Below are 72,089 nucleotides of genomic sequence, written 5' to 3' on the forward strand. Positions count from 1 at the left end.
GACTTTGTCGCTTGTGTGAAGGAGGTACGCCCCGTGGCCACCCTGATAGCTGACGAAATGGATCTCACCAAGTACCAGGCGGGTTATGATGCAGAGAACCGGAGAATTCCAACGCCTCACTATAAAGTGACTAGTCTGATCCCCCCACTCCGTAAGCATACCTTCGCCCCTGAAGTTGACCTGGCCGGATTAGTTGATGATGAAGCTGAATTTGAAGCTTTGAACAACATTGACTGGTTACCATCAACCTTCCAGGAAAGGGAACAGGCGAGGAAGCGGAGAGGGCTAACCCGGACTCTTCAGGCCAACATGAGAGTTAATCTGCCGTGGCGGCTCATTCATGTGGTGTGCTGAAAAACAATATGAAGCATTTGGACTCGGGGGAGTCATGTAGTACAATAGAAATAACTTTGATTTGGCCATGCCATCTTGTACGTTTTTGGTTCTTAGTACTATTAAGCCGCCATGTAATATTCACCCGTGTTATACTTTTCATCTGTTTTCTTTATGCTTTGACCAAGTCTTCTAACTGCCCTGCACATAGAAATAGATCACAAGATCCCTTGGCGGCTTAACCGTAAGGCGGGTCATAATAACTTGATATTTTTAAGATAGAAAAAGAATCACAGATAAGCCTATTGTAACATATAATGTTGAAACACAACTATAATCTTATACATGTGACCTTTTTGAATTTGCACTGCCGGCTTATATGACCCGGTCAGTAAGGGTGTTAACCCAATCTTCAGAAACCAGTATTTCCAAAGGTATAATGATTCTCATATATCGGCGACTTATCAGCCAATATCAAGCCGGGTTAAAATTAACCACACTTGTACTTTTTAAACCTCAAAAAAGTCTCAAATCAAATAAAGTCTGCTTTCAAAGAAAACTTAAACCAAATAGAGTATAGAAAACTTAAGGCTTCCGATTCGAATATGGTCAGTAAAACGTTCCAAAGGGGTTAAGCTAGGATTCGAATAAGATCATGTATCCCCCAGTGGCTTTGGCGTTGCGCCAATCAAGAGGGTACCGACAACTATGTTCTCTTTGGTTCGAATACGACCTATGTTTGGACAGGAAGCCCCCTAATGACCTTTAGAGTTTTTTAACGACTCTGATTCGAATACGATCAAAGTAGGTTCCCAAAAGGGGTTGAGCTATGATTCAAATACGATCAAGAAGCCCCCTAGTGAGCTCGACAGTGTGCCAATCAAAATGGTACCGACAACTATGTTCTCTTTGGTTCGAATACGACCTATGTTTGAACAGTAAGCCCCCTAGTGATCATAAGGTTGAATGGATAGATTCGAGTACGATCATAAGCCGGATTAAACGGGTCAAGCGAGATTCGAATACGATCAGCCCCCAAGTGATCATGTGAGATGACAATGATAATAACAATGGCATATTTACCTTTGAGGATGAAAAAAGGACAGAGGTCCTGCTTTATTATTTATCATAATATATACATCGTCAAAATATGTACATCATGAGAGCCGGTGGCTCAAGTATAGTAAGGCCGAAGATGAGCGATATTCCACAGCCGGCAGGTCTCCTCCTCCGACTTACGTGAGTCTTTGTGCTCTTGAACATTGATAAGGTAGTATGACCTGCTGTTCAAGTTCTTGCTGACCACAAAGGGCCCTTCCCAAGGTAGGGATAACTTGTGTGCATCAGTTTGGTCCTGGATGAGCCGGAGCACCAAATCGCCTTCCTGAAAGGTTCTGGACTTAACCCGTCGGCTGTGATAGCGGCGCATGTCCAGTTGGTAAATCGCCGAGCGAGATGCTGCCAAGTCACGCTTTTCATCTAATAGGTCAAGGGCATCCTGACGCGCCTATTCATTGTCCGCCTCAACATAAGCCGCCACATGGGGCGAGTCATGACGGATGTCACTAGGGAGAACCGCCTCAGCTCCGTAAACTATGAAGAAAGGCGTATAACCTGTAGACCTGTTAGGAGTAGTATTGATGCTCCATATCATAGAGGGTAACTCCTCAACCCAACAACCAAGCGTTCGCTGCAAGGGTACCAAAAGCCGGGGCTTGATGCCTTTCAAGATCTCCTGATTGGCTCTCTCAGCTTGACCATTGGATTGGGGGTGAGCCACTGATGAAACATCAAGCCGAATATGCTCACGTTGACAAAATTCTTCCATGGAGCCTTTATACAGATGAGTGCCATTGTCAGTTATAATGCTGTGTGGAAAGCCAAAGCGAAATATCACCTTCTTCATGAACTAGACCACCGTAGCTGCATCACACTTACTAACTGGCTCTGCCTCAACCCACTTTGTAAATTTATCAACCGCCACCAGAAGGTGGGTCTTTTTATCTTTGGACCTTTTGAAAGGCCCAACCATGTCAAGCCCCCAGACTGCAAACGGCCAAGTAATTGGAATCATTCTCAACTCTTGAGCCGACACGTGAGCATGTCTTGAGAACTTCTGACAACCGTCACATTTACTGACCAGGTCCTCTGCATCAACATAAGCCGTCAGCCAATAAAATCCATGATAGAAAGCCTTGGCCACAAGGGATTTTGACCCGACATGATGGCCACAATCCCCTTCATGAATCTCACGTAGAATTTCTTGGCCTTCTTCAGGAGAGACACAACACTGAAATGCCCCAGTGACACTGCGATGATGCAGCTCGCCATTTGCAATTGTCATTGACTTAGACCGCCGGGTTATATGCCTGGCCAAGGTTTCATCCTCAAGCAACTCGCCTCGGGTCATGTAAGCCAGATATGGCACTGTCCAATCTGGGATGACGTGAAGAGCCGCCACCAATTGTGCTTCTGGGTCAGGAATAGCCAAGTCTTCCTCTGTAGGTAACTTGACAGAAGGGTTATGCAGAATATCCAAGAAAGTATTAGGCGGCACCGGCTTACGCTGAGAGCCCAGCCGGCTTAAGGCATCAGCCGCCTCATTCTTTCTGCGGTCAATGTGCTCCACCTGGTAACCCTTGAAATGTCTAGCAATGGCATCAACTTCACGGTGATAAGCCGCCATGAGAGGATCCTTGGAATCCCACTTGCCTGATACTTGTTGAGCCACCAAACCTGAGTCGCCAAAACACCTTACCCGACTTAAGCTCATCTCCTTAGCCATCCGAAGACCATGGAGTAAGGCCTCATACTCAGCTGCATTGTTAGTACAGGGAAACATCAACCGTAGCACATAACAAAATTTGTCACCTCGAGGGGAAGCTAAAACAACTCCAGCCCCCGAGCCCTCCAATTGCCTGGACCCATCAAAGTGAATAGTCCAATACGTGTTGTCTGGCTTCTCTTCAGGCATCTGTAGTTCTGTCCAATCGTTGATGAAATCCACTAGTGCTTGAGACTTGATAGCCGTGCATGGTACATACTTTAAACCATGAGGCCCAAGTTCAATAGCCCACTTGGCGACTCATCCTGTGGCCTCTCTACTTTGGATGATATCTCCTAAAGGAGTAGAACTGACCATAGTGATGGGGTGACCCTGGAAGTATTGCTTAAGCTTCCGGCTTGCCGTGAAAACCCCATAAATGAGTTTCTGCCAATGTGGATACCTTTGCTTGGACTCAATAAGCACCTCACTGATATAATAAACCAGCCGTTGAACTGAATGCTCTTTGCCAGCCTCCTTGCGCTCCACCACAATGGCCACACTGACAGCCCGTGTGTTAGCAGCCACATATAATAATAATGGCTCCTTATCAATGGGAGCAGCAAGAATCGGCGGCTCAGCTAGCCGTCTCTTCAAATCTTCAGAAGCGGCGTTGGCAGTGTCACTCCAGACAAAGTCATCTGTCTTCTTCATCATCTGATACAGTGGTATGGCCTTCTCACCTAACCGGCTTATGAACCGGCTTAAAGCAGCGATACGACCCGCCAAATGCTAAACATCATTGATGCACGCCGGCTTAGCCAAAGAGGTGATTGCCTTGATCTTCTCCGGGTTAGCCTTGATGCCCATGTTAGAAACCAGAAAACCCAAAAGCTTGCCTGCAGGCACGCCAAAAACACACTTGGCCGGGTTAAGCATCATCTTGTAGACCCGATTGTCAAAGATCTCTTTCAGATCATCTATCAAGGTTTCCTTCTCTCTAGATTTCACCACAATGTCATCCACATAAGCATGAACGTTGCGCCCAATCTGATTACGAAGACAATTCTGCACACACCACTGGTAAGTCGCCTGGGCACTCTTGAGCCCAAAAGGCATATACACATAGTAGAAGGCTCCGAATGGAGTAATGAACGATGTCTTCTCCTGGTCCTTAACTGCCATCTTGATCTGATGATAACCAGAATAAGCACCTAAATAGCTCAAATGCTCATAGCTCACAACCCGCCGTAGCATCAATAATTTGATCAATACGAGGGAGAGCAAAAGGATCAGCTGGACAAGCTTTGTTTAAATCCGTATAATCCACACACATACGCCAAGTGCCGTTTTTCTTAAGCACAAGCATCGGGTTAGCCAACCACTCTGGATGAAAAACTTCAATGATGAACCCGATCGCCAAGAGCCGGGCTACTTCCTCACCAATGGCCTTACGCCTCTCCTCATTGAATTGCCGAAGAAACTGGTTGACCGGCTTAAACTTTGGATCAATATTAAGAGTGTGCTCAGCGAGTTATCTAAGTACACCCGGCATGTCAGAAGGCTTCCATGCAAAGATCTCCCGGTTCTCACGGATGAACTCGACGAGCGCGCTTTCCTATTTGGGATCCAGATTGGCACTGATACTAAAATACTTGGATGAATCGCCTGGAACAAAGTCAACACGTTTAGTATCATCGGCCGACTTAAACTTCATTACCGACTCATGCTCGGTGGTTGACTTTTTCAAAGACGTCATATCTGCCGGGTCAACATTGTCCTTGTAGAACTTCAATTCTTTTGTCGCACAAACAGATTCAGCATAAGCGGCATCGCCTTCCTCACATTCCAAAGCTATCTTCCGACTCCCATGCACTGTGATGGTGCCCTTATGACCCGACATCTTGAGCTGCAAATAAACATAACACAGCCTCGCCATGAACTTGGCATAAGCCGGCCGCCCAAAGAGGGCATGATACGGGCTTCTGATCTTGACCACCTCAAAGGTTAATTTCTCAGCCCTGGAATCGTGCTCATCTCCAAAGCCCACTTCCAGCTCTATCTTACCCATTGGGTATGCCGACTTATCAGGAACCACTCCATGAAAAACAGTGTTGGAAGTCTTGAGATTTTTGTCAGTCAAACCCATGCGGCGAAAAGTCTCATAATAGAGGATATTAATACTGCTGCCTCCATCCATGAGCACCTTAGTGAACTTGTATCCACCAACCTGAGGTGCTACCACCAAGGCGAAGTGACCCGGATTATCAACCCGGGGAGGATTATCCTCCCTACTCCATAGAATAGGCTGCTCAGACCATCTCAAATAACGAGGAACTGCTGGCTCAACAGCATTCACAGACCTCTTATGAAGCTTCTGGTCTCGTTTACACAAACTGGTGGTGAACACATGATATTGCCCACTATTCCGCTGCTTTGGATAGCTCTGGTATCCGCCCTGCTGCTGCTGCTGCTGACCACCCTAGCCAGATTGCTGGTTATGACTACCTTGATTACCCTGAGAATCGTGAAAATTGGAATCTGAACCGCTGCCCGGGCCATGAAAACCACCGCCACCTGAGCCGCTGCCCTGCCCATGATTACCGCCGAACATCTTGGAATTCTTGAAAGCCTTCATGATCGTACAGTCTTTCCATAGATGAGTGGCCGGCTTCTACTGAGTGCCATGCCTTGGACAGGGCTCATTCAGTAACTGCTCAAGCGTTGGGCTTGACCGCCGGACCAGGGAGGTGGTATCCCCTTACATCATTGGTTGTTACCCTGCGCATTGGTGTTAGCCACAAATTCCAAGCTACCATCAGCCTTACGTTTATTACCTCCTTGATTTGTCGGGTTATGCTGAGGGCCCTTGCCATTGCCGTTCTTCTTTCCCTTCCCTGTCTTTTCATCATCAGACTCAGGATCCTTGGTACTGTCAGAGTCAGCGTACTTGACCAGATCCGCCATCAGTGTACCCATATCATTGCAATCGCGCTTGAGCCGCCCAAGCTTCATCTTCAGGGGCTGAAAACGACAGTTTTTCTCCAACATTAAGACTGCAAAGTCGGCATCCATCTTATCAGAGAATGTATTATGGCTTTGACCCGACGCACCCAATGGGTTGTGGACTCACCCTCCTCCTGCTTGCAACTAGTCAAATACAAAATTGACATGGGTTGCTTGCATGTACCCTTGAAGTTCTAAATGAACCGGGCTTTTAACTCTGCCCATGAACTGATTGAATTAGGCGACAGTCCTTTCAACCAAGTGCGGGCGGTCCCATCCAACATCATGGTGAAGTACTTGGCCATCACATCGTCACTAACCTCCAGTAATTCCATAGCCATCTCGTAGCTTTCAATCCATGCCCCAGGCTGTAAGTCGGCTGTATAATTAGGCACCTTCCTAGATCCCTTGAAATCCTTGGGCAAACGCTCGTTACGTAGAGCCGGCACTAGACAGGGGACACCTCCGGTCCTGGTGGCCACACATGCCTTAATAGAAGTCGTCGGATAAACCGGATAAGGCTGGTAAGCCGTCAGCTAAGGCGTCTTCTCAGCCGCCTGCTGAGCCGCCCGCTCAGCCTCTTGACGTATTATGTCCTGATCCACCAAGTTAAAGGATCCATTGTGCGTTGGGTCATGCCCACCTGGCTGGTTACGGCGCTGGGCGTTGCTTGAAACAGCCGCCGAGTCCATGTGCATGCTATAACTCGGGCTCCGGCTTGGACGAGGGGTTGAATGAATCCTGTCCCGGCTATATGAATATGCCTCTTGTTGTGCTAAAGCCGTCTGAAGAAGTTCTCTGACCCTGCGGGTTTCAACCATCGTCGGAGAGTCGCCATCCACCGGGAGAGCCGCCAGTCGTGCCACCGCAGCGATCATGTTCTCCAACGGGTTAGAATAATGACCCAGTGGTGTTGGTACATACTGAGGTGGAGCAGTATTCATGCGGGGAGGCCCCATCACCTGTGGTTGAACCGGCGTCCCTACCCCGGGTGCCGCAACCTGGTCTAACTCCGGTGGGTTACCGGGCCCTGCACCGGGTGTATGGAAGAGGTTTTGAGGATCATAAACCAGAGGGAGCCGAGACTGAGTCTTCCAGTATCTTCTCCTCATGACCTCATTGGACGCGTTCTGATCCTGCGTGAGCCGGAAAATCTGCGCCTGAATCTGCTGAGCCTGAGCGTCCAGAGCCGCCCGCTCTGCGGTCATTCTGACATCTTCCGCTGCCAGATCTTCCTTAGCCTGCACTATATCTAGTTTCAGCTGCGCCACTTCCGCATCATGTTGAGCTTGATCCGCCGGGTTGACCACGCCGGTGAACAGAGCGGTCATTTTATCCGTAAGATCCATCAGCATCTGAGCGGGCGAGTGGATAGGGCCTCCTGCCTCGGCTGCTCCTGACCCGGAGGTTATTGCTGCCATAGTTGTGGAGTCTTGAATAGGTTGCGTGCCGGCCATGAAGATTCCGACCCTGCTCGGAGGCTCAAGGAGATCCGGAATACTGCTGCCATCGGAACAGCCCCCGAGCCCGCCGTCTTGCAGTTGATACAACGAATCCGTCTCGCCTGTGCATGACTCACCATCAGAAAAGATGACCGTCTCACCGCCAGATGCAGATCCTTCAGAGAGTCCTCCGTGGATGCATCCCACGAAGGCACGCTTCACACCAGGCAGATCCCGGGCAGGTCTCGCATGCTAACCTGTCTCGACGAGGTTGGTGTAGATGTTCGGCTTAGGGCCCGTCTCGCCGATCTTGCCAATGAAGACGTGGGTTCCGCCGAAGGGGACCCGGTACCCATACTCAATTGAGCCGGCGTCGGGGCCCCAGCCTGCATCGTTGATGTAGAGCTTGCCGCGACGACTGTTGGTCCTCCGGCCCACAGTGTATCCCTTGAGCCCTTCGATGCTGCCCTTCAAGAATTCAAATCCACCGTGCGCTGGCCCCATGGTGGGCGCCAACTTTCATGGAATTGTCACGTCAGATGTCCTAGTGAAAGGACTTAGTCGTGGAGCCATCGCAACTAGGAAGCTTAAAGGGGTTAATCGGGACAAAGGACACGAGGTTTATACTGGTTCGGCCCCTTACGGTGAAGGTAAAAGTCTACGAGCCAGTTTTGAGTGGGATTGCTTATGACTCGATAACTAGGGAGCAGAATCACTTGACCTAGCTCTCGATCTGATGTTACTTGCCCTGAACTGCCGCCGGGTCGTCCCTTTTACAGAGATCGATGACCAGCGGCTCACAGAGTCCCAGTCGGCTCATAAATAGTGTCCGGCTCAGTCTCTTAACTATTCTTGCCTTACAACACAAGTCACGTACATATGGCGGTTTATCACTATGGGCCTTAAGTAGCCTCTGGGCTTTGGGCTCTTAATTGAACCGCCATCTTCAACCTTGGTCTTGGGCTTCAAGAATACTTGTAGGTATAACCCGACCCCTCCTGGGCGGGTCATACCATTAGTTATATCCCAACACAAACCAAGAACAAAGTCCATGCTAATGTCTTCCCAAGATTGATAAGGAATAGGAAGAGGCATGTAAAGACCATGGGATTGAGCTTTTGACTTAGCTTTGCGACATGTAGAGCATCGGTTGGTGAAGCATGAAATGTTGCGGAACATCTTGGGCCAAAAGTAGTTCTTGGAGAGCGTGGCGAATGTCTTGTCGCGTCCAAAGTGTCCCATGAGTTCTCCTCCACGAGCCTCTTGCAAAAGGAGCGAACGAAGAGAAGACTCGGGAATGCAAAGTTTGTTAGCTCTCATAAGATAATCATCCTTGATGTAATATCATTCCCAAGATGTATGTGTCAAACACTTAGCATAAGGAATAGCAAAGGTAGGATCATGCGCATACAAGTCTTTTATGTGCTCAAAGCCAATGACATTCAACTCAAGTTTAGTGACAAGCGTGCATATGCGGGAAAGGGCATCAGCCACTACATTTTCCTTACCCTTGATGTACTTGATGACATAAGGAAAAGACTATAAATTCACTCCATTTTTCATGACGCTTGTTCAACTTAGCTTGTCCTTTTAAGTACTTTAGCGTTTCATGATCGGTATGGATGATAAATTCATGAGGGTGAATATAATGTTCCCATTCACGCAAAACTCACACTAAAGCATATAGCTCTTTATCATAGATGGGGTAATTGAGTTGTGCTCCGGAAAGTTTTTCGCTAAAATATGCTATGGGGCGCTTCTCTTGCGTTAACACACCCCCTATGCCATGACCACTAGCATCACAATGAATCTCAAAAGGTTTGTTAAAGTTGGGTAATGCAAGCACCGGAGCATGAGTAAGCAAATTCTGAAGCTCATTAAATGCAGTATCCTGGGATGGTCCCCAAACAAATGGCGCATGTTTCTTACTCAAAGAATGTAAAGGAGAAGCAATGGTGCTAAAATCCTTCACAAAGCGATGTTAGAAACCGACTAAACCAAGAAAACTACGCACTTGTTGCAAATTGTTTGGGGCCAAGTTTTAATAGCATTGATCTTAGATTCATCAACATGAACACCCTTTGAAGACACAACAAAACCCAACAAAACAAGCTTATCAACACCAAAAAGGCATTTGTCCACATTAGCATAAAGGCGCTCTTTCCTAAGGGTTGGCAACACGGTTCTAAGATGGGTGACATGATCTTTGAGGGATTTGCTAAAAACATGAATATCATCAAAATAGACCACAACAAATACACCAATATAGGGATTAAGAACAAAGTGCATGACTCACATGAAAGTACTGCGTGCTTTGGATAAACCCATTGGCATAACTAGCCATTCATATAAGCCAAATTTGGTCTTAAATGCGGTTTTCCATTCATCACCTTCTTGGATTCGTATTTGATAGTAGCCACTCTTAAGATCAATCTTAGAGAAAATGGTGGATCCACTAAGCTCATCAAGCATATCATCTAAGCGTGGAATAGAATAATGATATCTAACGGTGATAGCATTGATGGGACGGCAATCGAAAACCATGTGATAAGTACCGTCTTTCTTTGGAACAAGTACGACCGGAATGGCACAAGGGCTCAAACTTTCACGTACTTGACCGTTGTCGATTAGTTGTTGCACTTGCCGTTGGATCTCCTTAGTTTCCTTGGGGTTGACGTGATAGGGAGCTTTGTTAGTTAGAGGTGCTCCGGGGATGAGGTCGATTCGGTGCTCAATGCCTCATAGTGGAGGTAGACCCAGAGGTAGTTCATCGGGGAAAACATCTTGGAATTCCTGCAAAAGAGAAGACAACAATAAAGGTAGATCGTGAGAGGTGTTAGTTTTTGGTGCCTCGTCTTTGCACACAAGGACAAAGTGCATAACACTTGATGGGTTCTCACACACTTCTCTCATCTCACTTTTGGTGGCAAATAGGACTAAGTTTTTCTTGTCGCTCATCGTGGAGGCACTCAACATTGGCTTGCGACGCTCACTGTCTTTTGGGTGGATCACTCTCTCACTCTTTTCTCCATGATGGGTGGCTTGCTTGTCGGCGACCACTTGACTAGGAGACATTGGTCGTAGCACATACTCCTTTCCTTGCATCTTGAAGCTATAGTGATTGGTACGCCCGTTGTGGATGATGCCGCGGTCAAATTGCCATGGTCGACCAAGAAGGAGGTGGCAAACGGACATTAGGACGACATCACACTCCAAAGTGTCTTCATATGCTCCAATTTTGAAGGAGACTTTGACCATATGCTCAACTTGTATAGTGCCGGAATCGCTTAGCCATTGAACCTTGTAGGGATGCGGGTGCTTCATCTTGACCAATTGGAGCTTGGAGCATAGTTCTTCACTTGCCAAGTTGTGACAAGTACCTCCATCGATGATGACCTTGATGGACCTTGCATTGATGCCGACCTTGGTGTGGAAGATGTGTCATCTTTGGGCTTTGTCTTGTTGATGTTGAAGAGTCAAGACTTTGGAGACAATGAGAGCGGGGCTCGAATCCTCATCACAAAAGACTTGATCATCTTCATCTTCGTTCACGCGCCGGTGCATGGCCACTTTCTCAAGGGCTTCCATCTCCTCTTCACTCGTTGAGTCATAGGTTCCGTCGTTGTTGAGAATCATGGTGCGCTTGTTGGTACACTCAAAGGACTTGTGGCCTCGGCCTCCGCAAGTGAAACACTTGATGGAGCTTGTCTTGACGGTCTCATCGGTTGGAGTAGATGATGAAGTGCGCGGCTTGAAGTTTCTTGTAGTAGAAGGAGGACGACTTGAGGTTGTCGAAGTTTTCTTGTAACTTGACTTGTCGCCGTTGCTTGTAGATGGCTTGGTTGAGGTAGAAGTTGTTGGAGTCATTGAAGCTTGGGTATTGGAGAAGCCGTAGGTCTTGGACGAGTACTTGGTGCACTTGAAGTCATCTTACACTTGACGTTCCGCTTTGGTAGCTTGATGCACGAGCTCAATGAGGTTGGAGTAGGGTTGGAAGTCGGCAATCTTCTTGATGGGATGATTGAGGCCATTCAAGAAACGAGCCATAGTTTGTTCATCATCTTCTGTGACATTGGCTCTTATCATGGCTATCTCCATTTCCTTGTAGTATTCTTCAACACTCTTTGTTCCTTGCTTGAGAAGTTGGAGCTTCTTGAAGAGATCGCGGTTGTAGTAGGTTGGCACAAAGCGTGCTTGCATGACATCTTTCATTTGAGCCCAAGTGGTGATTGGTGGTTCACCTCTTGCTTCTCGGCGCTCAAGGACTTGTTCCCACCATATGAGCACATTGTCTTGGAACTTAAGTGATGCCATAGCGATCTTCTTCTCTTCCTCATAGTTGTGCAAACTAAAGATTTTGTCGACCTTCAATGCCCATGATAGGTACTCTTCGGGATCATTGCTTCCATTGAACTTGGGCATGGTGAACTTTAGCTTGCCGTAGTGTTGCTCTTCATCGTGTAGGGGTCGAGGGTGATGATGACGCCCTTGACGTGGAGGATTATGAACCTCATGTTGCTCTTGGTGTGGAGGATTTCCATAGTCGTCTTGCTCTTGTTGAACTTGAGGTTGTGGAGGAGCTTGTCGAGCTTGACGATGCACCCTTGGTGTTGGGGAACGTTGCATAAAATAAAAATTTTCCTACGTTCACCAAGATCAATCTATGAGTTCATCTAGAAACGAGAGAAGAGTGCATCTACATACCCTTGTAGATCGCGTGCGGAAGCGTTCAAGAGAACGGGGTTGAGGGAGTCGTTCTCGTCGTGATCGAAATCACCGGAGATCCTAGCGCCGAACGGACGGCACCTCCGCGTTCAACACAGATATGGTCAGCGTGATGTCTCCTCCTTCTTGATCTAGAAAGGGGGAAGGAGAGGCTGATGAAGATTCAGCAGCATGACGACATGGTGGTGGATGCAGCAGGGTTCCGGCAGGGCTTCGCCAAGCGACTACGGGAGGAGGAGGTGTAGCAAGGGAGAGGGAGGCGCCAAGACTTCAGGGTGCAGCTGCCCTCCCCCCTTTATATAGGCCCCCTTGGGGGGGGGGCTCCGGCCATGAAGATGGGATCTCCCACGGGGGGCGGCGGCCAGGGGGGTGGAGTGCCCCCAAGGCAAGTGGAGGCGCCCCCACCCTAGGGTTTCCAACTCTAGGCGCAGGGGGGCCCAAGGGGGGGCGCACCAGCCCAATAATGGCTGGTTCACCTCCCACTTCAGCCCACGGGGCCCTCCGGGATAGGTGGACCCACCCGGTGGAACCCCGGGACCCTTCCGGTGGTCCCGGTACAATAGCGGTGACCCCCGAAACTCTCCCGATGGCCGAAACTGCACTTCCTATATATAATTCTTTACCTCCGGACCATTCCGGAACTCCTCGTGACGTCCGGGATCTCATCCGGGACTCTGAACAACTTTCGGTTTGCTGCATACTCATATTCATACAACCCTAGCGTCACCGAACCTTAAGTGTGTAGACCCTACGGGTTCGGGAGACATGCAGACATGACCGAGACAGCTCTCCAGTCAATAACCAACAGCGGGATTTGGATACCCATGTTGGATTCCACATACTCCTCGATGATCTCATCGAATGAACCACGATGTCGAGGATTTAAGCAACCCCGTATACAATTCCCTTTGTCAATCGGTACGTTACTTGCCCGAGATTCGATCGTCGGTATCCCAATACCTCGTTCAATCTCGTTACCGGCAAGTCACTTTACTCATACCGTAATGCATGATCCTGTGACCAGACACTTGGTCATTTTGAGCTCATTATGATGATGCATTACCGAGTGGGCCCAGAGATACCTCTCTGTCATACGGAGTGACAAATCCCAGTCTCGATCCGTGTCAACCCAACAGACACTTTCGGAGATACCTGTAGTGCACCTTTATAGTCACCCAGTTACGTTGTGACGTTTGGTACACCCAAAGCACTCCTACGGTATCCGGGAGTTACACGATCTCATGGTCTAAGGAAAAGATACTTGACATTGGAAAAAGCTCTAGCAAACGAACTACACGATCTTTGTGCTATGCTTAGGATTGGGTCTTGTCCATCACATCATTCTCCTAATGATGTGATCCCGTTATCAATGACATCCAATGTCCATAGTCAGGAAACGATGACTATCTGTTGATCAACGAGCTAGTCAACTAGAGGCTCACTAGGGACATGTTGTGATCTCAGTATTCACACGTGTATTACGTTTCCGGATAATACAATTATAGCATGAATAAAAGACAATTATCACGAACAAGGAAATATAATAATAATCCTTTTATTATTGCCTCTAGGGCATATTTCCAACAGTCTCCCACTTGCACTAGAGTCAATAATCTAGTTACATTGTGATGAATCGAACACCCATAGAGTTCTGGTGTTGATCATGTTTTGCTCGTGGAAGAGGTTTAGTCAATGGATCTGCGACATTCAGATCCGTATGTACTTTGCAAATATCTATGTCTCCATCTTGAACATTTTCACGGATGGAGTTGAAACGACGCTTGATGTGCCTGGTCTTCTTGTGAAACCTGGGCTCCTTGGCAAGGGCAATAGCTCCAGTGTTGTCACAGAAGAGAGTGATTGGCCCCGACGCATTGGGTATGACTCCTAGGTCGGTGATGAACTCCTTCATCCATATTGCTTCATGTGCTGCCTCCGAGGCTGCCATGTACTCCGCTTCACATGTAGATCCCGCCACGACGCTCTGCTTGCAACTGCACCAGCTTACTGCTCCACGATTCAACATATACACGTATCCGGTTTGTGACTTAGAGTCATCCAGATCTGTGTCGAAGCTAGCATCGACGTAACCCTTTACGACGAGCTCTTCGTCACCTCCATAAACGAGAAACATGTCCTTTGTCCTTTTCAGGTACTTCAGGATATTCTTGACCGCTGTCCAGTGTTCCTTGCCGGGATTACTTTGGTACCTTCCTACCAAACTTACGGCAAGGTTTACATCAGGTCTGGTACACAACATGGCATACATAATAGATCCTATGGCCGAGGCATAGGGGATGACACTCATCTCTTCTTTATCTTTTGCCGTGGTCGGGCATTGAGCCGAGCTCAATCTCACACCTTGCAATACAGGCAAGAACCCTTTCTTGGACTGATCCATTTTGAACTTCTTCAAAATCTTATCAAGGTATGTGCTTTGTGAAAGACCTATGAGGCGTCTCGATCTATCCCTATAGATCTTGATGCCTAATATGTAAGCAGCTTCTCCAAGGTCCTTCATTGAAAAACACTTATTCAAGTAGGCCTTAATGCTGTCCAAAAGTTCTATATCATTTCCCATCAAAAGTATGTCATCTACATATAATATGAGAAATGCTACAGAGCTCCCACTCACTTTCTTGTAAACGCAGGCTTCTCCATAAGTCTGCATAAACCCAAACGCTTTGATCATCTCATCAAAGCGAATGTTCCAACTCCGAGATGCTTGCACCAGCCCATAAATGGATCGCTGGAGCTTGCATACCTTGTTAGCATTCTTAGGATCGACAAAACCCTCCGGCTGCATCATATACAGTTCTTCCTTAAGATAGCCGTTAAGGAATGCCGTTTTGACGTCCATCTGCCATATCTCATAATCATAGTATGCGGCAATTGCTAACATGATTCGGACGGACTTCAGCTTCGCTACGGGAGAGAAAGTCTCATCGTAGTCAACCCCTTGAACTTGCCGATAACCCTTAGCGACAAGTCGAGCTTTATAGATGGTAACATTACCATCCGCGTCCATCTTCTTCTTAAAGATCCATTTGTTTTCTATCGCTCGCCGATCATCGGGCAAGTCTGTCAAAGTCCATACTTTGTTTTCATACATGGATTCTATCTCGGATTGCATGGCTTCAAGCCATTTGTTGGAATCTGGGCCCGCCATCGCTTCTTCATAGTTCGAAGGTTCACCGTTGTCTAACAACATGATTTCCAGGACAGGGTTGCCATACCACTCTGGTGTGGAACGTGTCCTTGTGGACCTACGAAGTTCAGTAGCAACTTGATCCGAAGTACCTTGATCATCATCATTAATTTCCTCTCCAGTCGGTGTAGGCACCACAGGAACATTTTCCTGAGCTGCACTACTTTCCGGTTCAAGAGGTAGTACTTCATCGAGTTCTACTTTCCTCCCACTTACTCCTTTCGAGAGAAACTCTTTTTCCAGAAAGGATCCGTTCTTGGCAACAAAGATCTTGCCTTCGGATCTAAGGTAGAAGGTATACCCAATGGTTTCCTTAGGGTATCCTATGAAGATGCATTTTTCCGACTTGGGTTCGAGCTTTTCAGGTTGAAGTTTCTTGACATAAGCATCGCATCCCCAAACTTTTAGAAACGACAGCTTAGGTTTCTTCCCAAACCATAATTCATACGGTGTCGTCTCAACGGATTTAGACGGAGCCCTATTTAAAGTGAATGTAGCTGTCTCTAGAGCGTATCCCCAAAATGATAGCGGTAAATCGGTAAGAGACATCATAGATCGCACCATATCCAATAGAGTGCGATTACGACGTTCGGACACACCGTTACGCTGAGGTGTTCCAGGCGGCGTGAGTTGTGAAACGATTCCACATTTTCTTAAGTGCGTACCAAATTCGTGACTTAAATATTCTCCTCCACGATCTGATCGTAAGAATTTTATCTTTCGGTCACGTTGATTCTCTACTTCATTCTGAAATTCCTTGAACTTTTCAAAGGTCTCAGACTTGTGTTTCATCAAGTAGACATACCCATATCTACTTAAGTCATCAGTGAGAGTGAGAACATAACGATATCCTCCGCGAGCCTCAACGCTCATTGGACCACACACATCAGTATGTATGATTTCCAATAAGTTGGTTGCTCGCTCCATTGTTCCGGAGAACGGAGTCTTGGTCATTTTGCCCATGAGGCATGGTTCGCATGTGTCAAATGATTCATAATCGAGAGACTCTAAAAGTCCATCAGCATGGAGCTTCTTCATGCGCTTGACACCAATGTGACCAAGGCGGCAGTGCCACAAGTATGTGGGACTATCGTTATCAACTTTACATCTTTTGGTATTCACACTATGAATATGTGTAACATTACGTTCGAGATTCATTAAGAATAAACCATTGACCATCGGGGCATGACCATAAAACATATCTCTCATATAAATAGAACAACCATTATTCTCGGATTTAAATGAGTAGCCATCTCGCATTAAACGAGATCCAGATACAATGTTCATGCTCAAACTTGGCACTAAATAACAATTATTGAGGTTTAAAACTAATCCCGTAGGTAAATGTAGAGGTAGCGTGCCGACGGCGATCACATCGACCTTGGAACCATTCCCGACGCGCATCGTCACCTCGTCCTTCGCTAGTCTCCGCTTATTCCGCAGCTCCTGCTGTGAGTTACAAATGTGAGCAACGGCACCGGTATCAAATACCCAGGAGTTACTACGAGTACTGGTAAGGTACACATCAATTACATGTATATCAAATATACCTTTAGTGTTGCCGGCCTTCTTGTCCGCTAAGTATTTGGGGCAGTTCCGCTTCTAGTGACCCTTCCCTTTGCAATAAAAGCACTCAGTCTCAGGCTTGGGTCCATTCTTTGACTTCTTCCCGGCAACTGGCTTACCGGGCGCGGCAACATCTTTGCCGTCCTTCTTGAAGTTCTTCTTACCCTTGCCCTTCTTGAACTTGGTGGTTTTATTGACCATCAACACTTGATGTTCTTTCTTGATTTCTACCTCTGCTGACTTCAGCATTGAAAATACTTCAGGAATAGTTTTCACCATCCCCTGCATATTGTAGTTCATCACAAAGCTCTTGTAGCTCGGTGGGAGCGACTGAAGGATTCTGTCAATGACCGCCTCGTCCGGGAGGTTAATGTCCAACTGGGACAGGCGGTTGTGCAACCCAGACATTTTGAGTATGTGCTCACTGACAGAACTATTTTCCTCCACCTTACAACTATAGAACTTGTCGGAGACTTCATATCTCTCGACCCGCGCATGAGCTTGGAAAACCATTTTCAGCTCCTCGAACATCTCATATGCTCCATGTTGCTCAAAACGCTTTTGGAGCCCCGGTTCTAAGCTGTAAAGCATGCCGCACTGAACGAGGGAGTAATCATCAGCACGTGACTGCCAAGCGTTCATAACGTCTTGGTTCTCTGGGATGGGTGCTTCACCTAGCGGTCCTTCTAGGACATATGCTTTCTTGGCAGCTATGAGGATGATCCTCAGGTTCCGGACCCAGTCCGTATAGTTGCTGCCATCATCTTTCAGCTTGGTTTTCTCTAGGAACGCGTTGAAGTTCATGTTGACATGAGCGTTGGCCATTTGATCTACAAGACATATTTTGCAAAGATTTTAGACTAAGTTCATGATAATTAAGTTCATCTAATCAAATTATTTAATGAACTCCCACTCAGATTTGACATCCCTCTAGTCATCTAAGTGTTACATGATCCGAGTCGACTAGGCCGTGTCCGATCATCACGTGAGACGGACTAGTCATCATCGGTGAACATCTCCATGTTGATCGTATCTTCCATACGACTCATGTTCGACCTTTCGGTCTCTGTGTTCCGAGGCCATGTCTGTACATGCTAGGCTCGTCAAGTTAACCCTAAGTGTTTTTGCATGTGTAAAACTGTCTTACACCCGTTGTATGTGAACGTAAGAATCTATCACACCCGATCATCACGTGGTGCTTCGAAACGACGAACTTTAGCAACGGCGCACAGTTAGGGGGAACACTTTCTTGAAATTATTATAAGGGATCATCTTATTTACTACCGTCGTTCTAAGTAAACAAGATGCATAAACATAATAAACATCACATGCAATTATATAGTAGTGACATGATATGGCCAATATCATATAGCTCCTTTGATCTCCATCTTCGGGGCTCCATGATCATCTTCGTCACCGGCATGACACCATGATCTCCATCATCGTGTCTCCATGAAGTTGCTCGCCAACTATTACTTCTACTACTATGGCTAACGGTTTAGCAATAAAGTAAAGTAATTACATGGCATTAAATCATTGACACGCAGGTCATACAATAATTAAGACAACTCCTATGGCTCCTGCCGGTTGTCATACTCATCGACATGCAAGTCGTGATTGCTATTACAAGAACATGATCTCATACATCACAATATATCATTCATCATTCATCACAACTTTTGGCCATATCACATCACATAGCAATTGCTGCAAAAACAAGTTAGACGTCCTCTAATTGTGGTTGCATCTTTTACGTGGCTGCAATTGCGTTCTAGCAAGAACGTTTTCTTACCTACGAATAACCACAACGTGATTTTGTCAACTTCTATTTACCCTTCATAAGGACCCTTTTCATCGATTCCGCTCCAACTAAAGTGGGAGAGACAAACACCCGCTAGCCACCTTATGCAACTACTGCATGTTAGTCGGTGGAACCTGTCTCATGTAAGTGTACGTGTAAGGTCGGTCCGGGCCGCTTCATCCCACAATACCGCTGAAGCAAAATAAGACTAGTAGTGGCAAGCAAGTTGACAAGATCTACGCCCACAACAGATTTGTGTTCTACTCGTGCAATAGAGAACTACGCATAGACCTAGCTCATGATGCCACTATTGGGGAATGTTGCATAAAATAAATTTTTTCCTACGTTCACCAAGATCAATCTATGAGTTCATCTAGCAACGAGAGAAGAGTGCATCTACATACCCTTGTAGATCGTGTGCGGAAGCGTTCAAGAGAACGGGGTTGAGGGAGTCGTTCTCGTCGTGATCCAAATCACCGGAGATCCTAGCACCGAACGGACGGCACCTCCGCGTTCAACACACGTACGGTTAGCATGATGTCTCCTCCTTCTTGATCTAGCAAGGGGGAAGGAGAGGTTGATGAAGATTCAGCAGCACGATGGCCTGGTGGTGGATGCAGCAGGGTTCCGACAGGGCTTCGCCAAGCGACTACGGGAGGAGGAGGTGTAGCAAGGGAGAGGGAGGCGCCAAGACTTCAGGGTGCGGCTGCCCTCCCTCCCCCCCTTTATATAGGCCCCCTGGGGGGGGGGCGCCGGCCCTGGAGATGGGATCTCCCAAGAGGGGCGGCGGCCAGGGGGGTGGAGTGCCCCCAAGGCAAGTGGAGGCGCCCCCACCCTAGGGTTTCCAACCCTAGCCACAGGGGGGGGGGACCAAGGGGGGGCGCACCAGCCCACTAGGGGCTGGTTCCCCTCCCACTTCAGCCCACGGGGCCCTCCGGGATAGGTGGCCCCACCTGGTGGAACCCCGAGACCCTTCCGGTGGTCCCGGTACAATACCAGTGACCCCCGAAACTCTCCCGATGGCCGAAACTACACTTCTTATATATAATTCTTTACCTTCGGACCATTCCGGAACTCCTCGTGACGTCCAGGATCTCCTCCGGGACTTCGAACAACTTTTGGTTTGCTACATACTCATATTCATACAAACCTAGTGTCACTGAACCTTAAGTGTGTAGACCCTACGGGTTCGGGAGACATGTAGACATGACCGAGACGGCTTTCTGGTCAACAACCAACAACAGGATCTGGATACCCATGTTGGCTCCCACATACTCCTCGATGATCTCATCGGATGAACCACGATGTCGAGGATTTAAGCAACCCCGTATACAATTCCCTTTGTCAATCGGTATGTTACTTGCCCGAGATTCGATCGTCGGTATCCCAATACCTTGTTCAATATCGTTACCGGCAAGTCACTTTACTCGTACCATAATGCATGATCCCGTGACCAGACACTTGGTCACTTTGAGCTCACTATGATGATGCATTACCGAGTGGGCCCAGAGATACCTCTCCGTCATATGGAGTGACAAATCCCAGTCTTGGTCCATGTCAACCCAACAAACACTTTCGGAGATACCTGTAGTGCACCTTTATAGTCACCCAGTTACGTTGTGACGTTTGGTACACCCAAAGCATTCCTACGGTATCCGGGAGTTACATGATCTCATGGTCTAAGGAAAAGATACTTGACATTGGAAAAGCTCTAGCAAACGAACTACATGATCTTTGTGCTATGCTTAGGATTGGGTCTTGTCCATCACATCATTCTCCTAATGATGTGATCCCGTTATCAATGACATCCAATGTCCATAGTCAGGAAACCATGACTATCTGTTGATCAACGAGCTAGTCAACTAGAGGCTCACTAGGGACATGTTGTGGTCTAAGTATTCACACGTGTATTATGATTTCCGGATAATACAATTATAGCATGAATAAAAGACAATTATCATGAACAAGGAAATATAATAATAATCCTTTTATTATTGCCTCTAGGGCATATTTCCAACAATTGGTTGGTAGTTTTTCTCTTGAATTTCTTCGCGAAGTGCTTCCTCTTGATTGCGCCTATCTTGGTTGCGGTTGGCAATGGCTCGACTTTATTCTTGAAGGGCATGTTGCGCCTCAAGAGCTTGTTCCTCATGTTGTTGTTGTTGAAGACATTGAGCCTCGGTGTCTTGTTCATCTTGATGTTGTCATGCTCGCTCTTCCTCTTGGTGATGTTGACGTTGATGATGACGATGTGCTTGCTCGTCGACTTGCTCTTGTGTATGATTGCCATGTAGAGGATTACGAGATGCTTGCCGGTTTTGACACGCGAATCAATGTAGAGTGTTCAATGTCGGTGTACTTGAGCCGGAGAGGGTGTTGTTGGTGTGGACTTGAACGTCTCCGTCTTGAATAGGAAGAATGGCGGTTCACCAACAAGGCATGGATCTCATCCATTCTTGCATCGTTCTCTTGTTTGTGAGCGTCGAGCTTGTTGTCGAAGTAGTCTCTTGTTCATTGCTCGAAGAGTCGTAAGTCGGTGGCGAAATTGTCGATGCGGTCGCTCATTGCTTGTTGCTCTTGATGCAAAGCTCGTTGTGAACCAAAGAGGTGGCTCTTGGTGACGTATGATGACATGTCGTCGTCTTGCTCGATGAAGAGTGGGTTGGTAGAAGAACTTGGCCTATCCATCATTCCAAGTAAATATGTGAGTGGGAGAAAGAAAAGAACTTATACCAAATGTACCTTGACCAATGTTGAAGACGGATCAGTGATCACTCAAACATGGACAAGGAAATAGCACAATTGGTACCAATTCTTGTCGGTTCTCAAACCTACACAAGTAAAAGCTTATGGTGGAGCTCGGTTAGGATGGTGGCACAAAATTTGATGCAATTGTTAGTTAGACTCAAAGATGTTGAAAAAGATTCACAAATTCGCAAATGCAACAAGTAGACCAAGCAAGTAGCGGTACAGGGAAACACACACTCAAATAGATAAGTGGGATTGTGCAAACCAAAAATGAGCCAAAATGTGGAGTCCACGAAAATGCTCTTGTTGCACAACACTAGAGAGACGCTAGCACGATTGCACAATAGGCGGATACGTAACTTGTGCACAACCTACTAAGCAAAAATGCAAAGACTTCTATCCCAAGTATGCTATATGTATGGTATTTCGATGGTATGATCCAAGATGATCGGATATGACAATCTTAATGTAGTACGATACTATGGTTCTTGCTTATAAGCCCTTTGCTTATCTTTTCCTTTTTGCTTAAAAGCTTGTTTGACTCTTTCACTTTTGAGCTCTTTTCTCATACAAAACTTCACGAACCAAGATAGCAATTGTGTATGCGATGACAACTTTGTGACACAAGAATTGTTATCAAGATATGCGCCATGATGGTATGGTATGTATTCTATGGGAAATATGATCACTAATGTGCACAAGTCACGTTGCCGGCAATACTCAAAGGCTAGTCTTGATGGGTAAGCGACGCAAAAGTAAGGCTATGGTGGTTATCAATGCAATGGCAAAGCATAGACAAAGATGTCGTCGAGGTTACCGTCCGTAGTGATGATGAGTACTCGGCAAAGATGAGCGGTGGTGATGTTGATGTTGCACTGTACCTATATAGCCGAAACTGTTCGGGAACGTAGTAATTTCAGAAAATTTCCTACGTACACGCAAGATCATGGTGATGCATAACAACGAGAGGGGAGAGTGTGTCCACGTACCCTCGTAGACCGAAAGAGGAAGCATTAGCACAACGCGGTTGATGTAAGTCGTACGCCTTCACGGTCCGACCGATCAAGCACCGAAAACACGGCACCTCCGAGTTCTTGCACACGTTCAGCTCGATGACGTCCCTGAAACTCCGATCCAGCCGAGCTTCGAGGGAGAGTGGTGATGATGATGTTCTACCGACGCAGGGCTTCGCCTAAGCACAGCTACAATATTATCGAGGAGGACTATGGTGGAGGGGGGCACCGCACATGGCTAAGAGGTCAATGATCAATTGTTCTATCTATGGGGTGCCCCCCTCCCCTGTATATAAAGGAGTGGATGAGGGGGCCGGCCAAGGGGAGGAGGCGCGCCCAAGGGGGGAGTCCTACTCCCACCGGGAGTAGGACTCCTCCTTTTCCTATTTGGAGAGGAAGAGGGAAGGAAGAGGAAGGAGGGAGGAAGGAAAGGGGGACCCACCCCCCTCCCAATTCGGATTGGGCCTGGGGGGACGCCCCCTCCCTTGCTCCTTTCCCCTCCTTTCCACTAAAGCCCACTAAGGCCCATATACCTCCCGGGGGGTTCTGATAACCTCCCGGAGCTCCGGTATTGTCCCAATCTCACCTTGAACCTTTCCGGTGTCCAAATATAGTCGTCTAATAAATCGATCTTCATGCCTCAACCATTTCGAGACTCCTCATCATGTCCGTGATCACATCCGGGACTCCGAACAACCTTCGGTACATCAAAACACATAAACTCATAATATAACTGTCATCTAACTTTAAGTGTGCAGACCCTACGGGTTCGAGAACTATGTAGACATGATCGAGACACGTCTCCGGTCAATAACCAATAGCGGAACCTGGATGCTCATATTGGATCCTACATATTCTACGAAGATCTTTATTGGTCAAACCGCATAACAACATATGTTATTCCCTTTGTCACCGGTATGTTACTTGCCCGAGATTCGATCGTTGGTATCTCAATACCTAGTTCAATCTCGTTACCTGCAAGTCTCTTTACTCGTTACGTAATGCATCATCCTATAACTAACTCATTAGCTACATTGCTTGCAAGGCTTATAGTGATGTGCATTACCGAGAGGGCCCAGAGATACGTCTCCAACAATCGGAGTGACAAATCCTAATCTCGAAATACGTCAACTCAACAAGTACCTTCGGAGACACCTGTAGAGCACCTTTATAATCACCCAGTTACATTGTGATATTTGGTAGCACACAAATTGTTCCTCCGGTAATCAGGAGTTACATAATATCATAGTCATAGGAACATGTATAAGTCATGAAGAAAGCAATAGCAACATACTAAACGATCAAGTGCTAAGCTAACGAAATGGGTCAAGTCAATCACATCATTCTCCTAATGATGTGATCCCGTTAATCAAATGACAACTCATGTCTATGGTTAGGAAACTTAACCATCTTTGATTCACGAGCTAGTCAAGTAGAGGCATACTAGTGACACTATGTTTGTCTATGTATTCACACATGTATTATGTTTCCGGGTAATACAATTCTAGCATGAATAATAAACATTTATCATGATATGAGGAAATAAATAATAACTTTGTTATTGCCTCTAGGGCATATTTCCTTCAGTCTCCCACTTGCACTAGAGTCAATAATCAAGATTACACAGTAATGATTCTAACACCCATGGAGCCTTGGTGCTGATCATGTTTTGCTCGTGGAAGAGGCTTAGTCAATGGGTCTGCAACATTCAGATCCATATGTATCTTGCAAATCTCGACGTCTCCCACCTGGACTTGCTCCCGGATGGAATTGAAGCGTCTCTTGATGTGCTTGGTTCTCTTGTGAAATCTGGATTCCTTTGCCAAGGCAATTGCACCAGTATTGTCACAAAAGATTTTCATTGGACACGATGCACTAGGTATGACACCTAGATCAGATATGAACTCCTTCATCCAGACTCCTTCATTTGCTGCTTCTGAAGCAGCTATGTACTCCGCTTCACATGTAGATCCCGCCACGATGCTTTGTTTAGAACTACACCAACTGACATCTCCACCGTTCAATATAAACATGTATCTGGTTTGCGATTTAGAATCGTTTGGATCAGTGTCAAAGCTTGCATCCACGTAACCATTTACGACTAGCTCTTTGTCACCTCCATAAACGAGAAACATATCCTTAGTCCTTTTCAGGTATTTCAGGATGTTCTTGACCGCTGTCCAGTGATCCACTCCTGGATTAATTTGGTACCTCCCTGCTAAACTAATAGCAAGGCACACATCAGGTCTGGTACACAGGATTGCATACATGATAGAGCCTATGGCTGAAGCATAGGGAACTTCTTTCATTTTCTCTCTATCTTATGCAGTGGTCGGGCATTGAGTCTGACTCAATTTCACACCTTGTAGTACAGGCAAGAACCCTTTCTTTGCTTGATCCATTTTGAACTTTTTCAAAACTTTATCAAGGTATGTACTTTGTGAAAGTCCAATTAAGCGTCTTAATCTATCTCTATAGATCTTGATGCCCAATATGTAAGCAGCTTCATCGAGGTCTTTCATTGAAAAACTTTTATTCAAGTATCCTTTTATGCTATCCAGAAATTCTATATCATTTCCAATCAATAATGTGTCATCCACATATAATATTAGAAATGCTACAGAGCTCCCACTCACTTTCTTGTAAATACAGGCTTCTCCAAAAGTCTGTATAAAACCATATGCTTTGATCACACTATCAAAGCGTTTATTCCAACTCCGAGAGGCTTGCACCAGTCCATAAATGGATTGCTGGAGCTTGCACACTTTGTTAGCATCCTTTGGATCGACAAAACCTTCTGGTTGCATCATATACAACTCCTCTTCCAGAAATCCATTCAGGAATGCAATTTTTACATCCATTTGCCAAATTTCATAATCATAAAATGCGGCAATAGCTAACATGATTCGGACAGACTTAAGCATCGCTACGGGTGAGAAAGTCTCATCGTAGCCAACCCCTTGAACTTGTCGAAAACCTTTCGCAACAAGTCGAGCTTTGTAGGCAGTAACATTACCATCAACGTCAGTCTTCTTCTTGAAGATCCATTTATTCTTGATGGCTTGCCGATCATCGGGCAAGTCAACCAAAGTCCACACTTTGTTCTCATACATGGATCCCATCTCAGATTTCATGGCCTCAAGACATTTTGCGGAATCTGGGCTCATCATCGCTTCCTCATAGTTCGTAGGTTCTCCATGGTCAAGTAACATGACCTCCAGAATAGGATTACCGTACCACTCTGGTGTGGATCTTACTCTGGTTGACCTACGAGGTTCAGTAGTAATTTGATCTGAAGTTTCATGATCAACATCATTAGCTTCCTCACTTATTGGTCTAGTTGTCACAGGAACCGGTTTTTGTGATGAACCATTTTCCAATAAAGGAGCAGGTATAGTTACCTCATCAAGTTCTACTTTCCTCCCACTCACTTCTTTCGAGAGAAACTCCTTCTCCAGAAAGGATCTATTCTTGGCAACAAATGTCTTGCCTTCGGATCTGTGATAGAAGGTGTACCCAACAGTTTCCTTTGGGTATCATATGAAGACACATTTCTCCAATTTGGGTTCGAGCTTATCAGGTTGAAGATTTTTCACATAAGCATCGCAGCTCCAAACTTTAAGAAACGACAACTTTGGTTTCTTGCCAAACCACAATTCATAAGGCGTCGTCTCAACGGATTTTGATGGTGCCCTATTTAACATGAATGCGGCATTATCTAAAGCATAACCCCAAAATGATAGCAGTAAATCAGTAAGAGACATCATAGATCGCACCATATCTAGTAAAGTACAATTACGACATTCGGACACACCATTACGTTGTGGTGTTCCGGGTGGCGTGAGTTGCGAAACTATTCCGCATTGTTTCAAATGTAGACCAAACTCGTAACTCAAATATTCTCCTCCACGATCAGATCGTAGAAACTTTATTTTCTTGTTACGATGATTTTCAACTTCACTCTGAAATTCTTTGAACTTTTCAAATGTTTCAGACTTATGTTTCATTAAGTAGATATACCCATATCTGCTCAAATCATCTGTGAAGGTGAGAAAATAACGATACCCTGCCGCGAGCCTCAACATTCATTGGACCACATACATCAGTATGTATGATTTCCAACAAATCAGTTGCTCGCTCCATAGTTCTGGAGAACGGTGTTTTAGTCATCTTGCCCATGAGGCATGGTTCGCAAGTACCAAGTGATTCATAATCAAGTGATTCCAGAAGTCCATCAGTATGGAGTTTCTTCATGCGCTTTGTAAGTGCATCTAGTGCCCCTTAGTGATTTTGGTGTATTGAAGACTTATATGTTAAGGGACTAATGTGTTTATGAGTGTACACAGGTCTATAAGTCTATGAGGAGTTTGATATTTACAGAGAAAGTCGACCCCTAAAAATGAATATCTTCGATTGAAGATTTTGGTATTCCTGAAGACTTTCATGAAGACTTTGAAAGTGAAGAAATTGGTGTGTCCATGAAGACTTGATATTCATGCAAGGAATACGAAGCGTGAAGACTTTCGTTTTCATAGTTTTGTTTTTCTCTTTCTAGAGTCATAAGAACACCGTACTGTTAAAGGGGGTCGAGGAAATACTAAGGAAAAATTTCCATGTGATGCTCAACTCAAAATCCTACACCTACCAATCCCTTCGAGTGAAGCCATTGGAAATCTCATACAGTTCAGTCAATTTCTTCAGTGACAGAGACGAAGTTCTTCTGGTCGTTGAGGAATTTGTTCTGACTGAGGAGTTAGGAATTCGCCAGTGCGGATTGCCTACACAGTGAGGAACATGATAGCCCTGAGGAATTTGAGAGTCAAATTTCCGACCGTTGCTGTGCTGCGCGCCAGCTGTCCCAAAATATCTTATCCACCTAACGGTCATATCATTGAAGGGCATTTATGTCTTATCATGTCGGGCTGCTCCCTAGGCTATAAATAGCCGCCCCCTACAACCACTAGCTGGTTGGCTGCTCCGAGAGAAACTGACACTTGTCATTTGAGAGCAACCCATCCTCCGAGGACTTTGAGCGAAAATCATCGAGTGAGGAAAATCCCAAACCCCAAACACCTACAAACCCAAAGTGATTGAGCATCACTGAAGAGATTGATCCTGCGTGGATCTGATGCTTGTTACCTTTGAAGAATGTGCTTCTTCCAGACGGTTAGGCGTCATGGTCTAGAGCATCCAAGAGGAATTGTGGATCGCCGAGTGACCGAAGTCTGTGAAGGTTTGGAAGTCACCCGAAGACTTACCACGAGTGATTGGACGAGGTCTGTGTGACCTCAGTTCAAGGAGAATAAATTGAGGACTTGGTGTCCAGAGCTGCGTGCTCATCGACTGGGTGTCTGGGACTGTGTGTCCTCGAGTTTAAATACTCATCCGCTCCAGCCAGGCATACAACTGAGACAGCAGTTGGAACTGGTCTACCAAATCATTGTCTTCACCAACCTTACTGGTTCTATTTCCTCAACTCCTTCATTTCCTCATTACTGTGTTGAGTGATTGTTCATATCTGTGTTTGAAGACTTTGACTGAAGACTTTCTCAATTTCCTCAGTTCAATTTCTTCAATTTGTTTGTCTTCATCTTGTGTTATCCTGTGTTTACGCTTTCTGTACTCTATGTTTGTCTTCATTTCATCATGATGACCATCTGTGTATTCTGTCATGCTTACTTCTGAGTACTCATTCCGCTGCAAGTAGTTCTTCACTAAGGAATTTCCTCACTGGCAAATTCCTTAGTGAAGAATTCATAAAAATCGCCTATTCACCCCCCCTCTAGTCGATATAACGCACTTTCAATTGGTATCAGAGCAAGGTACTCCCTTGTTCTGTGTGATTTTGGTTTAAGCACCTGCCCCATCTTTGACGGTCATGAGTATCCTCGGTGGAAGGCCATGCTGAAAAAGCGACTCATGGCTATGGACAGCGAACTGTGGACCGTCACCGAGATCGGTCTTACCGATCTATGCAAGATGGCTGAGGCTGATGACATTCGCAAGTACACACTGCTTAACCTCACAGCAAAGGATGTCATCTGCTCTAGTCTGTCTCGAAATCAGTTCAGGAACGTCATGCATCTCAATCACGCGAAGCTAATCTGGGACCATCTCTCTGAGGTCTATGAAGGTCATCGGACTCGTCATGATCCTTGGTTTGAGGATTACAAGGAATCTCTCAATGCGATGACATTCGAACCAGAATCATCATCGTCTAACCCCTGCCTTATGGCAAACGGTGCTGAGGTAACCGAATCATACCTATCCGAATCTAGTGATGATGAATCTGGCGATGAATTTGGACCTAGCTATGTCAAACTTGCTTCCCTTGCCACTAAACAACAAAGAGCCTTGGAAAAAGTTCATTACATGCTAAATAAGAGCAATGATATGTTGGGTGAAGAAATGGATCAGTCAAAAGCCTTGGCTGAAAGTCTTCAGGGACTCCATTCCAAGTTTGACGGCCTTCAAGGTCATCATAACGCTCTCTTATCTGATCATGAGAAGCTTTCTCTTGAACTTCTTCAAAGAAAGCAAGATCTTGAGAAGCTAAGGGTGAGTTATGAAGATCTTCAGAAGGAGCACGATTCATTACTTGCTCAACAAATCAGCGCTACTCAGGAAGAAGTTGATCCTCCATGCTTAAAGTGCATTGAACGTGAATCTGCTAATTCTTCACCTGAATGTTCAAATGCTGCAAATATTACAAATTCTTCACCGCCTCTGCTATCACTAATTCCTCATCTGAGGACATTGCTAGTATCACTAACGATGCAGTGCTGAAGGAATTGTATATGACAGGCATGTACAAAAGCCTCAAAGGGCATTAGACTCTTTATGATGTGCTTAAAAAGCAGATCCTCCACAGAAACCCTAGGAAAGATGGTATTGCCTTTGAGAGGAAACTCAATGCTGATGGAACATATTGGAAGCCTGAGCATTACCCCAAAACCTCATGGGTTGCTGCAAAGGGACCTCCAGTTGATCCATCTAACTTATCTGGCTTTACGTGTGAATCTCCTCATTCTTCTGATGAGTCATTTGACTCCAACTATAAACTGTTCAAAAATCAGAATGGTGAAGTATTTGCTAGATATGTTGGCACTAACTGCAGGAACGGTTCCCCTATGAAGAAAATCTGGGTTCCCAAAAGTTATGTTGAAAGTCTTTAGGTGAATGTCCTCATGACACCACCAGTGAAGAATAGGAACCCAGATCAAACTCTTCATATGGACCAAATTCTTCATATGGATCCAGGTCCTCATACGGACCAAATTCCTCACATGGATCAAATTCCTTAAAAGGATCAAAATCCTCATATGAACATCATCGTGCTAACAACTCTGTTTCGCAGGGTAGAGCTAAGGGCTATGAATATGTGCATTATTCTTCAAATCATTATGTTCATAAGTCCTTGAAGAATTTCTCTTCTTATTCATATGCTTACCCTAACCCCTCTTATGTAAAACGAAGTGGACTGGCGTCCATGCCACCTTTCTCATATGGTGCTCGCAGAGTGATGAATTCTTTGCCACCCCTCCAGATGTGGGTGGTGAAGAAAAAGAACTAATCTCTTATGCAGGGTCAGGTCTCCAGTCATGCTCAAAACGATTGAAGAATCTGTTGGAGACCTGAACAATGCCTGATAGGACGCAGGCTAATCATGATGAAATGAACCTTCATTTCACACGTCCTCACACTGCTTATCTGTGCTATTGCTTGATGAAATTGAACTGATGATGCTGATGTCATATTCTTCACTGATGAAGTATATGAGTTTGTAAGCTGCACTAATTCATCTGCAGGATGATCAACCCAAAGCAAATGAGTGGGTCCTCGATAGTGGATGTACAAATCACATGACTGGTGACAGGAATCTATTGATGGATGCTCCCTTAACACCGTCACATCTGAAGCATATCATCTTCGCTGACAAAGGCAAAAGTCAGGTATTGGGTCTAGGTAAGGTTGCGATCTCTAAGGACATACACATGGACAAAGTCACGCTTGTCAAGTCCTTAGGATACAACCTCATGTTTGTCTCAATGCTTTGTGATCTTGATATGGTTGTTGTCTTTGGCAAGTATCGTTGTGTTGTGATCATGGAAGCTGACAATTCCAAAGTCTTCGAAGGCTTTAGGAGAGGAGACTTGTACATTGTTGATTTCTCTATAGGACCACAACCTGGCATGTGCTTACTTGCAAAAGCTTCAGAAGGCTGGCTATGGCATCGACAACTTGGTCATGCTGGTATGAGGAATCTGCACACGCTCGCGAAGAAGAAGCATGTCATTGGCATTGAGAATGTCAAATTCCTCAAGGATCACTTATGCGGAGCCTGTGAAGCTGGGAAGATGACTAAGGCCAAGCATCCAGCGAAGACTATCATGACCACCACTCGACCATTTGAATTGCTTCACATGGATCTCTTCGGTCCTAATCATTATTCTGCTGTGACTAATGATGCATCTCTATATGGCTTTGTTATTGTTGATGATTACTCTCGTTACACATGGGTACACATTGTTACTTACAAACATGAAGTGTAGGAAGTCTCCAAACGATTTTCCTCGAGGGCTTCAACCAACTTTGGTGTGAATATCAAGCACATCAGGAGTGACAATGGAACCGAGTTCAAGAATTCCGGTCTTAATGACTATCTTGATGAACTTGGTATTACTCATGAGTTATCTGCTCCTTATACTCCTCAGCAAAATGGCGTCGTGGAGCGCAAGAACAGAACTCTTGTTGAGATGGCTCGCACTATGCTTGATGAATACAAAACGCCTCATCGTTTTTGGATTGATGCAATTGATACCGCGTGCCACATCATCAACAGAGTATATCTTCACAAATTCTTCAAGAAGACTGCCTATGAACTCCTCACTGACAAGAAACCCAATGTGAGTTATTTCAAAGTCTTCGGTGCTAAATGTTGGATTAGGGATCCTCATCACAATGCTAAATTTGCACCGAAAGCACATGAAGGTTTTATGCTTGGTTACGGAAAGGACTCGCACACCTACAGAGTCTTCAACATCGCTCTTCACAAGATTGTTGAAACTGTAGATGTGCGGTTCGATGAAACTAATGGCTCGCAAAGAGAGCACCTACCTTCTGTGATAGATGAACCAGCACCTGAGGATTCTATCAAGTTCAAGGCTACTGAGGATGTCATTCCTACCGAAGAATCTACTGAAGAATTCATTCCAGAACGCGAAGATCGACGAGCTAATGTACATGAGGAAAATGCTGAAGAAAATGGTGCTGAAGAAAATGCTGATCAAATTCCTCGACGACAACCAGCTCATCCTCGCGTTGCAAAAGAAGTGCAAGTTGAAAAGATCATCGATGACATTGAAGCACCAGGTCCTCTCACACGCTCAAAAGCTTCACATTTATCTAACTTTTGTGGGCACTATGCTTTTGTCTCTATCACAGAGCCCACTAAGGTAGATGAAGCATTTCTGGAGCCTGAGTGGATTCAGGCCATGCAAGAAGAATTACATCAGTTCGAGCTTAACAATGTCTGGGAACTGGTCAAACGTCCAGATCCTCGCAAGCATAATATCATTGGCACAAAGTGGATCTACCGCAACAAGCAAGATGAAAATGGCCTTGTGGTGAGGAATAAGGCACGACTTGTAGCTCAAGGCTACACACAGGTTGAAGGAATTGATTTCGATGAAACTTTTGCACCTGTTGCTAGACTTGAGGCTATTCGCATATTACTTGCTTATGCTAACCATCATAATATCACTTTATATCAAATGGATGTGAAAAGTGCATTCCTCAATGGTAAGCTTGAGGAAGAAGTATATGTTGCTCAACCCCCAGGTTTTGAAGATCCAAAGAATCCTGACAAAGTCTTCAGACTCAACAAGGCCCTCTATGGCCTCAAGCAGGCCCCTCGGGCGTGGTATGATACTTTGAAGGAATTCTTCGTGAAGAATGGCTTCACACCCGGTTCACTCGACCCTACTCTCTTTACTAAATCTTATGATGGTGAACTGTTTGTGTGCCAAATATACGTTGATGATATTATCTTTGGCTGTACTGACCAACGTTATAGTGATGAATTTGCCTATATGATGAGTGAAGAATATCAAATGTCTATGATGGGAGAGTTGAAATTCTTCTTAGGTCTTCAAATTCGTCAACAGCACAATGGCATATTCATATCTCAGGAGAAATACCTCAAGGATGTTCTGAGGAAATTCGGCATGCAAGATTGCAAAGGAGTCAAAATTCCTATGCCCACAAATGGCCATCTATGCACTGATGAAAATGGTATTGACTTCGATCACAAGGTATACCGCTCCATGATTGGTTCTTTATTGTACTTATGTGCATCTAGGCCAGATATAATGCTTAGTGTTTGCATGTGTGCCCGATTTCAAGCTACACCGAAGGAATCACACCATAAGGCTGTGAAGCATATTCTTCGATATCTAGCTCACACACCAACACTAGGACTATGGTACCCCAAGGGCTCTACTTTTGATCTCATTGGATATTCTGACTCTGACTATGCTGGTGATCGTGTGGACCGCAAGTCAACATCTGGTACTTGTCATTTCCTCGGACGATCTTTGGTCTGTTGGTCCTCGAAGAAACAGAACTGCGTATCACTGTCTACTGCTGAAGCTGAGTACATTGCTGCTGGTTCTTGCTGTGCTCAATTGCTGTGGATGAAGCAAACTCTCAAGGACTACGGCATCAACATGAAGAATGTGCCTCTCTACTGTGACAATGAGAGTGCCATCAAGATTGCTCACAACCCAGTTCAGCACTCGAAGACAAAGCACATTCAGATTCGTCATCATTTTCTTTGTGATCATGTGTTGAAGGGCGACATTTCTATTGAGCATGTGAAGACTGAAGAACAGCTAGCCGATATCTTCACAAAGCCCTTGGATGAGAAGAGATTTAGCAAGTTGCGGTGTGAGCTAAATATCTTAGAGTCTTCGAATGTTCTTTGAAAAGGACACACATCCTAACACTTATGCAAAATTGATGACTTAGATGTGCAACACATGAAGAAACGTTTTTCTTCAATCAATGAAGAATAACACTCTAAGTGTGAAGAAATTAATGAAGAATTTGATTCTCAGAACCCTACGACAATTGTACGCGGTGTCTGAAATCATCATTCTTATATGGTGGGTCACGCCACCACCAAAGTTGAAAATCTTCAATTTGAGTTTTTTCAGTTTTGAAATTCTTCAGTTTTTCAAATTCTTCAACTTTTCAAAATCTTCACTGTTTCCGTCGTTTTTCTTCATTGGCTATATATATATATATATATATATATATATATATATATATATATATATATATATATATATATGAGTTTATGTCCTCTACAGCATTCACTTATGGCTATTTCTTCAAGTTGCATTTTCTGCTAAGTGAAGGTGATCGGACCCTTCCCCCTCTATGCTATACTCAACCCAATCTATTCACAAATTCTTCATGTGCGTTCTATTTGAAACTCGTTCAAAATCTTCACTGTGTCCTGTCAGCTGAAGAAATTGCGAACGGAACTTTAAAACTAATCTTATCCAAATTTTCGGTTTTGCCGCTCAAACCGTCCCGTATCCCACGATAGACTTATCTATTCACCCACGATCTAACATGATCTCCACTTTTCAGTACGTGGGTGACACATGTCAAGCGAATGAGAAGGGCCAGGGGCACGTTCGTCCTAAATCTTCGGGCGAACAGTTTTTCACTGCGACTATAAATACCCCCTCACCCCTTCCTCACTTCCTTTACTCCGCTCGACCGCTCTCTCTCTCGCTCGAGCTTCTCAAACCCTAGCGCCGCCGCTACTCCATCATCGCCGGTGAGGAAGAGCTTCACTGCCTCGACCTCGTCGCCGTCGTACTCGCGCCGGCCGCGGAAATCTTCACTCCGCCGCCGCCGTAGCTGTCTTCCTCCGCCAAGTTAGGGCGTGGAAGATCTGAACTGACGAGCTTCAAATCTACACTTCTCAGTTCGTCGTGTTCTTCATCAAGGGTAATTAAAAGTTACTTTTACTGCCCTCTTTGATTCAAATTTTCTCTACAAAATCTTCAAAGGTGTTTTATTCTTCAAATCCTCACACACAAAACACCTCACTAGTCATCTGCTCTTGATTCATTTCTCTAAGCATCATTTATCTTCAAGATTCCTCAATTGTGTGGATCCTCAATCTATACAACTCTGGAACCTAAGACAAAGAACGCTTAGTGAAATTCTTCAAGACTCATCTGGTCAAATTCCTCAAACTTGTTCTTTTTGAAAACCTTCTGAGAACGCATATGACCTCTTCAAATTCCTCGCAACTATACTCTGTTCACAGGTACTCATGTCCGCTGCTGAATCACTAGGTTCTCATCAACTTAACTCATTTGCAGCGTTCCTCAAAGAAAAGTTGCATACTTCTTCAGAGAATTCGATTGTTCAAATTCCTCAACTGAAGAATATGGCAGAAGGTAAGAAACCACAGAAAGGAGGAAAGAGGCCTGAGGTCATGACTGCATTTGAAATTCCTGAGGACATCTATGCTGACTATTGCACACCTGATGAGGCTAAGTTCGGAAAGGAGAACAAAAATCAGCGCAAGGTGCGCATACAGAGGATTGAAAGGAGATGGGCAAGAGAATGGAGGGAGTACAGATATGTAACTCCAAAGTATATGAAGAAATTCGCTCTAAATCCTCCCTGCCCAAGAGCTCCATTGGCACCTGGCCAAGAAGCTGACCCCACCAGCATCAAGCGTGGTGAGGATTTCCCTCAAGAATGGGCCAAACGCCAAGCCAAGTTGGCAAGACAAGCCAAAGAAGCAGTGAGGAAATTTAATGAAGACTCTGCTGCTGCTGCCACAAAGGCCTCTGACAAGCCTAGAAAATCAATGGCAAAGAAGCCCGCTCACAAGCCAAGTGCTTCACCAACTGTGCCCTCACGGCCAAGTTCCTCAGCAATGCCCTCACGGCCAGAATCTTCAAAGCCCTCACGGCCAAATTCTTCAAAGCCCTCACGGCCAATTCCTCATGCTGCTCCTGCTCCTCCAAAGTCCTCAGCTCCTCCCCCAAAGTCCTCAGTTGCTCCGGCAAAGTCCTCAACACCTGTACATCTGGCCACGTGCCAAAGGACTGCAGGCATCTCTATTGCCTCTGGTGTCTCAGCGAGTTCCTCAGCTGCACCAAATTCTTCATCAGGCCCCACTCTGCTGAAGACCAAGGCAACTGCTGGACGAGGTCCTCGGCCTAGTCCGAAGAAGAAACAGGTTGCCTTCCAAGTGCCATCTGACGATGAAGCTGATGATGATGAACTTGCAGAAATCATCAGAGACAGGCAAGAAAGGGCTGCTAGAGCCAAAGGCACAAATGTGCCACTGCTTTTGGATCCAAAGGCGATCCTCGACTACATTGATCTCTGGCACAAGGACCCAAACACTCCTATGCCTGATTTTCATTTGACTCCTGGCCAAAGTCACATGCTGACCCATTTCATCACTGAAGAGAAATGGAAATTTGAGAAGGCCAGGCAAATCAAGAAGGCTCAGTTCAGGAAAGAGAAGTTCCTGAGGAACAACGTTGTCACAATGACAACTGATGAACTCCTCAAGATCCAGTCTGAAATCAAAGCCCTCAGCGATGATTTCAATGCTTATTATGCTGATTGGCAAGGAGCCAAAGTCAGGTTCGTTAAACTGACTAAGAAGTTCACCAATGTTGCAGCCCCATCGCAACAAGAAATTCCTCAAGCTGAAGCTTCTACTCAGCAAACTGAAGAACATGCCAGCACCGCTGATGACTTTCAAGCTGCTGATGAAAATGCTAGTTCCAGGGCTGATGACTCCATTCCAGCCGCTGAAGACATTGCCAGGGCATCCACTAGTGGTGCGCCTGAAGAAAATGAAGAAGTCAGGGCAACTGCATCAGTTGTGCCTGAGGAAATTCAAACAGATTCCTCAGCTCCTCCTGCGCCTACACCAACTCCTACCCTTCCATCTGCATCAGATGTGAGGAAGACCAAGGCTGCAGAGAGAGCTGCAGTGAAGAAAAGGAAAGCATCATCTGCTTCAGATTCTTCAGCTCCGAAGAAAATGAAGCCTATGACCAGCTCACTTGAAAATCCAATTGATGCTGTTCCGATTTCCACCATGCCATCAAAGGATCTTGTTCCTTTTGGTGAAGAATATGTGATCCCTAGCGGATCTGATGAAGAAAATCATTCTGCTGCTTCGTCAGAGCAGATTGATGAAGAAATTGAAGTAGATGCGATCCCTTCAACACCTGTTGCTTCCTCGCCAATGCCTCAGTTCACAGCTGAAGAGGCTGGCGTTGAAGAAATTGAAGATGAAGACGTGGATATTGGATGCACTACGCCTGTGATGAATGATGACTTTTGGGAAAGTCAGCAACCCAATTCTCCACACTTCACCCCACTACAGCAAATACCTCAGTCCCCTGCACCAATCGTTCAAATGGGCTCTGAAGAAACTCATCCCACCTCGTCTGTGCATCAAGAAATTCCACCCACTAGTGCTGAAGAAACTGCTGCTGCTAATCCTTTGAACATGCAGACTGCCACTGAAGAGGAACCAGAAATTCCTCAGCCTGAAGAACCGGAGATTGCGATTCCTGAGGTTGTGATGCAACTCACTGACACTCCTCTGCCCAAGCCAAAGGATCCATTCTCAAAGAAGCAAAAGTTCAAGGCTGCTGATTTCTTCAACGAGCATGTGTTCTTCACCGACTACAATCCCTATGATTCTGCTCGCATAAGGAAGAGGCGTTTCTGGACTGCTAGTCAAGCAAATTTCTATTCCTCTGTGCTATTCGATAAAGACAAAGTCTTCGATCATGCACACATTCCTCACGTGGACATGGAATCTCTGCCGTGTTTCGAGCTAGTCCTCAGTGTTCTTCACGATGCTGGATTGCTGAATTTCTGCACTGACATCTGTGATTGGAATGAAGAACTCATTCTTCAATTCTATGCGACGCTGCACATCACAGGAAATTCTGAAGATGTGAACTCATGGGTGCTGGACTGGATGTCAGAAAATACTCACTACAAGGCACCAGCAAATGAATTGCTTCGTGCCCTCCCACTCAGTCCTCCCCTTGATGGTGCTCGTTGCGTCTACAATGAACCTGAGCTTACAAATCATTACATGCAAGTGCTGATGAAGCCTTTGAAGCCAGGGCAGGCCCCATGAACCAAATTCCTCGTCAAGGAATTACTGTATGTGCCACGGACTGTCTATCGCATTCTGACGAAGACAATGAGTCCTATCAAAGGCCACGACTCAAATGATGAAGAAGTCGTTGGCATCATGAAGAATATGCTTTTCAATATCATTCATGGCGTTCCCGTCAACTTCCATGATTTCTTCATGAGGACTCTGGCAAATATTGCTATGTCACCATTTGAGCTGAAGCCTTATGCGCCATGGATTATGAGGTTCATCAGGACAAGGTCTTCACTCAACTACAAGGCTGATACTCTGAACCATGGCAGCTACTTGCCTCCAATTGAAGTCCTCAAACGGACATTTTCCTCAGCTGATGACAAAGGCAAGGCAACTGCTGTGATAGATGAAGGCATTCGTCCATTGGATGGTCAATTTCGCAAGGCTGCATCCTACTCCACCAATGATGACTCTGCCACACATGACTCTGCCGCCAACACCTCTGCCAAGCAAATTCCTCAAGCCACAGCACCCAGGGTGATGACTGATCGTGAGTTACTTCTCAGTCTTCATCACAAAGTTGATAGCAATCATAAATGGGTCAAGCGTCAGTTTGGTTCAATTCTTTACAACATGACCTCAACACAAATGCAGTGAAGAAAAACCAATACTACCTCCATGAAACCTTCAACCGCACCTGGGCTGTTCTATCTCATATCTACAGCGCAGAAGATCTGAAGAGCGTGTGTCTCAAGGAAGAATTTGACTGGTCTGCACCTCCACCGAAGAAATTCAAGAAGGTCAAGGTTCCTTCCTTGGTGGCCAGCTCCTATTCTTCATCGCGCGACACTGATGAAAATGAAGACTTGGACGACACTGCGGCAGGCCCTACTACGACAACCGACCCCGACAACGCTGGAGCTCCTCCATCAACTTGATATTCTTCAGGGGCGTTAGTCCTCAGTTTCGATCCTTTTGGTCATTCGATGACAAAGGGGGAGAAATCCGAGTTAGTCTTCAAGCGGGTCTATTATATGGGCATTTTTTCTAAGTTACAACTCTCGCTCTTCTGAAACTTTTATTGGATCGAGTTGTAATCTTAAACCCGATGGTGCTCTGATACTCTTGATGCACTGTGCTCTGACACTTTTGATGCGTTATTCTGCATGCTTGTTCCTCGTTAAAATTATTGCTCGCATGCTGAATCTCTTCAGGCACCATATTTCATCATGCATTTCAAATTCTTCATATTATATGTCAAATGCATGTATGAATTACAAGATATAGGGGGAGATCTCCATGATTCAACTCTTAAAGTGTGCATTGCTTCAAAAAGCAAATTCCTCACTATGCACATCTTCAGGGGGAGTTCTTCTATATCTTGCAATCAAGTTCCTCAATATCAGTACTTACACTTCATATGTTTATCCCCGTTGAAAACTTAACCTATATTGTCATCAATCACCAAAAAGGGGGAGATTGTAAGTGCATCTAGTGCCCCTTAGTGATTTTGGTGTATTGAAGACTTATAGGTTAAGGGACTAATGTGTTTATGAGTGTATACAGGTCTATAAGTCTATGAGGAGTTTGATATTTACAGAGAAAGTCGACCCATAAAAATGAATATCTTCGACTGAAGATTTTGGTATTCCTGAAGACTTTCATGAAGACTTTGAAAGTGAAGAAATTGGTGTGTCCGTGAAGACTTGATATTCATGCAAGGAATACAAAGCTTGAAGACTTTCGTTTTCATACTTTTGTTTTTCTCTTTCTTGAGTCATAGGAAACACCGTACTATTAAAGTGGACACTAGCTAAGGACGAGGTGACGATGTGCGTGGGAAATGGTTCCAAAGTCAATGTGATCGCCGTCGGCACGCTACCTCTACATCTACCTTTGGGATTAGTTTTAGACCTAAATAATTGTTATTTGGTGCCAGCGTTGAGCATGAACATTATATCTGGATCTTGTTTAGTGCAAGATGGTTATTCATTTAAATATGAGAATAATGGTTGTTCTATTTAGATGAGTAATATCTTTTATGGTCATGCACCCTTAAAGAGTGGTCTATTTTTGATGAATCTCGATAGTAGTGATACACATATTCATAATGTTGAAACCAAAAGATACAGAGTTGATAATGATAGTGCAACTTATTTGTGGCACTGTCGTCTAGGTCATATTGGTGTAAAGCGTGAAAGTGCGTTATATCGACTAGAGGGGGGGGGGGTGAATAGGCGATTTTTATGAATTCTTCACTGAGGAATTTGCTGGTGAGGAAATTCCTTAGCGAAGAACTACTTGCAGCAGAATAAGTACTCAGAAGTAAGCATGACAGAATACACACATGGTCATCATGATGAACTGAAGACAAACACAGAGTACAGAAAGAGTAAACACATGATAACACAAGCTGAAGACAAACAGACTGAAGAAATTGAACTGAGGAAATTGAGAAAGTCTTCAGTCAAAGTCTTCAAACACATATATGAACAATCACTCAACACAGTAATGAGGAAATGAAGGAGTTGAGGAAATAGAACCAGTAAGGTTGGTGAAGACAATGATTTGGTAGACCAGTTCCAACTGCTGTCTCAGTTGTACGTCTGGTTGGAGCGGCTGAGTATTTAAACTCGAGGATACACAGTCCCGGACACCCAGTCACTGAGCACGCAGCTCAGGACACCAAGTCCTCACCGTATTCTCCTTGAACTAAGGTCACACAGACCTCGTCCAATTACTTGTGGTAAGTCTTCAGGCGACTTCCAAACCTTCACAGACTTCGGTCACTCGGCGATCCACAACTCCTCTTGGATGCTCTAGACCATGACGCCTAACCGTCTAGAAGAAGCACAGTCTTCAAAGGTAACAAGTGTCGGATCCACGTAGGATCAATATCTTCAGTGATGCTCAATCACTTTGGGTTTGTGGGTGTTTGGGTTTGGGTTTTTCCTCACTCGATGATTTTCGCTCAAAGTCCTCGGAGGATGGGTTGCTCTCAAATGACAAGTGTTAGTTTCTCTCGGAGCAGCCAACCAGCTAGTGGTTGTAGGGGGCGGCTATTTATAGCCTAGGGAGCAGCCCGACATGATAAGACATAAATGCCCTTCAATGATATGACCGTTAGGTGGATAAGATATTTTGGGACAGCTGGCGCGTAGCACAGCAACGGTCGGAAATTTGACTCTCAAATTCCTCAGGGCTATCATGTTCCTCACTGTGTAGGCAATCCGCACTGGCGAATTCCTAAATCCTCAGTCAGAACAAATTCCTCAGCGACCAGAAGAACTTTGTCTCTGTCACTGAAGAAATTGACTGAACTGTATAAAATTTCCAATGGCTTCACTCGAAGGGATTGGTAGGTGTAGGATTTTGAGTTGAGCATCACATGGGAATTTTTCCTTAGTATTTCCTCGACCCCCTTTAACAGTACGGTGTTTCCTATGACTCAAGAAAGAGAAAAACAAAACTATGAAAACGAAAGTCTTCAAGCTTCATATTGCTTGCATGAATATCAAGTCTTCACGGACACACCAATTTCTTCACTTTCAAAGTCTTCATGAAAGTCTTCAGGAATACCAAAATCTTCAGTCGAAGATATTCATTTTTAGGGGTCGACTTTCTCTTTAAATATCAAACTCCTCACAGACTTATAGACCTGTGTACACTCATAAACACATTAGTCCCTTAACCTACAAGTCTTCAATACACCAAAATCACTAAGGGGCACTAGATGCACTTACAGACCTCGTCTGGATCGTCCGGCCAGCCTGGGACTTGGCTGATTTCTTCTCCGTCTTCACGCATGTCTTCCACTTTCGATTCTTTTTTCTTCTTAGCTTCTCCATGGATAACTCCTTGGTACCTGAGTATGCAAAGCGTCTCCATATGAGGTAGTAGCCATGTCTCATGTGATTCGAAAGGGAGTTGTGAGAGGAGTGATGTCACCTCGGTTTGGAGAGCTCTTGCACGTGCTCTTGTCATTGGTCCAAGTGGTGTTGTAGGAGATGTAGATGCGTCCATGGGGATGATCGTGGGATGCTCCGCATCATGAAGCCATCCGCGTGAAGATCATCTTCAACACAGAGCAAGGTGAGATTCTTCCAGGAACGGCGACATGCTTCATGGGCTACAAACGAGTTCTTGGTGGCCAAGTTGCGAATGCGATTGACATCCACCAAGATACTTTGCATCTGATGCTTTAGCCAGTCATGATGTCTGTCCTGCTTTGATGTAAAGCCACCAGAAGCGCACGGTCATTGAGTACACGAGGACGCTTCTGAGGCCTTTGAGCAGTGGTGCTTGCAGTGGCTTCAGTATTTGCACGATGTGGTAGGCGCATGTTGCCAGCCAAAGTATAAGCAGGAGTTGTAGCATTGGGAACATGAACACCATCAATGGGCTCTGTGAAGCTCTGGAACTTAGCATTCTGAAGGTGGAGGGGCTTCTTGGTAGGCTCGGGGTAGATGGCCTCAACAGACATATCAACATCAGGCAGAAAAACAATGTGGTTGCGCACTGATGGCCGATAGTCAATAGTTGAATGAAGCTTAATCAAGCGCATCACCCATGGAGCATAAAACTTCATACTGAGCAGATCAATCCCGGAAGCAGCAAGTTGTCTGATGAAGAAATCCTGGGTGTTGAATCTGATGCCATTGATGATATAGAATACCAAAGTCTTCATGGCGCCTTCAAGTTTGGCTTCAGAAGAATGGCCTTTGATGGGCCAGAGAGTATGCCTCAGAATGTGATACACTGTGCGTGGCAGATACTCAAGGTCCTTAACAAAGAATTCCTTTGGATATTCAGCGTCTTGGGGTAATGGCTTCATGATGCTAAGCATTTGGCTCATGATCGGCTCTGGCTTCTGAAATATGCTCTGCAGTTCATTCTGATGAAGCGAACAACCAGGTTCATATCACTTACCTGGAGTAGGCAGGGAAGTAAGCTCGATGATATCCTGAGCTTTTGCTTCGTGATGTACATCACCTGTCATCCACTCAACGATCGAAGTCTTCAGATCCCTGTTGTAGCCTCGAATGTGTAAGGTGGCATAGAACTGCAGGAGGAGCTCTTCATTCCAGTGCTCTTTATCAGTCACGAAGGCCAGAAGGTCAACATCCCTAAAGCAGTCAAGGGCTTCTTCCAAACATGGAAGCCTAGCCATAGCATCACAATCCAGACGCTTGTGCAGAAAAATCCGGTCTTGATTGTACAAAATGCAAGAGTAATAGCTTCGCTGTGATGGCTCCAAAATCTGCTAGAGGAGATCTTTGGCTTCTTGTAAGGGATCTTGGCACTGTCAAAGAAGGTATTGTCCTCTCTGAAGCTGAGCACGCTGAATGAGACTTGTGTAGTGACAGCACTTGGAAGCTTGGCAGACGCGACTTTGGCTTTTGAACTTGAGGCCTTTGCTCCGCATGATAATCATATTGGGGTCCTGGAGCAGTAGGAGGAATCATAATTGGCCAACGGACAATGACAAGCTGACCTTCATGATTGAAGGACCTTTCCATGGTATGAGGCCGCGGTGGAGGAACAACACCATCAGTGGTGATTGGCGTCACAGTGGCTTCAACATTTACATTTGCTTCAGGCTTCACATTGTCTTCAGCCATGACAGGGTCATTGGCTTCAGTAGCATTGTTGGTGGCAGCCTCATTATTCTCAACCTCCATCTGGTCAACGACCGGAGGGTCAGGCACGATCACATTCTCTTCAAGAATGACTTGATCAATATTAGGGGGTGTGTCTTCTCTTTCTTATTCTCTTCTTTCTTCTTTGGCTGATGCAGCCGGAATGTCTTCAGCAGCTTTAGCTTCTGACGCTTGAACAGTCGCAGAAGGATTCTCTTCAGGGAACACTTGACGTGCCACTGAGCTATATTGTTGTGAATCTTCTTCTGGTATGGTGGACATGGAGATAGATGGCATGAGACCTTTGTGAAGCCTGTGAAACACTGGCGACGCCTTTGGAGATGGAGTGGTCTCTATGTAATTGTCATCATCAAGCACCGAAGAGGTGACTTGAGAAGGTGGAGTACGAGGTGTCTCATCTTGAGCTGGGGTGTCGTCTTGTTGTCGCTCAGCCCATGAGTCATCTTGAGCAATTGGCGTCAATGGACAACCAATGCTAATGTATTCACTGCTCGTAGGAGCAGGCGATGATACCAACTTGGGCTCGAGCTGAGGAAGGATTTCATCATCAAGTACATTGTCTTCATAACCAATGTCTTCAGCTGCGTTGGGGTCAACAACCGAAACTTCTTCAGATTCTGGTGCCTCTATGGGAGCAGGCTCATGAACAACGAGACGGCGCTCATGATTAGCAGAGGCAGGGTATGCAACCGAAATGGGTTTAACTATGAGGGGCTCTAGGGCAGCAGCACGCTCTGTCCTTGAAGACTTAGATCCCTTTGTCTTCAACTTTTTCTTGAGGGAGCATCATCAGATGTATCCTTGTGCTTCCTCTTCCTGGCTTCGGCTTCAGCTTGCCTGATCTTCTTGAGATCAGAAGCGGCAGAGGGGACCTTCGGCTTCGAGCCAGTCATGCTGGCAGGGAAGACAATGCTGGGTTGTCCCTACCTTGTAGCATCAGGATTAGCTTCAGCATGCTTCTTAGCATCCATTCTGGGATTAATGCCAGGACACCCAAGAGCTTACCTCTTTTCATCTTCATTGTGTGCTTGCACACATTTCTGAGCATAATACTTCATGCGTTCTCGAGAGCCTTTAGCCTCTTCACGCTTCTTGTGAAATTCAGTTTTGAGGTCATGCAACAGCTTCTTGAAAATTTGCACATCTGCCACACTGAGCTTGTGCATATTCTTCTTGAAATGCGCCTTCTCATAATCAATCTTATTTTTGAGCTCGACAATTCTCTATGCTAGGGCCAGCTCATTAGAAATGGCTCCGTGGAATGTGACGCTAATGCCCACTGGCAGCTGCAGACTGTCAATGCTGATGCTCTGGTCGTCGAAGCACTCATCAATGAAGTTATTCAAGATGTCAACATCAAAAAGGGGCAGATCACTGAAGATTTCCGCCTCTTGCTTGCTCCTAATCAGCATCTCTAGAGCTTCATCACCAAGATCTTCATCGCCTGACAGACCAATGGTGTCTTCCTCGTTGCGCAGAACGACATCAGGAGTGAGGGGTTGCCCTGCAACTTTCTTGAGCAATGGCTTCTTGGTCCTCTTGGACACACGAGACAAATCTTCAGACTACACACTGGATTTGGGAGGTGCAATTTTCAATAGCTTCCTAGTTGAAGATTTTGGAGCAGCAGAGGCAGATGACTCTGAAGCTTTTGCCTTCTTCTTCTGCTTTGGTGGTGATGGAGCATCATCTGACTCTGCTTCTTCAGCAGATTGCTCCATAGCAGCTCTCTGGGCAGCAATATGAGACAGAAGCCCGTTGAAGTTGGCGAAGGTGCCAATCCTGTTTTCATTGGCTTCATGAGTTCCATCTGACCTTGGAGCAGAGGGGGCAAGGTTGAAGTTGAGGCCAAACTCCTTCTGGTTCTTAACAATTGAATATTTTGCAAACTGAAAGTTGCGCTTGAAGAGATTGTCTTCAAGACACCATAGGAGAGATGATGGGTCGGCATTCTCAGGCTATGGTCCTCTGACCATACAAGGATAGAACTCCTGGTCAATAGCTTCAACCTTAGTCTTCGGTACCAAGTTTCAGTACAGACAATCACCCCACAGGCGCTTGATGGAATTCTTCTCAGCATATTCAGGTGTTACAAACTTGTACTTGAACCACTTCTCTGCCCAATATCTTCGGATCCACTGGATCCAGTTCTCGCGCTGAGTGTAACTCTCTTCTGGGTCAGACTTGTAGAGTTCATAAAGATCTGCAGGCAAGTCCAGTTCAGTGTTGCCATGGCGTTGCCTGCCTCCTTTCCGTGCATACTTTTCAGAAGCCATACTGTTTAGACTGATTGGTTTCAGTACAGTGAAAGGCTTCCATCTGCTGGTCAGACAAGAACTTGCTTAAGGAGATTCGATGTGATGTTGTAAGAATTCTGCAAATGAATGCAGATTATGAGAACCAAGGGATTCTCCCATGGACATGTAACTATGACAACATTAGAGATGAGACGGAAGGGGAAGAGGTCATATGCATTCTCAGAAGATTTTGAAGATAAATCATTTTAGAAGACATTGACCTCACAATGCGAAGACATTCACTTATTGAAGGAAGTTGGTTCCAGATTTGTACGAATCCAAGAATAGGTACATGTGAGGAATCTAACTAGTTTGATGCATAGGTGAACATACTTTGCAATACATGAGATGTAGAAAGAGACAGATCCAGATTTGGAAGTGAATAAACCACTTTTGGTTAAGTGGATGGATTTGACTGATCAAAAAGACTATAAAAAAAAGATGTAATTACCACAGATGAACTGCTAGACGAGGTGGAAGGGAGGCCGAGCAGTCCAATCTTCCATGCCCTAACTTGGCGGCGTAGACACCTACGGTGACGACAAAGAAGAAGAGGCCCGCGGCTGGCGTGAGGACGACGTCGAAGAAGTCGCGGCAGCTAAGCGCTTCATCTCTGGTGCTGACGCGAGCTAGCGATGGCGCTAGGGTTTGAGCGAGGTGTCGTGGTGGAAGAATAGATATTGACCGCGAGGGGTGTGTATTTATAGGAAGAGGAGGGAGGCACAGCGCAATTACGCAGGTGCCCCTGGCGGTTCACATCTGAAGGACACGTGGCATGCATGCAACTTATCAGGAGTTGGTCTATGTTCCCACACACGCCTGGATTGTCGGGTGGTCGTTCCGGCTTCTCCGGTTTTCAGGCAAAGGATAAGACATTAAAAGAAGTTTTAAAAGTGTGTCTCTCTATATTTTGCTGACAAGGACACAAAGAATATATTCGACAAGTGTCAACAGAATGCACATGACTTAGACAGAAAGAATTTGAGGAAGTAGCACATAAGGGATTAGGGTCTGATCACTTCACTTAGGTAAAACAACAACAACGTGAAGACATAGCTATACGTGAATGATGTAGAGGACATAACACATATGTAGATATATATAAATATCATTGAATACAAATCAATATTGCGAAGATATAGATTTTGAAGATAAACCAATGTTGAAGACAATCCAAAAGAGAAGATAATGACGCCAAATGAAAATCTTCGAAAAGTTGTGGTGGTGGCATTACCCACCGTATAGGAAGTATTAGACCCACACACAACGCACAATTATCATGGCTCTCCGAAGTTAAATTCCACATTAATGTATTCACACTCAGAGGGTAAGTCTTCATTGATTGAAGAAATACGTTACTTCGTGTGTTGCACATCTAAGTCATCAACATGCATAAGCGTTAGGATGTGTGTCCATTCACTGGACATTTGAGGATTCTAAGATATTTAGCTCACACCCCAACTTGCAAAACCTCTTCTCATCCAAGGGCTTAGTGAAGATATTAGCCAATTGCTCTTTAGTGTTGACGTGAATGATATCAATGTCTTCCTTGTTGACATGATCTTTGAGAAAGTGATGATGAATCTCGATGTGCTTTGTCTTCGAGTGCTGGACTGGGTTCTTGGAAAGCTTGATGGCACTTTCATTATCACAGAAGAGTGGCACATTCTTCGTGTTGATGCCATAGTCCTTGAGAGTTTGCTTCATTCAGAGAAGCTGAGCACAACACGATCCAGCAGCAATGTATTCAGATTCAGCAGTGGAGAGTGATACATAGTTTTGCTTCTTTGAAGACCAACAGACAAGAGATCGTCCAAGAAAGTTACATGTTCCTGAAGTGGACTTACGATCAACCTTGTCACCAACATAATCAGCATCAGAATATCCAACCAGATCAAATGTTGAGCCCTTTGGTTACCATAATCCTAGTGTTGGGGTGTGAGCCAAACATCGAAGTATTCGTTTCACCGCAAGGTGATGCGACTCCTTTGGTGCCGCTTGGAATCGGGCACACATGCAAATGCTAAGCATAATATCAGGCCTATATGCACATAAATAGAGCAAAGAACCAATCATGGAGCGGTATACCTTTTGATCGAACTCTTTACCACTGTCGTCAGGGCCGAGCTGACTTTTGGTTGGCATTGGCGTCATGTACCATTTGCAATCTTGCATTCCAAACCTTTTCAGGCAATCTTTAAGGTACTTTTCTTGTGATATGAAGATGCCATTGCGCTGTTGATGGATTTGAAGACCAAGGAAGAATTTCAGCTCCCCCATCATGGACATATGATATGGCTCTTGCATCATGTATCAAAATTCGTCACTGTATCTCTTATCCGTGCATCCGAAGATAATGTCATCCACATATATTTGACACACAAATAGTTCACCATCATATGTCTTCGTGAAGAGAGTGGGATCTAGTGAACCAGGTTTGAAGCCTTTGCTCTTCAGGAATTCCTTGAGTGTGTCATACCAAGCGCGAGGTGGTTGTTTGAGGCCATACAGTGCCTTGTTGAGCTTGTACACCATATCAGGATGCTTAGGATCTTCAAAACCAGGCGGTTGAGCAACATGCACTTCTTCTTCGATTTTGCCGTTGAGTGTAACGCCCCGGTTTCGATGCGCCAGGTGTCTTCCAGTATTCGCCGTAGTTGCCATGTCATGTGCTTGCGTGTTGCATTTTGCCATGTCATCATCTGCATTTCATCCGCATGTTTTTCAAAACTTGCATCCATTGGGGTTCCGCCGGTTCTCTCCGTTGTCCGTTCCGAGTCCGGACACACTCACACGCACCCGCGACAGCTCCCAAATATTATTTTATAAGTGGTATAAAAATGTTCTCGGAATGGGTTGCAACTTGTCGTGTGGTCTTATTATAGTGTAGACAGACCGCCTGCCAAGTTTCGTCGCATTCGGAGTCCATTTGATAGCCCAACCGTTAAACCTACAACCGCAATATAGCCGGTCTATACGTCGGACGTTTTGGTATCCGGAAACTGCTGCCGGGCCTCTCTCTCTTCTCTCCCGTAGCCCATGGTCTCTCCATAGCCCACCTAGTCCCTCTCCGCTCCGGCCCGTCAGATCGAGATCCGAGGGTCCGTAACGGCCTCAAATCCCCCTAACATAAACCCCTGTCTATTTAAACACCCCTAACCTGCCATTTTTGGCCTAACCTACCCTAACCCCCTCCTCCTAGCTCCAGCCGCCACCCCCACCTCGTTTTCAACGCCGATCCAGTGCCCCGCCGCCACTTGTCATGCCCCCGCTCGTCAGCGCTGCTGCAGCCGTTGCCCTCCTCCAACCGCATCGCGCCATGCGTCGCCGCAGCCCCTCCTCCACCGCGGCCCTCCGCAACCCACGGCCGGCCCGCAGCTGGGCCGAACCGGGCCCCGGGCGCCCCAGCAGCCCGATCCGTCGCGCGCCTCCCCGCAGCTCCCCCGATCCAGCAGGATCGAGAGGCGCCCGAGCTCCTGGACCCCGCCGCTAGCGTCGACCCCCGCCGCCTCGCCGACCTTCATCGACGGCGTCGGCCACCTCGACCCAGGCCAGCGCCGCCCCGCTCTCCCCTCCTCTCATCTCCTTCCTCCCCTAACCTCCCTCTCCCTCTGCTGCAGCGCCGCCATGGCCTCCATGAAGCCGCCGGCAGTGCCGCCAAGTTCCTCCGCCGTCGGATCCGGCCGGAATGGATCCGGAGCGACCGGATCCGGCCACCCCCTCGTGCCCCGGCATCCTCCTCGCTGGCCCCGGCAAGCCCCAGCCGGATCGAGCCATCGCCGCCCCCTTGCCATGGCTCCTGCTCGTGCGGGCGCACGAGGGAGACGACGAGCGCCCGCTCGTGGGCCGCCTCCCCTTGCGCACGTGGGCCCCTCCCCGGCCCAGCAGCGCCCGGCCCAGCCGGCCTGCCTCCTCCTCCGTCCTGGGCCAAAGCCCGCTAGGTGAGCGCCCACTAGATACCGCCCCGGTCGCAGTTTAGTTATTTTGCGCTCGTCCATTTTTTTTCCAGAAATGACTAAGTCCCTGAGATTTTTAGACATTTTCATGCCCTTTTCATCATGCCATAACTTGTTGTATACTGCAACTTTTCGTGCGTGTAATATGTCAAAATGTTCGATGTGAGATGCTCTACATTTCATTCCATTGTGCCATGCTTGTTTGAGATCATCTTGATGCCCTAATCATCATTGCAAAAGTGCTATATGATGTTGTCTGCTGTCTGTTAATAGAACATGTTCATTTGTCATTTTTGCCATGTTTGATGTGTGCATCCTATGAGCATGAGCCCTACATGTGTTTTGTGCTACATCATGCCATCTATACAGGGGTGTATGCCATGTATTTTGTGATCAATGTGGTTACTAGAATAAGCATGCAAACTAGGCTTCGTGATGTTGCTGATTTCAGTCCCTGTTCTGCTGTTATTTTTATGCCATGTAAAATTGATGCTACAGAGAGATCCAAGCAAATTTTGAGATACTTCAGTAAGGATGTTTTTAACATATGGTTATTCTATATCCATTCATGCCCCTGTTTGCAATTATGGAGTAGTCTAGCATGTCATTTGCTTGCTCTACTTTTGCTATAAAAATGTTTCCTGGCAGATTGTTTACATGTTATTCAATTTTGCCAAGGTTGTTGTAGTTGATCCTTGCATGCTATGAACTTGTTCTTGCCTTGGTTAGTTTCATAAACATGTCTTCTTGCTGATTCTATGCTTACCTTGTCATGCATTGATTTGTGGTGAGTGAATCAAGCTTGTTAAGTAGGGTACTTGCTGTTACTGTTTTGCTAGGCTGAATCTGTTGTTTTGTGATGCTATGTAAACCTGCTGCTACAAGTCATTCTATGCATAATCTGGAGATGTTCACTAAGGATGATTTGTTATACATGTCATGTTATATCCATCCATGCCACTGGTTGCATTTATAACTTGCTGTATCTTGTTATCTTGCTCTAAAGTTGCTAAATAATGTTGTTGTCAGCCTGTTAACTTTAAGTTAAGTTTTGCCATGTGTTTTGCTAGTGATCCATGCCCCCTATGAACTTGATATTGCCATGCTTAGCTTCAAAAATATGTCTTCTTGCTGATGGTTGCCTTGCCATGCCATGTATTGTTCTATGGTGAGTGGTACAAGCTCACCAACATGCCTACTTATCGTAGTTCCTGCCATGTATGAATCTGTCATATAACTTGCCATGTTTACGTGGGTGCCATCATATTTTCTGTGCCCTTTTGGCTCATGGTCAGTAAATGACTTTTGTTCTGTTCAATTAGTAGGCTCATGCCATGCCTTTTTTCCCATGATAAGTTCCTGTAGCATGTTGTTTGATAGCTCTAAACATTGCAACCTGATGTTACTTTCTGCTAAGTCTAAAACTGTTATTATTTACAATCTTGCCATGTGTTTTTGAGCATGTTCTAGTGATTTATGGAGATAGCTCAGTGTTCATGTTTTGTTATGCTTTACCTGTACATCAGGCCCATGCCTTTTGTTATCATGTTGAGCTGCTGTAGCATGTTGTTTTGATGCTTGCAAGATGCCTAGTTGCTGTTTTGGACAAATTGTTGCTATAACTTGTATAGAGTGCATGTGTTGAACCGTTGCTCCGTTTTGAGTGTGCTGTATATGAAACTTGCTTGATTTTGCATGTAGTTTCATATTATCATGTCACATCCTTGTTTTTAGGTGTTTGCTTGATGTTTGAATGCATTTTGCATCAATGCCATGCTTGACTTCTTTTGCTCATATCTTCTAGGCCGTAGCTCCGAACTAAATGAACTTTATATGTAACTTGACTAGAATTTCTTGTAGATAATCTTTGTGCATCTTAACTTGCTGTTTAACAACTTGAATATAAGGTTTATTCAGATCTGGACCAATTTTGAAATTCGCATATGAGGACTTACCGGAATTGTTATATGTTGTTTCCGGCCTCATTTAAACTTGCTTTGATGTGTTGCTCTTGTATGTATCATCTCTTGCCATGAGTAGCTTCATGTATCTATGTCATGCATCATGCTTGATGTGCATCATGTCTTGTATATGTGTGGTGTGTTTACTATGTTGTGTGCTTCTTCTCGATAGTTCCCGTTTCGTTGCGATCGTGAGGATTCGTTCGTCTACGCTTGGTTCGTCTTCGTGGCTTCGTCTTCTTCATGGACTCGTTCTTCTTCCTTGCGGGATTTCAGGCAAGATGACCGCTACCCTGGATCTCACTACTATCATTGCTATGCTAGTTGCTTCGTTCTATCGCTATGCTGCGTTACCTATCTTTTGCTCATCAAGCCTCCCAAGTTGCCATGAACCTCTAACCTTTGACCCCTTCCTAGCAAACCGTGGCTTGGCTATGTTACTGCTTTGCTCAGCCCTCTTATAGCGTTGCTAGTTGCAGGTGAAGTTGAAGATTGCTCCATGGTGGAAAGGTTTATGTTGGGATATCACAATATCTCTTATTTAATTAATGCATCTATATACTTAGTAAAGGGTGGAGGGCTCGGCCTTATGCCTGGTGTTTTGTTCCACTCTTGCCGCCCTAGTTTCCGTCATACCGGTGTTATGTTCCCGGATTTTGCGTTCCTTACGCGGTTGGGTGATTTATGGGACCCCCTTGACAGTTCGCTTTGAATAAAACTCTTCCAGCAAGGACCAACCTTGGTTTTACCATTTGCCTCACCACCACCTACTTTTCCCTTGGGAGTAATTAACCCAAGGGTCATCTTTATTATAGCCCCCCCGGGCCAATGCTTGTCTAAGTGTTGGTCCGAACCAGAGCCACTTGCAGCGCCACCTCGGGGAAACTTGAGGGCTGGTTTTAATTGTACGTAGTGTTCATCCTGTGTTGCCCTGAGAACGAGATATGTGCAGCTCCGATCGGGATTGTTGGCGCATCGGGCGGTCTTGCTGGACTTGTTTTACCATTGTCGAAATGTCTTGTAAACCGAGATTCCGAGTCTGATCGGGCCTTCCTGGGAGAAGGTATATCCTTCGTTGATCGCGAGAGCTTATCATGGGCTAAGTTGGGACACCCCTGCAGGGTATAAACTTTCGAAAGCCGTGCCTGCGGTTATGGGCAGATGGGAATTTGTTAATGTCCGGTTGTAGATAACTTGACACTAGATCCGAATTAAAACGCATCAACCGCGTGTGTAGCCGTGATGGTCTATTTTCGGCGGAGTCCGGGAAGTGAACACGGTTTTTGGGTTATGTTTGATGTAAGTAGGAGTTCAGGATCACTTCTTGATCATTGCTAGCTTCACGACCGTTCCTTTGCTTCTCTTCTCGCTCTTATTTGCATATGTTAGCCACCATATATGCTTAGTCGCTGCTGCAACCTCACCACTTTACCCCTTCCTTTCCCATTAAGCTTTGCTAGTCTTGATAGCCATGGTAATGGGATTGCTGAGTCCTCGTGGCTCACATATTACTACAACAACAGTTGCAGGTACAGGTTATGCGATGATCATGACGCGAGAGCGATGCTTGCTTGTTTTGGAGTTCTTCTTCTGCTTCTTCTTCGATCAGGGGATAGGTACCAGGTTGGCAGCCTGGGCTAGCAGGGTGGATGTTGTTTGAGTTTCTGTTTGTGTTTCATCCGTAGTCGGATGTGGTTCTTGTGTATGATGATGTTGTATTCGTATGGCATTGCATGCCTCTTGTATGTATCCCCATCTGTTATGTAATGTTGATGTAATGATATCCACCTTGCAAAAGCGTTTCAATATGCGGTTCTATCCTTGGTGGGACCTTCAAGTCTCTTTAGGATAGTATCGCATATTGGGCGTGACAAGTTGGTATCAGAGCCTCGACTGACCCTAGGAGCCCCCCTTGATTGATCGTGTAGTTTGGCCGTTGTTGAGTCTAGAAGAAAACTTTTTCTGAGTCTAGTTATATCAGAGAGTAGGAATTCATTTTAATCCTTAGCCCCTTCGTCGCTCTGATAAGGAATCTTGACGTAGGTGTTTTGAACTACTCCTCTACCCCTTCAAATTTTTCTTTAGGTTCACGCAGTTGGTTTTCCGATCGTTGATTCTCATCTCTTTTTATCCGATGCATTTCTCGTCAAGTCGACTTGAGCCTCTTCATCGTTGCCAAGTTCATCCTCAGTTGTTTTCTTTTCCCACCCGCCCACCCCTTTTCTTCTTGGAGCCGGAGTCCGTAATTGAGTATCCATCCTACTCATGCGAAGTTTTTGCTCTCTCTCAATGATTTCAACCGGTGTTTTCTTCAAGTTATTCGTCAGTTTCCCCTTCCAAGTTGCCTTTGTTTTTTCCCGCCGTCCCACCCTTTTCTTCCCGGAGTCTGACTCTCTCTCGATCATCAATTTCATTCGTGCAGAGCCTCTTCAGTCTTCCCTCAATTATTTCAACCGGTGAATTCTCGTTTTGTTCGACATTCTTCATCTCTTCTCCGGTGGACTCAATTCATGTTTTTTCGGTGTTAATTATATTCTTTCCCTCGGATCAAGTGTTTCTCCTTGCTCATTTGACTCTTGCCATTCAATCATTCCGGAGTTCGGAAGACATCTCAGGAGATTCGTCTGTGTTCAAATTAATTTGAGGTTGTCACCTCATTCGAATATTTCAATTGTTCCGGTGCATCATCTATCTCTTTAACAATCCTTTCCAACGGTGTTATATCTTCAGTGGGCCCTAACCCACAGGTCTTTTCCCAGGATCTTACCTGACTCTTCTAATTTCCCCGAAGTTATTCTCAATTCTTTTCAAGTGTGACGTAAGAATGGATCCCATCGGTCACATGCTTCTCCAAGATCGTTTCAAATTCTTTCATTGTTGGCTCAACCTCTTCGCTTTTCATTCACCTGGAGTACCTCAGTAATTTTGGGTGCTGTTTCTTGTCGTCATTTGAAAATCGAAGAAGAGTTTTTCATCTAAATCTTGCTCGTCCTCCCGAAGATTTGTGGTTCTAGATTCATATCATCCTCTCGAATTATTTCAGTTTGTCAGATATTCTTTCTTACCCATCCCGAGTATTTCAGGAGTTGATTTCTTTTTCATTTCACTGGAGGACATCATTCCAGTTATCGTTCTCTAATTATCCAGGTGCTTCATTCAAGTGTTCTTTAATCAGCTCGTTATCTCTTCGTTCTTGTGCATCTAAATCCCCTCTTGCGTATTGGTTCTTCTAATTCTTCCCGGTGATTCTTTCTCTTTTCTTCGTTCATTTTCATTTCTAATGGTGGTTCGTCCAAGATTCTTTTTCCTTGATTATCATTTTTAATCCGTTCATTCTTTTGAATCCTACCGGTGGTTCATGAAGACCTTTCTCAAGTTTTGTGCTATACCCCCCCCCCTTAATCCTTTTCAAGAAGAATAAGTAGTATGCCAAATCCTTTGCTTGTCATCAATTTAATTTGATGAAGGATAAGCATACAATAAATCTTATTCTTATTTCCTTAAGGTGATTAAATCCCTTCCTTCGGAGTTTGTTCGTGAGGAATAAATTCTAGTTCCAAGTGTTTTCATCTTTTCTTTTCCGGAGTTCAATTTTCCTCGGCCATGTCATCAAAACCTTCATCTAAATCATCGCAAGGCTTTTATCTTATTTCTTTTTCATCCTTCAATTTTATCTCGTCATCCTTTCGTTACCGGAGTTCTTCACGGTGGTCCGTCAGTATTTAATTCATTCCTCAAGTGTTCATCAAGATTCTTGTTCAAGGAGTTCTAGTATCTTCCTTCTTGCAACTCAAAGTGCAATTAATTCTCCATATCCTTTTGAGGTGGAGTTTTGCATTTCTGCGTTCTTCTCAGCTATCCAATCATTTCCGTTTGTGGCCGGTTATCACCTTATGATCTTGAGATGTTACCTATAAGTCCGCAACAAGCTTATTCTTTTCGTTGTTGATTTTCCCAACAACTCCATTCAATCCTTCCTTCTAAGTTCATTTCATTCCTTTCTTTTAATTCTCCGGAGGCATTGCGTTGGTCATCTCGTCAAGTGCCATCTCATTGGGTTAAGTTCATGTTCTTTTCTTTCCATGTTCAGCCGGAGTGCTGCCTAAATCCTTTCAGTCTTATTCGTTTCTTATCTCGTTCTAACCGGAGTGGTTTCATAGTCTATCTGATTCTGTGAGCTTTTGATTCTCATCTTTCTCGTCGTTCCTCTCTTCTTCTCGAGTGCTCTCGATTCTTTGCTTCTTCTCTTGAGTTCTTGCTTCACCTCATCCCTTTTTCCCTTCCGTCTTGGTCCTAAGATCTCGGGACGAGATCTCTTGTTAGTGGAGGAGTGTTGTAACGCCCCGGTTTCGATGCGCCAGGTGTCTTCCAGTATTCGCCGTAGTTGCTATGTCATGTGCTTGCGTGTTGCATTTTGCCATGTCATCATCTGCATTTCATCTGCATGTTTTTCAAAACTTGCATCCATTGGGGTTCCGCCGGTTCTCTCCGTTGTCCGTTTCGAGTCCGGACACACTCACACGCGCCCGCGGCACCTCCGAAATATTATTTTATAAGTGGTATAAAAATGTTCTTGGAATGGGTTGCAACTTGTCGTGCGGTCTTATTATAGTGTAGACAGACCGCCTGCCAAGTTTCGTCGCATTCGGAGTCCATTTGATAGCCCAACCGTTAAACCTACAACCGCAATATAGCCGGTCTATATGTCGGACGTTTTCGGTATCCGGAAACTGCTGCCGGGCTTCTCTCTCTCTTCTCTCCCACAGCCCACCTAGTCCCTCTCCGCTCCGGATCGTCAGATCAAGATCCGAGGGTCCGTATCGGCCTCAAATCCCCCTAACCTAGACCCCTGTCTATTTAACCCCCCTAACCTGCCATTTTTGGCCTAACCTACCCTAACCCCCTCCTCCTAGCTCCAGCCGCCACCCCCACCTCGTTTTCAACGCTGATCCAGTGCCTCGCCGCCACTTGTCGCACCCTCGCTCGTCAGCGCCGCTGCAGCCGTCGCACTCCTCCAACCGCGTTGCGCCGCGTCCCCACAGCCCCTCCTCCACTGCGGCCCTCTACAGCCCACGGCCGGCCCACAGCCGGGCCGAACAGGGACCCGGGCGCCCCAGCAGCCCGATCCGCCGCGCGCCTCCCCGCAGCTCCCCCGATCTAGCGGGATCGAGAGGAGCCCGAGCTCCTGGACCCCGCCGCTAGCGTCGACCCCCGCCGCCTCGCCGACCTTCATCGACGATGTCGGCCACCTCGACCCAGGCCAGCGCCGCCCCGCTCTCCCCTCCTCTCGTCTCCTTCCTCCCCTAACCTCCCTCTCCCTCTGCTGCAGCGCCACCATGGCCTCCATGAAGAAGCCGCCAGTGCCGCCAAGTTCCTCCGCCGTCGGATCCGGCTAGAATGGATCCGGAGCGACCGGATCCGGCCACCCCCTCGCGCCCCGGCATCCTCCTCGCTGGCCCCGGCGAGCCCCAGCCGGATCGAGCCGCCGACGCCCCCTTGCCATGGCTCCTGCTCGTGCGGGAGCACGAGGGAGACGACGAGCGCCCGCTGGTGGGCCGCCTCCCCCTCGCGCACGTGGGCCCCTCCCCGGCCCAGCAGCGCCCGGCCCAGCCGGCCTGCCTCCTCCTCTGTCATGGGCCGAAGCCCGCTAGGTGAGCGCCCACTAGATACCGCCCCGGTGGCAGTTTAGTTATTTTGCGCTCGTCTATTATTTTTTCCAGAAATGACTAAGTCCCTGAGATTTTTAGACATTTTCATGCCCTGTTCATCATGCCATAACTTACTGTATACTGCTCCTTTTCGTGCGTGTAATATGTCAAAATGTTCGATGTGAGATGCTCTACATTTCATTCCATTGTGCCATGCTTGTTTGAGATCATCTTGATGCCCAAATCATCATTGCAATAGTGCTATATGATGTTGTCTGCTGTCTGTTAACAGAACATGTTCATTTGTCATTTTTGCCATGTTTGATGTCTGCATCCTATGAGCATGAGTCCTACATGTGTTTTGTGATACATCATGCCATCTATACAGGGGTGTATACCATGTATTTTTGTGATCAATGTGGTTACTAGAACAAGCATGCAAACTAGGCTTCGTAATGTTGCTGATTTCAGTCCCTGTTCTGTTGTTATTTTTATGCCATGTAAACTTGATGCTACAGAGAGATCCAAGCAAATTTTGAGATACTTCAGTAAGGATGTTTTCAACATATGGTTATTCTCTATCCATTCATGCCTCCTTTTGGAATTATGGAGTAGTCTAGCATGTCATTTGCTTGCTCTACTTTTGCTATAAAAATGTTTCCTGGCAGATTGTTTACATGTTATTCAATTTTGCCAAGGTTGTTGTAGTTGATCCTTGCATGCTATGAACTTGTTCTTTCCTTGGTTAGTTTCATAAACATGTCTTCTTGCTGATTCTATGCTTACCTTGTCATGCAATGATTTGTGGTGAGTGAATCAAGCTTGTTAAGTAGGGTACTTGCTGTTACTATTTTGCTAGGCTGAATCTGTTATTTTGTGATGCTATGTAAACCTGCTGCTACAAGTCATTCTATGCATAATCTGGAGATGTTCACTAAGGATGATTTGTTATACATGTCATGTTATATCCATCCATGCCACTGGTTGCATTTATAACTTGCTGTATCTTGTTATCTTGCTCCAAAGTTGCTAAATAATGTTGCTGTCAGCCTGTTAACTTTAAGTTAAGTTTTGCCATGTGTTTTGCTAGTGATCCATGCCCCCTATGAACTTGATATTGCCATGCTTGGCTTCAAAAATATGTCTTCTTGCTGATGGTTGCCTTGCCATGCCATGTATTGTTCTGTGGTGAGTGGTACAAGCTCACCAACATGCCTACTTATCGTAGTTCCTGCCATGTATGAATCTGTCATATAACTTGCCATGTTTACGTGGGTGCCATCATATTTTCTGTGCCCTTTTGGCTCATGGTCAGTAAATGACTTTTGTTCTGTTCAATTAGTAGGTTCATGCCATGCCTTTTTTCCCATGATAAGTTCCTGTAGCATGTTGTTTGATAGCTCTAAACATTGCAACCTGATGTTACTTTCTGCTAAGTCTAAAACTGTTATTATTTGCAATCTTGCCATGTGTTTTTGAGCATGTTCTAGTGATTTATGGAGATAGCTCAGTGTTCATGTTTTGTTATGCTTTACCTGTACATCAGGCCCATGCCTTTTTTTATCATGTTGAGCTGCTGTAGCATGTTGTTTTGATGCTTGCAAGATGCCTAGTTGCTGTTTTGGACAGATTGTTGCTATAACTTGTATAGAGTGCATGTGTTGAACCGTTGCTCCGTTTTGAGTGTGCTCTATATGAAACTTGCTTGATTTTGCACGTAGTTTCATATTATCATGTCGCATCCTTGTTTTTAGGTGTTTGCTTGATGTTTGAATGCATTTTGCATCAATGCCATGCTTGACTTCTTTTGCTCATATCTTCTAGGCCGTAGCTCCGAACTAAATGAACTTTATATGTAACTTGACTAGAATTTCGTGTAGATCATCTTTGTGCATCTTAACTTGCTGTTTAACAACTTTAATATAAGGTTTATTCAGATCTGGACCAATTTTGAAATTCGCATATGAGGACTTACCGGAATTGTTATATGTTGTTTCCGGCCTCATTTAAACTTGCTTTGATGTGTTGCTCTTGTATGCATCATCTCTTGCCATGAGTAGCTTCATGTATCTTTGTCATTCATCATGCTTTATGTGCATCATGTCTTGTATATGTGTGGTGTGTTTACTATGTTGTGTGCTTCTTCTCGATAGTTCCCGTTTCGTTGCGATCGTGAGGATTTGTTCGTCTACGCTTGGTCCGTCTTCATGGCTTCGTCTTCTTCATGGACTCATTCTTCTTCCTTGTGGGATTTCAGGCAAGATGACCGCTACCCTGGATCTCACTACTATCATTGCTATGCTAGTTGCTTCGTTCTATCGCTATGCTAGTTGCTTCCCTTCCTAGCAAACCATTGCTTGGCTATGTTACCGCTTTGCTCAGCCCTCTTATAGCGTTGCTAGTTGCAGGTGAAGTTGAAGATTGCTCCATGGTGGACAGGTTTAAGTTGGGATATCACAATATCTCTTATTTAATTAATGCATCTATATACTTCGTAAAGGGTGGAGTGCTCGGCCTTATGCCTGGTGTTTTGTTCCACTCTTGTCGCCCTAGTTTCCGTCATACCGGTGTTATGTTCCTGGATTTTGCGTTCCTTACGCGGTTGGGTTATTTATGGGACCCCCTTGACAGTTCGCTTTGAATAAAACTCTCCCAGCAAGGCCCAACCTTGGTTTTACCATTTGCCTCACCACCACCTACTTTTCCCTTGGGAGTAATTAACCCAAGGGTCATCTTTATTATAGCCCCCCTAGGCCAATGCTTGTCTAAGTGTTGGTCCGAACCAGAGCCACTTGCAGCGCCACCTTAGGGAAACTTGAGGGCTGGTTTTAGTTGTACGTAGTGTTCATCCGGTGTTGCCCTGAGAACGAGATATGTGCAGCTCCGATCGGGATTGTCGGCGCATCGGGTGGTCTTGCTGGACTTGTTTTACCATTGTCGAAATGTCTTGTAAACCGAGATTCCGAGTCTGATCGGGCCTTCCTGGGAGAAGGTATATCCTTCGTTGATCGCGAGAGCTTATCATGGGCTAAGTTGGGACACCCCTGTAGGGTATAAACTTTCGAAAGCCGTGCCCGCGGTTATGGGCAGATGGGAATTTGTTAATGTCCGGTTGTATATAACTTGACACTAGATCCGAATTAAAACGCATCAACCGCGTGTGTAGCCGTGATGGTCTATTTTCGGCGGAGTCCGGGAAGTGAACACGGTTTTTGGGTTATGTTTGACGTAAGTAGGAGTTTAGGATCACTTCTTGATCATTGCTAGATTCACGACCGTTCCTTTGCTTCTCTTCTCGCTCTTATTTGCATGTGTTAGCCACCATATATGCTTAGTCGCTGCTGCAACCTCACCACTTTACTCCTTCCTTTCCCATTAAGCTTTGCTAGTCTTGATACCCATGGTAATGGGATTGCTGAGTCCTTGTGGCTCACAGATTACTACAACAACAGTTGCAGGTACAGGTTATGCGATGATCATGACGCGAGAGTGATGCTTGCTTGTTTTGGAGTTCTTCTGCTTCTTCTTCGATCAGGGGATAGGTTCCAGGTCGGCAGCCTGGGCTAGCAGGGTGGATGTTGTTTGAGTTTCTATTTGTGTTTCATCCGTAGTCGGATGTGGTTCTTGTGTATGATGATGTTGTATTCATATGGCATTGCATGCCTCTTGTATGTATCCCCATCTGTTATGTAATGTTGATGTAATGATATCCACCTTGCAAAAGCGTTTCAATATGCGGTTCTATCCTTGGTGGGACCTTCGAGTCTCTTTAGGATAGTATCACATATTGGGCGTGACATTGAGAAAGGCACTCTTCACATCCATTTGGTACAGAAGAATGTTGTGATGGTTGGCATAAGCCAGTAATATGCGAATGGCTTTAAGCTGAGCCACAGGAGCAAAGGTTTCATCAAAGTCTATTTCTTCCACTTCTGTGTAACCTTGAGCAACGAGGCGAGCTTTGTTTTTGACAACTTGTCCAAGTTCATCTTGCTTGTTGCGATAGATCCATTTCATGCCAATGACATTGTGCTTGCGAGGATCAGGATGTTTGACAAGCTCCCAAACATTATTCAGCTCAAAGTGTTGAAGCTCTTCTTGCATAGCTTGAATCCATTCAGGTTCCATGAAGGCTTCTTCGACTTTCTTGGGTTTAGATATAGAGACAAAGGCAAAGTGTCCACAGAAGTTTGCTAGTTGTGTAGCTCTTGATCGAGTGAGAGGGCCAGGAGCGTTGATGCTGTCAATGATCTTCTCAATCTGGACTTCATTTGCAACCCAAGGATGAGTTGACAAAGATTTTGATCTGACTGACTATTGTCTTCATCTTCAGCATTGGCTTCGTATTGAGCATTGTCTTTAGGTTGACTAGGTGCAGAAATGATAATCTCATCCTTAGCTTGTTCCTCTGTGGGTATGATTTCTCCAGTACCCATCAACTTGATAGCTTCAACTGGTGTAGCTTCATCTAGCACACTTGGCAGGTGCTCTCTTTGTGAGACGTTAGTCTCATCGAACCGCACATCTATAGTCTCAACCACTTTATAGTGAAAGAGGTTGAAGACTCTGTAGGTGTGAGAGTCCTTCCCGTAACCAAGCATAAAACCTTCATGTGATTTTGTTGCTAATTAAGATGTGTACCGTGGATCTTTGATCCAGCACCTAGCACCAAAGACTTTGAACTCAGTGCTATTGTCACTTCGGATGTGCTTGATCTTGACGCCATAATTCGTCATGGCCTGATTTGTGAAGCGTCTGAAGACATCCTGCACTTTAGTCTTATAGAGAATTATGTGCACCCAGGTGTATCTCGAGTAATCATCAACAATAAGGAAGCCATAGAGATGTGCAGTAGTAGTAAGAGTAGAGTAGTGAGTAGGGCCAAATAGATCCACGTGAAGCAGCTCGAAGGGGCGTGAGGTAGTCATGATTGTCTTCGAGGGATGCTTGGCTCTAGTCATCTTCCCAGCTTCACAGGCACCACATAGATGATCCTTCTTGAACTTGACGCCCTCGATGCCAATGATGTGCTTCTTCTTCACGAGAGTGTATAGGTTCCTCATGCCTGCATGTCCTAGCCATCGATGCCATAGCCAGCATTCTGAAGCCTTTGCTAGAAGACATACGACAAGTTGTGGTCTTGCTGAGAAATCTACCATATATAGATCACCTCTTCGATAGACTTCAAAGACTAGAGATTTGTCTGATTCCATTAGCACAAGCCAACGATATTTTCCAAATATCACAATCATGTTCAGATCACAGAGCATTGACACAGACATTAAGTTGTATCCAAGGGATTCAACAAGCATCACTTTATCCATGTGCTGATCCTTTGAGATAGCAACTCTATCAAGACCCAATACCTTGCTTTTACCAGTGTCAGCGAACATGATGTGGCTCTTAGTAGATGGACGTAGGGTTGAATCCATAAGAAAACTTCAATCACCAGTCATGTGGTTGGTGCAGCCGCTGTCCATGATCCATTCAGTGGCTTTCAGAGTTGTACCCTACAATGTAGCGAACAAGCATATTATCAAAGTTTAAATTCTGGTTAGGCATGATAGGATGCTCGTCAAGGAACCCTAGGATGAAATACATGATAAGACCATTGGAGAATTTTATCTTGCGTCCCACAAGATGTTTTAGGTCTCCAACATTGTCGTCAGAAGATTTTGCTTTCCGGCTGGAGACCTTTCCTTGCAAGAGAAGTTAATTCTTCTTAACGACCCACATCTTCAGGGGTGGCTTAGAAGCAATGAGTCTAAGTGCAGCGTCTGAGAACTTTGGCTTGGGAGCCCTAGCAAATAGCTTCCGTAGGAGGAGAATAATACTCATAAGAATATGCAGAAAAGTTCTTAGTTTTTTGAACATAGCGGTTAGAGGAAACACGCTCATATTCATGAGTCTCGTAGCGATTCTCCTGCAAAACATTGGTGTTAGGGTGACCATAAGGGGTCCTCTATCTGTATGAATCCTTTGGACCATATGACGCCTTTGGTCGGGGGTTAGTCTTCTTCCCAGGTGGTGTCATGATGACATTCACGGGAAGCTTCTCAAGACAACTTTTGGGCACCCAGATCTTCTTCTGGGTGACCCGTTCCTGTAGTTAGTACCAATGTACCTGGCAAACACTTCACCGTTCTGATTCTTAAATAGTTTATAATTTGCATCAGAGGTTTCATCAATGACAATTGGGTTAGCACAAGTGAAGCCAGATAACGTGGATGGGCCAACTAAAGGATCCTTAGCAGTAACCCAAGTGGTTTTGGGGTACTGCTCTGGCATCTAGTATGAACCATCAACGTTCATTTTCATCTCGAACCCAACACCCTCTTTTCTAGGGTTTCAGTTCAGAATCTGTTTCTTGAGGACATCACACAAGGTTTGATGCCCTTTGAGGCTTTTGTACATGCCAGTATCAAGCAATGTCTTCAACCTAGCATTCTCATCAGCAATAGTAGCGGCATCCTCAGTAGAGGGGTTAGTTACCACATCAGCAGTTGAAGATATTGCAACATCAAAAGTAGTAGAACATTCAGCAACAGGGACAACATTATCGCGCTCAAGACACTTTAAGCAAGGTGGAACAAATTCTATCTGAGCGGTACTGATCTATTGGGCGAGTAGTGAATCGTTCTCTTTTAGAATATCTTCATGAGACACTCTCAGTTTCTCTAGATCCTACTTCCTTTGAAGATAATCGTAGGAAAGCTTCTCATGAGAGGCTGAGAGAGTTTCATGACGACTTTCATTGTCATTTCTCTTGAAGCGGTTGAAGAGATTGCGAAGAACATCGATTCTTGAGTCTCTCTGAGTTGAGACGTCTTCATTGACCTTGGACAGCCAATCCCAGACCAGCTTTGCAGTTTCTAGTGCACTCACACGGCCATACTGCCCTTTGGTCAGATGACCACAGATGATGTTCTCGGCAGTTGAGTCCAACTGAGCAAATCTCTTCACATCAGCAGCAGTGACACCTTCACCGACTTTGGGAACGCCAGTATTGACGACATACCAGAGATCAACATTAATGGCTTCAAGATGCATGCACATCTTGTTCTTCCAGTAGGGGTAGTCAGTGCCATCGAAGACGGGACACGCAGCGGAGACCTTGATTATCCCTATAGTCGACATAGCAAAAACTCCAGGTGGTTAAACCGAATCACATAGAACAAGGGAGTACCTTGCTCTAATACCAATTGGAAGTGCTAGTTATCGACTAGAGGGGGGGTGAATAGGTGATTTTTATGGAAGTCTTCAAAGCACAGTGGCTTTGAAGACAATAAGGTAAACAGAGCCTATATAGTAAGCAGCGGAATGAAAACTACACTAGGCAAGCATTAGTCAAACATACAATACAATGAAAGCACGAAGACTAACTGCAACTAGGTAGACAGGATCAGAAAGGAAGATAGTACGAAGCTAAATAGATAATAGTCTTCACAGGGTGAAGTCAAACAGATCAGACAGGCAAGCAATGAATTCCCGAAGACAACTGTAAAGTAAGGAGAGTAGAGGATAGAACTAGTAGCTTGACGAAGACAAGGATTTGGTAGACCAATCCCAGTTGCTGTGACAACTGTACGTCTAGTTAGGGAGGCTGACATTTAACTCAGAAGACCATGTATTCACCTTATTCCCCTTGAGCTAAGGACACCCAGTCCTCGCCCAATTACTCTGGTAAGTCTTCGAGGTAGACTTCCAAACCTTCATAGACTTCGTTCACCGGCAATCCACAATGACTCTTGGATGCTCCGAACGCGACGCCTAACCGGCTGGAGGATTCACAGTCCTCAAGTGTAACAAGTCTTCAGATCACTCAAACAGAAAGACTTCAGTGATGCTAACACTCTTTGGCTCTTGGTGTTTCGGGCTTTGTCCTCGCAAGGAATTCTCTCTCAAATGCTTCGGAGGTGGGTTGCTCTCAAACGACAAAAGCCGTGCACTAAGTCTGAGCAGCCACCAATTTATGGTGTAGGGGGTGGACTATTTATAGCCAGGAGGCAACCCGACTTGATATGCCCGAAATGACCCTGGGTCACTAAGGAACTGACACGTGTCCAACGGTTAGATTTCGAACACACGTGGCAGCTTGGCTTGGGCTACAAGCAAAGCCGACTCATCCAGCTCTGGATAAGATTTACTCTCATTGTCTTCACTCGAAGACATAGGATTTGGTTGAGCATCACATCAATCACTCTGACTTTGTTCACTTGGACCCCACTTAACAGTACGGTGAAACCTATGACTCAATAAAGAAGAAAAGGAAACTACAAAACTACTATGTCTTCGCACTCCATAGTCTTCAAGTGAATAGCTTCACGTGTCATAATCTTTGTTGTGAATGTCTTCACGAACCACCATTGTCTTCAATGTCTTCACACATCTTTAGGGGTCATCTCTGGTAGGTAAACCGAATCAATGAGGGACACTATCTGTTTTATCCTGCAATTCTCACAAACACATTAGTCCTTCAACCACGTTTGTCCTCAATACTCCAAAACCAACTAGGGGTGGCACTGGATGCACTTACAGTTTCATGCCTCCATATTGCCATGGCACGTATTTTGTTCTTCCCTCACGATAGGTTTGCAATATCATCTGTCTCTGAAAATGTCGAGGCCAAAATTCCTTGAGATAGACTTCCACTGTCAATGCCTACATCACCCAGTTTGAGAGCAATATGAACGTGATGAGAAGAGATAACACTGCACTTCCTGATGAATATTTTGTGAGTAGCTTCATTACTGGGCTTACCCTCTATCTACAAAGTCACATGGAAGTCCAAAAACCAGCCAACATGCAGCAAGCCATCTGGTATGTTAGGAGAATGGAACCTGCTTGGCGTCCTATTCAATAACCTAAATCTTACTTTCCCCAAGCAAGAAGATAAGTGCAATTTGATTTCCCTAAAAAGTCACTACTCCTCCAATGTCCTCCTCCAACAACCCAGCCAACATCATATAGCAAGCTAGGCTTCCAGGCATCTGCTATAAGTGTTGGGAATCATGGTTGCCAGGACATAAACAAGTTTGCAAATTGGCAAAAAAAGTGCAAATACAAGCCCTTCAAGCTCAAGCTAATGATGAGCATGAACTCATCTATATCACTGCTGACATTGAGGACCAGGTCAACCAAGAAGCAAACAGCGATAGTGAACAACTCCACATAAGTTTCATGTCTATGAAAGGGGAAAAGGAACCAAACACAAGTACAACTTCACTATTAGCTTGTCGATCAACAATTGTATGGAAACTGCTCTTGTTGACAGTGGTAGCACTACCACTTCCATTTCTCTGGAGATGGCCAAGAAAGCACAATGCAACATTTCCTCGGTTAAGAAGTTGCAAGTTAATGTTGCTAATGGAGAAAAGTTGTGGACCGAGTTCAGTTGCAACAACACCTCTTATAAAATTCAGGAAGAACAGTTCACATCTGACTCTAGAATTCTTAACCTTGGGGAATATGATGTTATTTTGGGTGCCGACTAGATGTACAGACATAGCCCTCTTACATTTGACCTACCAAAAATGCTCATGAGAGCTAAACTAGATGATGGTAGAATTGCAACTTTTTATGATGACAACTTGCCCTCTACTCCTCCCGAACTTACAACCTCTGAGCACTTGGAACAAATGGAAGACACAATTTGTGGAGCACTCCTATGGGTTCAAACTGTTCCCATAGAGGAAGTCCTGGCACTACAACATCCATCTAAGGTGCAACAGTTAATTGACAAGTTCCCTGATCTTTTATCTGAACATATAACCCTACCCCCCAAAATAAGTTGTGACCATGCCATCCCTATGGAAAAAGGATCTCCTATTGTGAACCAAAGGTGCTATAGAATTCCCCTTCATCAGAAAAATGCTATGGCAGAAATTTTCCAAGAGATGCTACAAAAAATATATTATAAGGAACAACTCCAGTCCTTAGAGCTCCCCTGCTATCTTAGTTTAGAAAAAGGACAATACTTGGAGGTTGTGCAATAATTTCAGGAAGGTCGACTCACACACAATCAAAAACAAGTACCCCATACTTGTCATAGAGGATTTACTTGATGAATTAAATGGAGCTAATTTTTTTAGCAAGATTGACCTGAAAAGTGGATATTACCAAATCAGGATGAAAGAAGAGGACATCCACAAGACTGCGTTTAGTACTCACCCAGGACACTATGATTACTTAGTTATGGCATTTGGATTAACCAAAGCACCAGTCACTTTCCAACTCTTAATGAACTTTGTTCCTTGTCCTTATTTAAGAAGATTTGTGCTAGCCTTCTTTGATGATATCCTTATTTTCAAAAAATCCTTGACGTTTGGAACTTCTCAAATTAGTAATTGAGAAATTGAGAGAACATCAGCTTGTAGCAAAGCTTAGCAAATGTACTTTTGCTCAAGAAAAGGTGGAATACCTAGTCCATGTCATTATTGTCAGGTTGTTGCTACTGACCCTTCCAAAATAGTTGTAGCCAACACATAGTAATGCAACTCAATTGAGAAGTTTTCTGGGCTTAGTTGGTTATTATAGAAGATTCATCCAAGGTGATGGCAGTTTTTGCAAGCCACTTTTTAATGCCCTCAAGAAAGAATCATTTTCCTGGACAGTAGAGCAACAACTAGCATATGACAAAGCGAAATAACTTATGACTACAACACTTGTACTTGCACTTCCAAATTTCTCCCAACCCTTCATCCTTGAGACAGATGCTTCTGATCATGGTTTGGGAGCAGTTCTAATGCAAAATGGCAAACCTATCTCCTTTATGAGAAAAACAATTGGGCCCAAGGCAGAAACATTATCTACTTATGATAAAGAGGCTCTGGAAATAATTGAGGCCCTCAACAAGTGGAAACACTACTTTGCTGCATCATCTGCCATCATTAAAACAGACCAAGAGAGTCTGAAATACATAAATGAGCAGAGACTTACTGAAGGTGTCCATCACAAGTTGCCGATTAAACTTCTGGGATATAATTTCATAGTGGAATATAAAAGGGGGAAAGAAAATAGAGCTGCTGATGCACTTTCTAGGGTCACTCATGTTGTTATGGCAATGTTCTCATCCTCAGTTCAACCTGCTTGGATATCTGATGTTACAACCAGTTATGTTAGTGGCCGGAAATGCAAAGATATCATCTCTCAACTAGCTGTAAACCCCACTTCTTACCCCAATTGCAGCCTCACAAATGGGGTGTTGAGACACAAGGGACATATTGTCATTGGCTCCAACACTGAGTTAAGAAACTCTCTTATCTCATCCTTCCATAACTCTAAAGGGGGACATTCTGAAGAGAGAGCCACTTGCAAACAAGTAAACATAGCTTAAGGAAACAAGTCCAAGAATTTATCAAGGAATGCCCTGTCTACCAATTGAACAAAACAAAGCATGTACAATACCCAGGCCTCCTGCAACCCCTCCAGTTCTTGATTTTTCTTGGGCACATATCGACATGGATTTTATAGAAGGCCTTCCCTCGTTTGAACACAAAGATGTCATTCTTATTGTTGTGGACAGGTTTACTAAATATCCACACTTTATTGCTATGAAACTGTTGGGAAACGTATCATGCAATTTCAAAAAATTTCCTACGCTCACGCAAGATCTATCTAGGAGATGCATAGCAACGAGAGGGGGAGAGTGTGTCCACGTACACTCGTAGACCAAAAGTGGAAGCGTTAACTTAACGTGGTTGATTTAGTCAAATATCTTCTCGAATCAACCGACCAAGTACCGAACGTACGACACCTCTGAGTTCTGTACACGTTCATCTTGATGACGTCCCTCAAACTCTTGATCCAGTAGAGGCATGAAGGAGTCGTTGAGTTCCGTCAGCATGATGGCATGGTGACGGTGTTGGTGAAGTGATCCACGTAGGGCTTCGCCTAAGCACTACGACAATATGACCGGAGGAGTAAACAGTGGAGGGGGCACCACACATGGCTAAGAAACAACTATTGTGCTTTGTGGTGCCCCCTGCCCCCGTATATAAAGGAGGAGAGGGGAGGCGGCCAACCCAAGGGGGCGCGCCAAGTGGGGGGACTCCCACTAGGACTCCTAGTCCTAGTCGGCCCCTTCCTTTCCAATAGAGAGGGAAAGAGGGAAGTGGAGGGAAAGAGAGATGGAGAAGTAAAGGGGGGCTGTGCCCCCTCCCGCTTGTCCAATTCGGACTCCCTATGGGAGGGGGCGCCACCTCTTGCAGCTTGCCTCCTCTTTCCCCTATGGCCCAATAAGGCCCATTACTTCCTCGGGGGGTTCCGGTAACCCCTCGGTACTCCGAAAAATACCCAAACCTCTCCAGAACCATTCTCGTATCCGAATATAACCTTCCAATATATCGATCTTTACCTCTCTACCATTTCGAGACTCCTCGTCATGTCCGTATGGGTTCGAGAATGTTAAGCGTGCGGACCCTACGGGTTCAAGAACTATATAGACATGACCAAGACACCTCTCCGGTCAATAACCAATAGCGGAACCTGGATGCTCATATTGGTTCCACATATTCTACGAAGATCTTTATCGGTCGAACCGCAATGTTAACATACGTTATTCCCTTTGTCATCGGTATGTTACTTTCCCGAGATTCGATCGTCGGTATCTTCAAACCTAGTTCAATCTCATTACCGACAGGTCTCTTTACTCGTTCCATAGTGCATCATCCCATAACTAACTCATTAGTCACATTGCTAGCAAGCCTTCATATGATGTGCATTACTGAGAGGGCCCAGAGATACCTCTCCGATACTCAGAGTGAGAAATCCTAATCTCGATCTATGCCAACCCAACAAACACCGGAGATACCTGTAGAGCATCTTTATGATCACCCAATTACGTTATGCCGTATGATAGCACACAAGGCATTCTTCCAGTGTTCGGGAGTTGCATAATCCCATAGTCGGAGGAATATATATTTGACACAAAGAAAGCAGTAGCAAAAAAAAGAACGGTCATTATGCTAAGCTAATGGATGGGTCTTTTCCATCACATCATTCTCCTAATGATGTGATCCCGTTTATCAAATGACAACTCATGTCCATGGCTAGGAAACTTAACCATGTTTGATCAACGAGCTAGTCTAGTAGAGGCATACTAGGGACATGGTGTTTTGTCTATGTATTCACACATGTATCAAGTTTCCGGTTAATACAATTTTAGCATGAATAATGAACATTTATCATGAATAAGGAAATATAAAATAACAACTTTATTATTACCTCTGGGGCATATTTCTTTCAGAAACATCCTATCACAGTGAAGAGTGTAGCAAGAGCTTTCATTGACAATATCTTCAAGTTGCATGTCCTCCCTGATATAGAGCATCCTACGGTCGTCCCCATGGACCTACCTTCGTATTCTACGACACCACATGGACCTATGACAAGAGCTCGAGCAAGGGCTATAGAAACTAAGGTGAACTTGCTCCTCTCTGAACTACCTCAAGCGGAAACCTTATGTGTGATCAGGTACTTAGAGGGAAGCCACGAAGCCACTACATCCAACAGACGAGATAGCAAGGATGCCAAGTACGAGGACTAAGAAAGGAAGCTGCCAGAAAATCTACAACCATCGCGACCTATTTGGACCGGACGTCCGACGCCTGGGAGCTGCTCCAGCCATAAGAAGCCGGGCCGACAGACATGTGACGCCCCCGATTCAATCATACACTAATCATACACGCAAACGTGTACGATCAAGATCAGGGACTCACGAGAAGATATCACAACACAACTCTAAAAGTAAAATAAGTCATACACGTATCATATTACAAGCCAGGGGCCTCGAGGGCTTGAATACAAGTGCTCGAACATAAATGAGTCAGCGGAAGCAACAATATCTGAGTATAGACATAAGTTAACCAGTTGCCATAAGATGGCTACCACAAACTGGGGATACAGATGGAAAGAGGTGCAGGCCTCCTGCCTGGGATCCTCCTAAACTACTCCTGGTTGTCGGCGACCTGGACGTAGTAGTAGGCACCCTCGGTGTAGTAGGGGTCATCGTCGATGGTGGAGTCTGGCTCCTGGGCTCCAACATCTAGTTGTGACGTCCAAGAAGAATAGGAAAAAGGGGGGAAAGAGGGAGCAAAGCAACCGTGAGTACTCATCCAAAGTACTCGCAAGCAAGGATCTACACTACATATGCATGGGTATCTTTGTAAAGGGGCAGTATCGGTGGACTGAATTGCAGAATGTTAGAATAAGAGGGGGATATCTAGTCCTGTCGAAGACTACGCTTCTAGAAGCCTCCATCTTGCAACATGTAGAAGAGAGTAGATGGTAAATTCACCAAGTATCATCGTATAGCATAATCCTACCCGGCTATCCTCTCCTCGTCGCCCTAAGAGAGAGCGATCACCGGGTTGTATCTAGCACTTGAAAGGGTGTGTTTTATTAAGTATCCGGTTCTATTTGTCATAAGGTCGGAGTACAACTCTGGGTCGTCCTGTTACCGTGGACGCAACTATTCGAATAGATCAATCTTCCTTGCAGGGGTCCACCACATTACCAGACACGCTCGATCCCTCTGACTGGGAACACTTTCCTGGGTCATGTCCGGCGTCGGGAGATCAACACGTTGCAGCCCTACCTAGCTCAATAGAGAGGTCAACATGTTGGTCGAAATCCTAAGCGCGTAGCGGTCTAGGCCCATCGCCCGTTGCACACCTGCACGTTGCATGTCTCGTCATTCTTAGCAACTTTCATGCACAAAGTATTTTCATCCGAGCTACAGTTTATTTTCTATTAATTTTTAAAGTTTTAAA

This window comes from Triticum aestivum, chromosome 4B (genome assembly GCF_018294505.1).
Source record: "Triticum aestivum cultivar Chinese Spring chromosome 4B, IWGSC CS RefSeq v2.1, whole genome shotgun sequence".
Classification (NCBI taxonomy): Eukaryota; Viridiplantae; Streptophyta; class Magnoliopsida; order Poales; family Poaceae; genus Triticum; species Triticum aestivum.